The 61,206-nt window shown below is 38.6% G+C and overlaps 1 protein-coding gene across 4 annotated transcripts; it reads left to right on the top strand.

Moving 5' to 3' along the window:
* The first annotated feature begins 22,849 nt into the window (after positions 1-22,849).
* LOC119786906 (histone-lysine N-methyltransferase, H3 lysine-36 specific-like) lies at positions 22,850-60,146 on the top strand. 4 transcript variants are annotated; one of them, XM_038290482.1, is made up of 17 exons: positions 22,850-23,294; positions 30,871-31,733; positions 33,700-33,844; positions 35,124-35,296; positions 35,750-38,693; positions 39,961-40,073; positions 40,206-40,458; positions 42,105-42,205; positions 49,138-49,180; positions 50,118-50,350; positions 50,427-50,561; positions 52,262-52,385; positions 55,358-55,558; positions 55,638-55,817; positions 58,012-58,168; positions 59,401-59,606; positions 59,696-60,144. In XM_038290482.1, the coding sequence occupies exons 2-17, from the start codon at positions 30,888-30,890 to the stop codon at positions 59,941-59,943; spliced, it is 6,102 nt and encodes a 2,033-aa protein (XP_038146410.1). In that variant the 5' UTR covers positions 22,850-23,294; positions 30,871-30,887; the 3' UTR covers positions 59,944-60,144. The 4 variants fall into 4 exon arrangements, with proteins under 4 accessions (XP_038146410.1, XP_038146411.1, XP_038146409.1 ...); XM_038290483.1 differs by having other exon boundaries at positions 22,850-23,182; XM_038290481.1 differs by lacking the exon at positions 22,850-23,294 and adding an exon at positions 25,368-25,874 and having other exon boundaries at positions 33,703-33,844; positions 59,696-60,146.
* Positions 60,147-61,206: the final 1,060 nt, after the last annotated feature.

Consider the following 61,206-nt stretch of genomic DNA (forward strand, 5'->3'; position numbering starts at 1 on the left):
GAATTTGGAAAAATGTTTTAAAAGTGACACATACCGCTGGCTAAAACGGAAGCTTTCCCCCACAACATTACTTTTGGCACAACCAGCAGAACTGATTGCTTTTAACTGAAGAAATGAAAAAATTGGGAAAAAGACAAAAAAAGTAAACAATCTGACAGAAGCCCAATATGATTAAATGCTAAAAACCCCATACCTTTTGCACAACATTGGAAAAAAAAGAGGAAAGATAACATAAACCCGGGGGAAACTTTGACTCACCAATTTACTAAAATAACTTTTACAAGCAAAACAGCTGCCAAAGCAGCTGGAAAATATGAAAAATTGTGGGGGGCCCAAACACATGGGAAAAGATCTGTTAAAAAAAGGGAATTCCTTTCCCAATAAAAAAACAAAAAAGCTGCTTAAAAAAAAATAAAAAGTATTAACATTAACGCCCTTTCACTAAAAAAACGACATCTTACAAGAAAATGCAGCAGCAAGCTCCTAAACAGGAACAAGAACAAAGGGGAAAAGCAAAGAGCCGATTAAATGGGGGGATTTTCCCCCTACCAAAAAAAAAAACCAATCCTTCCAAAAAAAATTATCCCAAAGGGGGGGCTATAATTTACCCTTTGGGAAAAACAAAAGTGTCCCCCCGGAAGGGGGGTAGGATTTGGGGAAACCAAAAAAATAAAACCCACCTATTGTTTTAAAAGCTTATTTTAAAAAAATTTTTTTTAGAGCAAAGCTTAATATGTGCAAAGCACAAAGCCCCGGGGGGAACCCAAAAGGCCCAAAAGAGGACAAAATCCCAAAACCAAACTACCCCTTTTTAAAATTACATATGGATTTTTATAAACTAAAGCCCTAAGTGAAAGGTAAAAAGTTCTTTTTATAATAGTTGACTCGTTTTCTAAAAGGGTAGAATTTTTTCCCCCAAAACATCCAGATGGGACTAAAAAGTCCGCAAAAGCAATTTTAAAAAACCCTAATTCCCCGTTATGGGGATTCCAGAGAAAATTTTTTTTAGTGATAATGGCACACAAAATTTTTAAAAACAATAATAACCAAAATAAAGGGCAACCTTTCACATAAATTGAAAAAACCACTGTGCTTAATCATCCACAAAGCGCAGGCCCTTTTTTGGAAAAACGAACGGGGGTTCCCTTTTAAAAAACCCACTTAGGGAAAAGTAAAGGGAAAAAAACCGGGGGAAATTTAGGACTTTAATGTTTGGGTTTTTTAAACTACACAAAATATTACAAGTAAACCGGGTTGACCCCTTTTGAAACCCAAAAATTTTTTGGGAGCCCCTATAACTTTCCCATTTTTAAAAATAGCGGAAACAAAGTTAAAGTACTCTACAACTACATGAGAAAGATTCTGGAGCAAACCAAAACAAAAAAGCTTTAAAAAAAAAATGACAGGGTTTTCCCACCCTTTGTTCCCCCAGAAAACCAATTAGTTGAAACCCCCGGTTTATTGGGTCCCCCAAAAAGCATAAAAAGGGGGAAAAAAATTGGGTAAATTTACCTAATGGGAAGGACCCTATCAGGGTTTTTTTGACCACGGGTTTTCCCAAATCAAAAAAAAAAAACTGAAAGAACACATGGATCGACTTGGGCACACTGCAAGAAAAATGATAGATTGATCAGATAGTAATGTGTAAAATCACTTTTCTTAATTTTTTCTGTTGGGAAACCCTTTCCGTACGGCTTTTGCATCCCAGGAAAATTTTTCTGGGTACCTTTATAGAATAAGCAAATTGGGGCTCCTTCACCGACCTTTCCCGAGGGAATCCATCGTACAAAGGGGGGTTGCATTTTTTAGGGATAAAAACCATCTCAAACTGGTTTAAGGGTTTACAACAACCCCCTGCCGAGAGGTCATAGGAAGTAGACCACTGTGTAAAAGATTAAAACCCCTAGGAAACTTTTTTGGGAAATTTAAACCTAAAATGATGTTGCAACTTTTCATAAATTTTGGGTTTTTTTTTTTAGGGTCTCACTCAGGGCAAGGATTTCCTTTTTTCCCCCCTGAGGGCCCGCTATTTGTAAAAAGGGACGTCCCATTTTCTCCTTATAACTCTACTTTGATAATCAGTGTAGTGGGCTATTCCCTTTTCAAAAATTTTCGCAAAGATTTAAAAAAGACCCCGGGGGATTGGGGGAGGGTTAAAGATTTCCCAACCTAAATCCCCGTGTAGTTTCAAAGAACTCAAAGAGTTGGGGAAACTTTTCAGAAACCCCTTGGGCAGTGGAAAAAGGATCGTATGGAAAGGACATCTTTTGCTAAGAAATGGGGAAATAGAATTCAGGGTTTACTTTTAAACCCTGCCTCCAAAGTTTTTTTACTAAAGGGCAATAAACTCCCACAGCAGAACCCCTTGAGAAGGAAGGCTGTTCTTTCCCCAATTTTTAGTGCACGTCTAGTGAAAAACCAAACCGTTTTTTACATTGTATCTTTTCTCTGGGAAATGTTACCCAAGAAAAAAAAATGAGAAACAAGGGAAATTTTTATTTTTTGCCCAAAGGGGAACAAATTTAAAAAATTTAAAAAAATTAAGAACCCCTTTAAAAAGGATGAACTGTTTCCAAAATCACCACTGGAATCTCGGGGCAAACAAATTTAAATGGGTTTTTAAAGGGAGAAAAAAGCCCGCTTTAAAAAATTTCCACTGATTTGGTTGTGTGTATGGGGGCCAGACCGCTGTTTTCGTGTGGTTTCCCCCGGGCCCCCAAAACTCCTCAATGTCCCTTTTAAATTTTAATGAATTTATCATTTCCAAAATGAAATTTGCACCTATTTGGGAAAAAAAATCAAACCCCGACCAACCCGATAGAAAAAAAAAACCAATCTTTTTGGGAAAAAAGTGGGGTGTGGCAAATTTCACCTGTTTTAAAAAAGGACCGGGAAATGGGCCCAAAATTGGGAAAAATAAAATAAAAACAATGGGGCAAGGGATTTTATCTGGTACCACCTTTTTAAAAACCCCAAACCCGCCGTGACATCTGGGCAGGGTGTGGAAAATGAAAAATTTTTTTGACAGACTTCCATGCAACAAACCCCTGGGATTTTGTGCGGGAGTCACCTTTATTTTTTCCCGGGTTTCCCATTACTTCCCCTCACAATGGATAATTGTTAACGACTGAAACAGTATTTTTTTAAAAAAAATACATGGCAAAACTAGAAGAAGGGAGGGGATCTGAAAAATGCGTGGAGTCCAGATTTACCCTAACCCTTTTATTGACAGTATTGGGGTACCCAAAGGTGTACCAAAAGATTAAAAAACAAATGAATCAAGTTTTCCCGCAAGGAAATTTTAATTTTTTCTTTGCGGTGGGTACCAAAAAAAAAAATGTAGACAGGGTCCCAAATACACCCTTATAACTCCAGAGGCGGGGAAAAAAACAGAACAAAGGGCCCTTTTTCCGCCGGGCCATGAACAATTGGGCACCCACCTCTCCCGATGGCTTTCCAGAAAACCGGGATTGCTGTTTACATGTTGTTTTGCTGAAAAAAAAGGGGGTTTGTTTGCTCTATTTTTTGGGGATCAGGGGTTGCACCTTTTTTTCCCAAAAACACCGGGTCAATTGGGAGCCTCACAAAGGCCCTTTTAAAAAAGGGCCCTTTGCTCTCTTTAACAGCAAAAAGAAAGACCATTTTTTGGATTTTTACAAAAAAAATTGGGGAAAAGGATCTGGGGCATTTTTTTGGGAAATACCAAACAACGGTTTCTTTCTATTTTGGGGTGTCTGTAGCTATATTTTCCCCCATCCTTTACCTTGGTTGGGTGTTTTGAAATTTCCAAAGTAAAAAGAAACCTTTCAAAAAAGACTAATTTTCCAAAATGCAATTTCAACCCCCTGAAAAAAAAAAGAAAGCCCCTTTTGGGCCCGAGAACACCTATCGGATGATTTAAGACAGCCCAAAAAGATGAATTCTCTTTACACTTTCCTGGAAATTTTATCCTAATCCCCCAAAGAACCCAAAAACCCCCCATTTTTTAAAGTACCTCTGAGTGGGAAACCCCTTTTCACTAAAAAAAAAAAAAAAAAGAATGATTTCTTAGTTGAAAATCTGAAAAGAAGTAACTATTGAATGATAAAAATAAATAGCTTAAAGTGAATAAACAGGAGGGAAATGTTGGGTTAATTAATTGTACATAAGTTATTCTACTTTAATCATATTATACTTACACATTTTGTTATCTCTATCTTACTCATATTACAAAGAGTGTTAAAACATTTAGTTTTGTTTGCTGTGTCATTAATGTTTTTTAAGTCTGTGCAGGAGGGATGTTGACTGCGACTGCTGTTAACAGATGTCGTTAAGGGTGTGGAGGAGAATGGAGAACTGTGCAACTAGATAAGGAGAGGGGTTCTCCTTATCCTCTGATGTTGTATGATGTTGTACGAAAATTCTGGTTTCAACTGGGTTCTGTTCCCTCCCCCTTTAGCGGTTGAAACCACATTGTAATCAGGGCGTTTCTTCAATAAAGGGCTTGGAGAGCAGATACTGCTTCAGAGTGGGTTTGAAGTTGTAACTGAATGCAGTTTCTGATCCCCTCTCCTTGCAAGTAAAATATACTAAATTCTCTGTGTCATTCTTTGTGCAGGTTGCTGAATAAGGTGTTTGGTGTTTAAACCTAACAGAAACGTTTCTTGTTCGAGGCAGTTTACCAAAAAAAATCCTCAGAACACAGCAGCTTTATTACAGCTGTTCCAGACAGCATTTATCCTCTTCACTTCTCAAAAGTAGTGCCAACGGTTTTACCATGTTAACTTTGTGCAACCTGCCGTCTACATGAACTGTTTATATTTGATGCTTGTCCAATGACTGATCCTGAACTTATCTTTCATCTTCACTTCCAGTAGACTTTGGGTTGTCATTATATTTTAATATATATGTCGTCATATATTGATACTAACAAAGAAATATGCACATTCTTTGTGGCCACAATCTTCTTTTATTAAGTTTTTAATCAAAATAGAATATTAAACACAGACCATTTTTTTATGTAAATGTAAATCTCTTTCTTGTCCCACAATGGGAAAATTCACTCTATGCGTTTGACCCTTCCCCTTGGGGAGTAATGGGCTTCCATTGTGTAGCGCCCAGGGAGCAGTGTGGGGTTAAGGGTTTTGCTGAAGAACCCAGAGTGGGGGCTGTTGGGATCGAAACGGGTACTTGCAACCTTCTCAGAGCACAAGCTCATTGCTCAACCACTAGGCCACCACTCCCCCATATTGAAGTGATTTTGTTCTCCTGTCTTCCTTTGATAGACTAACATATCACAGGCACTTTTATCATGCAGTAGCTGTACACCTACTCAGTCACGAGGATTGCTTTTGCCTAATTCAAGTAGGGTGTGATGTCTTTGTAAGTTTGCAGCTCTTTCCCAGTCTTCCCATGTCTACATCTTCTCAAGTACACTTTAAACAAGCTTCTACATAGTTTTATCTTTAGCATTGGAGTTTTTTGGCGTTGGCTTGTAGAGGCCAATACAGTTGAGCAATTTGCTTATTGTCCTCCAATGATAACTGCTCGCTTTTTTTCCAGGTTTTTCTGAAAAAACAAAACTCTTTTAATCACTGTTTTGAGACTTCTGTCATAGGGGAACCGTAGCATAACTGATTTATGATGTTATGATGCTCTGTCCACTTCAAGATTATGTTCCAGGTTTTGAAACTTTGCTTTATGTCACCAGTTAGGATCAAACCAGCTGATAATGATTCAGAAAATGCAGCAGGAATGCACTGGTGTTTGGTGTTTTAATTGGTTAGTTGCCTCCAGTCCACTCCTGACAGTCCTTCATCTTTCTATCATGGTTCTTCACCCATCATGTTGTTTTTTTTAACTAAATTAGTTGGATTACGTGGGTTCTTGCCAATATCTAAGGGTAATTTTCTGTCAACACAAACATTAGAAGAACACTTACTGAGAAAAAATAAGTTGACCTGCACAGCCTGTAAAGGGATCTTAAAAAAAAATATACATGTCTAAGAGATATAAATATTTGTGCCTTCAGAGAAACAATGAATGGATACAATTTCATAAAGTTTTCATTTAAAGTTATATAGATATTGCTGTAACATTTGGACATTTCACATATTTCAGAATTTTTAGGGATAGATCTTAGTGCACTGAATTATTTTAAGTTCATCCTGTGTTTTTCCTTCACACTTTCTCTCCATGTCTTGTTCCTGCATTGCCATGGCTGTACAGCATCTTAATTAGTGAGGACTCTAATGGTGATGGCAGGTGCAGCTTTCAATGACTTGTTGACATTTTTTTTGCTGTGTGTAGAAGGTGGCAGGTTGCGATCCTACAACCCGTGTCTCATATACATAATCCAGCCGGCAGGCAGGCCCCTGCTCTTGTTGAATGGAGGGGTTCTCCCTTCCTCTTGGGACGTTTCAGGGCTGAAAGGGAGGCTTCGCCACCCGGCTACCGGGGGCCCGTGGGCGCAGTGAGAAAATGAAGACCTCTGCGCCCCTCTAAATCCCCAGGAATTTCTCATTAAGCATAGGTCCCGGTCTGCCGAGGGCCCTCTGGGCCCTCACCAACCCCCCGTGAGGGTCTCCCTCTCTGGCAGGGAGAAAGGGTCTCTCCTCTCCACTTTGTGCTGGCTGCCGGCTACCAAGGCCTGGTATTCACCTTTCCCTTTCTCACCAGCACAAGAGCTTTCTCCCAATCATGCTTTCAAAGCCCTCAGGACTTCCTCTTCTTTTCACACAGTTTTTACATAAGTGTGTGCGTGCGAAGGGGGGGTGGCATCCCTAAAAAAGAGAGAAAGGCATAATTGAATTTGACGTTTTTACTGGTCTCCTGAGATATTTTTGTCTAGAGGCACCAAAGCAGGAATGAGGCAGACTCTCATTTCAAAGAGATTTTTTTTTTTATTGTTAACACTTTGCTCACGAGTACAAGCAGGATTAATGAGGATTATGTATATGAGGAGACATAATGAGTTTTGATGACAGTAGAGAGGATATTTAGTGTAAGATTTCAAAACAGCTCGGAGGCAGGATTTGGCAGCATCGGCTCATGACTTTTCATGCTGTTGTTTTAGAGCTGATTGGACTTTACATATTTTTTCTAAGAGGAAACCGAATGAAGAGATCTGCTTGAAAGGGACTGATGAATATTTCAGACAATAAAAAGGAAGGAGAAGCCGAAGAGACCAACTGTTGAAGCTTTTTACCTCCCATGTGGAGCATTAGCACCGCAGCTGTGTTAATCTAACTTTTTCACAATACAAAGTACTACGAATCTAAACTTAACTGCACCAAAAAAACTGTTTAAAACCAAAGATGAAGTTAGTTTTTACAGTTTAAATCAAAATAACTATTTGGCAAAACAATACACTTATTATTGTTTTGGTTCTCTGCAGTTTATTTTCAGATGTTTGTATCTTGTTTCTGGTTTCTTGTCTGTAGTTTATCTGCTGACATAGACCGATTCTAGTTCTAGTTTTAAACAGAAGGAAAATTTTCAGTCAAGTCCTGCACCTTTAATTGGAATTTTATGATATGCTAACTTAAAAATGTGCATAGTCATGAAGAGAAATTATTCTTTCCAACTTCGGCTAAGATTACAACTGCAGGTCATTCAGGATGGTTTTTTTTTCACAACTGCTCTTTGCAAAATACCTCGAGCTGATTCGCACTGGATGGATCGGTAAATATAATGTTTGAAAATTCTCAGCTGGACTTATAACTGGACTTTGACTTGGACATTAAAACAAATGGATGGGCTACAATTGAACCTGCAGCATTATTTTGTGTCTCTAGCTGTATGCAGAGGTAGCATAACCACAAATTTTACATTCAACAAAATACTTAAGTGAAAGTAAAAAACTGCATGGTAAAATTTTTACTGGAGTGCTAAGTCATTGTTGCTGGTAAAATCTGTTTTAATGTTTAAAACTATGTACCCAGACAGAGAGTTATGTGTAAATTATGGGAATGCAAAGTATGATGCAAAAAAAGAAAATAAACATGATTACAGAATAACACATTTGTAAAGAGGAAACACTTTATAATAAAGCATAAACCATAAACCAATCTTTACAGTAAGTCATAGGAATATAAAGAAAATATGAAGAAGCTCCAGCGACAACCTATACTGTTTACTATTTTTTAACTCCAAATAGCTTAAGTTACTGATGGTGTGTATAGCAGCCAGGACATTTACCAAGTATAAGTAGCAATTTTTGTTAAGAATATTGCTGAAGCAAAAATGAAAAGTACAGTAAAGTCACACTACTTCTATAAGTACATGTTTTTCTAATATTTATTGGAGTAAGTGTGTCTGAGTTATTGGAACTAGTTAGTACCCGCCTCTAGCTCTCTGTTTAAGGGTCACTGTTCTGTTGAAAGATGAAGCTCTGCTCAAGTCTCAAAACGTTATTTGACTGGGATTGCCCTGTTTTAAGCTCCTTCTATCTTTCTATCTGAACATCCTCCGTATTCTCGCTTTGCATGTTGGCCATACTTCCACATATTACTCTTATCTGACCGGTGTTCCTTCTTCAGCATCTTCCCTACATTGGTGGTCCCGAATCATCGTCCTCAGGTCATGCTGCTCTGCATATTTCAGATGTATCACTGCTCCTGCATGACTTACTTCATGCCATCAAGTGGTAGAAAAGCCCTTTAATCATAATCTAATCTCAAAGACCTTCATGAGATTAAGGCTTTACAAAATTATCTATCTTTGGCATCAACTATTTTTAAATTTCTAAATGTGGCTTTTCAAACTAATATTGATTTGCAAAAAGTATGTTTTTTTTTTATTTAAAATAACAAAATGTTGTATTTAAAATAAATTAATATAAATATAATATAATAATCTAAAAGAATGTTCAGTTCAAAAATATTTTGTTAATCCCAAAGGGAAATTAATTAGATATTATTATAATGTTATAAAAAAAAAATACAAGTTCAACATTTATTGGCTTTGACCTACACAAAAAAAAAAAGTTTTCAACAATATTTTAAGATCGCATTATGCTCCATCTTATATCAGAGATGTGATTGTTTCTAGAGTTCCTAACAGACAACTTTGCTCTCAGTCTGCAGGTTTACTAGTGTTTCCTAGAATTTCTAAAGATAGAATGTGAGGCAGATCTTTTAGTTATCAGGTTCCTCTCTTATGGAACCAACTACCAGTTTTAGTGCGTGAGGCAGACACCCTGTCTACTTTTAAGGGTAGGCGTAAAATTTTCATTTTTCATAAAGCTTATAGTTAGAGTGGCTCAGGTTATCCAATGCAATCTCTATAGTTATGCTGCTATAGGCTTAGACTGCTGGAGGACATAGGGACCATTTTCGTCATTCTGCTTCATTCTACACCATTCTCTCATTATGCAGAATTTGTTAGTTCAATCTCTAACACTATGCTCTCTCTGTTTTTTTTTTTCTCATAGTAGCTTCATCTGGTCTGTTCCTGTTTGGCTGTTACACCATCCTGAACAGAAATATCAGCTGTACTGCTCCCATCAACATCTTTGTTAATGCATGTTCGAGCTCGGCCTGTTTTTCAGTGCAGTCCTGTTTCTCTGACTGTGACTAACTGTGTGTGCTCTTATTCATCCTCTGACATTGGAGCTGGCTCTGAGCTCGTCTACCTGGCTGTGTGTTTCCTAGACGGGGCCGCCAATGGAGCTGGTTGACTTTGGCTGCCTTTTTTATCTCTGATTCTATCTGTATGCCTGCTTCTGTCCCCTGCAACCCCTGACGGACTCGGCATATGGCCGCTCACACTAAGACTGGTTCTGCTGGAGGTTTCTTTCTGTTAAAAAGGAAGAAACCTGTTTTCCTCTCCAATGTTGCTACAAACATGCTTGGTATGAGGAATTACCTTCAAGTCAATAAGTTGATGCAAACAACTGGTTTTCTTAGATAGAAACTTTGAATCAGTTTGACTGTATGATCTGGTAAACTGTAAAATGCCTTGAGATTACATGTGTTGTGAATGTGCGCTATATAAATAAACTGAATTGAATTGAAATATGTTTTTTTTTGCTGGTTTTGTTAACCCAAAAGAAGTCTAATCGTGTGTAAAGAAACCTTTATATTTATTAATCTGTGTCTATTCTGAAAATGTTAGAGCAATGTGAAATGATAGAGAGCTTTCCCTGAATGAACCCAAAAACAGCTGAGTTGGAAGTTCAGTTAAGTGTTAGACAGCAGGGAGCAGCCCATCCGCTCACTGCAGCTCAACTATCAGCTCTGAGTCTTCTGGGAAGTGTTGGAGCAATCATACGACGGAAGAGACTAAATGTAGTGAAAACGCCTGCAGCTTTGGATCAAGAGGTCCTGACAGTGAAAAGAGATGAATCCTCTTCTGGGTGTGTTGGTCAACTCTGATTTCTATCTGTTTGGCATTGATGAAAATCTGTTTCCTCTGGTGGCCTGTTCTTGTTTTGTCCTCATGTCATTTTTTTGTTTTATTTTTTAAAGTCTTGAAAAAAGAAATCATTGCCCCACAGCATTTAGATTTCCAGTTTCTTTATGGATACTTTAAGGCATGTGGAAGAATTAAGATACCCCACAGCAGCCTTTTCCAAACAGATTGGAAATATATATATATATTTTTTTGTAAAATATAAAGTTTCTGTTAAGGAATGAATGAGAAGATGTATCTTTATTCTGCTTTAGCACCCTAGCATCAGGCTTATCTCATCCAATGCATAACAGTGCATAAATCAGTGTTTCAAATGAGGTTTGCTCTGTTTTAACCCTAAAACAATCAAGGCTGATCCCCTAATGTTTAAATATTAACATATGCATGTGTGACCCAGGCAAATTAGAAGATGAAACAAAAATCAGCGATATACTGGGAGAAATATATGCTAATATAATTCCTTACAACCTTCAATGTGCTGACAATCTCTTTCATGCCCAAGATTGTGGCATTGGTACCATGTCAACATGTATTTGGATGGCTAAAACTAAACATATGACCTATTTAGCAATGCTAGTTTTGTGAGAAAAAAAATGTCTTTCAAATGTATGTTTTCTTGCACCCGGGAACAAAAGCACACCTTTGCAAAAAGTGTCGTTGCCCGTTGGCGTCAAATGGTCCATAGTTTCACAGCCTAGTGCAGGGGTGGGCAATTCCAGTTCCTGGGGGCCGGAATCCTGCAACTTTTAGATCCATCCTTGCTCCAACACACCTGAATTAAATGGCTCTGTTACCTCCTTAGTATGCAGTCAGTTCCTCCAGAGTTCTCTCAATCATCTAATTATTTGATTCAGGTGTGCTGAACCAAAGACACATCTAAAAGTTGCAGGATAGCGGCCCTCAGGAACTGGAATTGCCCACCGCTGGCCTAGTGTGAGGCAACCAGGTGAGGCTAAGTGCCTCCAAATCTGAGTCCATGGTATTGAGCCGGGGAAGGGTAGAGTGTCCGAGAAAGTCCTACCCCAAGCGGAGGAGTTTAATTATCTCAGGGTCTTGTTCACAAATGAGGGAAAGATGGAGTGAGAGATCAATTAGGGAATTGGTACTGCATTTGCAGTGAAGCAGTCACTGCAGAAGGTATATGTCTTCGCTTTGTCCAGGTCTGTCGTTGTAAAGAGAGAGCTGAATCAAAAGGTGATGCTCTGGATCTACCACTCGTTCAATTCTCCTATCTTCATCTCATGGTCATGAGCTTTGAGTCATGACTGAAAGACTGAGATCCCAGTTACAAGCAGCCAAAATTAGTTTTCTCTGAAGGGCTCTGCCTTAAAGATAGGGTGAGGAGCTCAGTCATCTGAAGGGGAGTTGGAGAACAACTGCTGCTTCTCCATATCGAGAGGAGCTATCACTAGTGAAATGATGGATGGATGGATGGATGGATGGATGGATGGATGGATGGATGGATGGATGGATGGATGGATGGATGGATGGATGGATGGATGGATGGATGGATGGATGGATGGATGGTCTGTCTTTTGAAAAAGAATGAATAATAAATGTAACAAAGTGCAGGACTGATGAATATAAAGGTTCCCGTTTCTAAAGAATGTCAATGTTTCTCTTATGCACTGCTAAAGTGGGTTATCATATAATGCTTTATAATGAAATAACTAACTTCTTTGTATTTTGCATCTAGGTTTCACTGTTTATTGTTGCTATAAAAGGTTATGCTTTGTATTTGTAAGTTTGATTAGATTTTTATAGTGAATCCAATTGAATTACTTTTCTTTTTGAAGGAGACAATGAAAAAATAAGACCACATTATGTTCACATATTAATGTTCAATCTGTCGTGGTTTCAGAGACATATAATGAGCCCTCTGACAGAGCAAGCTGCATCCAGCTCACATTTTAGATGACTCACTTGGACAGACTGGGAGAGAGCAAGCCGTCCTACACAGGCCAGGACAGCTGACAGCTGGGTTCACTGAGGGTCAGAGGTCATGGATTGGCAGCGGTGGGGGAGTAAAGTGGAATCTAAAACAACAGGAAGGAACGCACACATTTCCGAGAGAGGAGTCGGGCGTGGGCCTCCGGATCTTTCTCCCGTTCTCATGTGACGGATAGCTGACTAATGCTTCGTATGTGCGCCCTAGCAGCTTTCACAGGGTGTGCTTGTATTAGTTGCGCAGATCAGACATAAATCTGTTTGTGCAGCATCAATGTGAAAAAAAAATAATAAAGATCCCGCGCCTGGTCTTCTTACGGGGGATATTTGTTTAGGATTTAAATTGGCACAATTTTATTTTTACACCCATCAGGGGTGTGAGCTGATCTCCCTGCTCAAAGTGAGGAAGATGCTGGACCGGGTATTAAACTCTAATCAGACCTTAAATGTGTAAAACCCTGTCCCACAGCTCTAATCAAACTTAGTTGAGCATTGTGAGCAGCCATTAATGCAGAGGCCGGTATAAAACACCAACAGACTGGCGTTAAACAAATGAGTTATATATGCTTGCTCACTCCTCAGACAAACCCGATAAGTTTAGAAGCATAAAACATAACGGTGTTGTGGAGACTGAAGGCTGACTCTCAGTCAGCTGTGGTAACAGAGGAAGATCCTTAGTGCTGCAAAACTTTATCCAGGAAGGCAGCCACTTCTTTGGGATGTTTGCAGACCCTTTCTTGTCCGTTGTACGTGATCCGTAGGATGGCCAGATACAGCATGGCGAAGACGATCCCTCTCGTTCAGCTGTTGCTTCAATGGGAAAAATTTCTGTCGCTTACATTGAACGGCTGCAAAGAAATCCCCAAATGTCATGATTTTGGCACCGTTATACATCAGGGTCTGTGCTTTACGTGCTGCCTGCATGATCCGAACTTTGTGTTGGAAGTTGTGGAGCTTTATGATAACAGCCCGGGGCCGCTGGTCGGGGGAGGCCGGCGTCCGAGAGCGCGGTGGCAGCGATCTAGTTTACCAGATCCCCCTTCGAAGCTGGTTTTCAAGATCTCTGGTAGACAGGCCTTAAAGAAAGCAACCGGGTCAGTACTCTGGCTAGCTTCAGGGAGCCCGACGATACATATGTTGCACCTCCAAAACCTGTTTTTTAACTCGTCGATGTTCTCCATAGCCGCCTCCAGCTTACAGCGTCCTCAGTGCTCGCAATGCAGCCTTCAGTCTCTGTAAAGCGGTAATCCAGCACTGTGATTTTAGACGAACATTCCTCAAGTTTATTCAGAACCGGGTCTATCTTCTTGTCAAAGGAAGCCTGCACACCTTTAAGCACTTCAGCAGTTATTCTTCTCACCAAACTGTCCACGTCGACATGACCCAGAAGTGGTCGCGTGTCGTCCTCCATGTTAGCTTGGCTAGATAGCGAGTTTGGTGACTGAACACCTAATACAGGGGTTTCGTGAGCAGGTTAAGTATGTTTTGTCTAGAAGGTGCTCTCTTAGGTCTAGGCATCGAAGACCGCTGAAAACACCATGTTCCGCAGAAAAATAGTCAGAATGATACCTAGCTGCGGGAGCACAAGCATTGAGCTGCCTACTCCACCATTTGCGTCATATAATCCCGCTACTTCTATCTTGTTACTGGTAAGCTATGTGGTAAAAACTTTGGACACCTGTGGTTTAGATGAGCTCACTGGCACAGTGGGTAGCACTGCTGCTTTGAAGGTTCTGGGTTCGATTCCCAGCCCAGGGTCTTTCTGCATGGAGTTTGCATGTTCTCCATGAGCAGGCGTGGGTTCTCTCTGGTTACTTCCAGATTCAGTACATCATTGTGTAGATCCCTGGATAGTGCTTTGAGTGTTGACCTCCCAAAAGCTGAAGGGATAGGAACTAGGAAACAGGAGGTCGGAGCTACAATTTGAGGTACGGTATTCGGAAAGAGTCTTTAACCTAATAATTTTTTTGTACACTTAAATCACATTAATTGCTCAGTCTAACAAACTATATTCTTATATTTTATATTTATTTAGTAGTTTGCATGTCCTCCCTGGGCGTGCATTGGTTCTCTCCAGGTACGCTGGCTTTCTCCCACAGGCCAAAAACATGGCTGGTAGGTTAATTGGCTTCTCTAAAGTCTCCTTAGGTGTGTGTGTGAATGATTGTTTGTCCTGTTTGTCTGTGCTGCCCTGCGATGGACTGGCAACCTGTCCAGGGTGTACCCCTCCTCTCGCCCATAGACAGCTGGAGATAGGCACCAGCACCCCTCGTGACCTCACTTGGGATAAGTGTGTTAGAAAATGGATGGATGGTAATATTTTCGACCGTTCATGTGGAATCCCACGTAGTTCATTCAGCATACTATAGAACATCATCCAGTTTATCATGCTGAAAAGTTTGTATTTCATTTAAGCTTTGTCCAGGCTAATTAAAAGCTGATAAAAATAGACTGTAAAAAATATTTACATTAACAGACCTGTCCCACTACCTTTAAACTATATTCATCCATCATGTCCGAGTCTCTGGTCCATTCATTCATAACTTCTAATCTTGTCCAATCAACTGAACCTGTACCAGAAGTTGACAGTTCAATCTGTAGAAGCAACTCAATGAAGCTCAATGAAACAGTGTGCACATCAGTTAGGTTTGGAACTTTATGAAAAAGGCTTGAAATACTTTTGGAAATGTGATTTCTTCATTTGCTATTCCGCTAAAACATGCAGAGCAGAGATTCTTTGCTGATGCACTTTTCAGCCTAAGGCTTTGATAGCATTGTCTTTAAAAACACAATTCCCTCCTCCTGTGTTACTTATTTAATATCAACATCTTGGACATGCATGTAATCTTTTTTTATGATTTTACACTTTTTAATTCTATCATATAAATTAATAAGCATATCTCTATTACTGGTGTTAAATTATAGTTTGTCGGATAGATCACACCTTTGCTGTTCTTCAGCATTTTCCTGATCATAACTGTTGTGCTGCCGCCCCCTGCTGGACATATAACACCTGTACAAAACAACTTTTGGAAAGTGAGAGAATGAATGAGTCTCTTTAGAATTTAACATATATAGCATAAAAATGATTCAATAACAAGAGCATATTAGAAGTGGGTACAGTAGGCAAAACTGGTCGTTCTGTTATTTTGGATTAGAATTGGTTTTTACCTAGGCTAAACAGAATGTGTTAAGTTTTCATCATTATTTTGCAGATAAAATTCTGTCTTTTTTAAGCTTCTTTCAGAATGACCTCTTAAGGGTTATGTCACACATAAGCAGAGGTGGGTACAGTACCACAAAATTGTACTCAAGTAAAGGTCACTACTTCATCATATTTTTACTTTAAGTAAAACTAAAAAGTATCCTTTAAAGAAAATATTCAATTAAAGGTAAATATATATATATATTTAGTTAAATTGCTACTCAAGTTTGGAAAACTGATCTACTGAACACCCACGACATTAACCATGTAATGTTTTTGAGTAAAAAAGTCAAGGTTAAATTACAATACACTGTTCAATGTATTTTCACTCAGATTCCAGCAGACTCAGCCAATGAAAATATAATTTAACCAATATGTTTTTAGAACAAAAAAGAGAAAGTATCTCTCAGTGGTGCATATTTGTTTAAAACAAGCTTGTTTTTGAAAAGTGAAGTTACCCATAATGGATGGAGTAGCCAGAAACGTTACTCAAGTAAGAATAGTGAAACTTTTTCCTATAGTTACTCAAGTAAACATAATAAAGGACAATGCTGTAAAATTGCTCTTAAAGGTACTTTTTATTTTAAAAAACTGAACCAAGTAAATGTAACTGGGTAAACTAGTTCCTTCCCATCTTTGCATATAAGCAAATACAGTTTAGTTAGTTGCGCCTTCACATTTTACACATGTGAAAATGGCTGCAAGAACATTCACAATGGTACACGTCATTCACCCTGAGTCAAACCCAGACACTAGAGATGTGGAGCCTCATGCACAACCTGAAAGAATTTTTTTTATTTTTTATTTTTTAAGCAGTGAGTTTGTGGTTTTAGCACTTAGAGCGTCTGTAGAGGCAGAAGAGTCCCAAATATAAGCAAAGTGAATTATGGATAATATCTTCTTTAAATACCAGAGATCTTAATTTTTTTTTTTTTTTACTGAGGTAAAGAAAGGCTGGGGAATTATGTGCCTCTTGCTTTCATTATATAGGCCAGGTAACATTAGGGAGAGCCTAATGACATATGGGGGGGTGGCATCTAGTCAAAATGATTTTATTACTTCATATTTCATTTACAATAAATAACGAAACCTTATTAACGCAGTTATTTTATTCTTTTATCAAAATAAAAAAATAGGTAAATATCAGATATATATAGCACAAACAGAAAGTTTAGAGAGCGGAGTCAAATATGACTCGAATAGGGAGGGGCTGCATCCAAACCATGGTCTCTATTCATGTAGAGCTGTCAGCATAAGCCATTAAAAAATAAGAAAATATATTAAAAAAAAAAAAAAAAACACTGCACCAAGATAGATTTAGGAAATAAGGCAGTCCAAGAAGAATTAATATGTTTTAGTTTACAAGTAAAAGAGAGTGATATGTTTGCATTTTAGTACTTCACTGAAATATCTCTCTAACTGCTCTGTCATAAAACAGTTTAGAAGTGATACCTACATTTAATTTGAATCTTGAAAATTTCTAGCATGAATTATTGTACTTATTCTGGTACTTGCAGTTGTTTTTTTTTTTTTTTTTAATACCTAGCCAAGTTAAGGCATCTGTAGCTGGGGTTTCCTTGTGGTACTGCCCAGTTTGCCTAGTAGCTAAATCAACCCGTCAGCTGACCTTGAAAACATTATGGGCTCAACTGACTCTACAGATGACATTTTGATGTCTACTTCCTTGATTAAAACAATTATTTTGTGAAAAATTGATGGGAAATTACAGACTGCCTTCCTTACTTTATACCACTAGGGAAACCCTGTTAAAAAGTTTAATTAAGGTATAAAAAACAAATTTGCTAATTAACACTGCTGGTGTCTCAAAGCACTATCTGCAGGATATCTTATTATACCAAAAGTCTCTAACCCAAACAGAGTGGTTAAATTATGTTAATGTTTAGCTGCAGTGATGGTAGTGAGGATTGGTACTCCTTCAGCAGTTACAGAATGGTTGGGCTGTTGATCAGGAGGTCTCCTGAAAACTTTACTTTTGAAGGTTATTCCAGGACCTGCCCTTTAGGAGGAGAAGCTGTGGCTTTGTGAATAGTGCAAATCAGTAAGGACTCTTAGGCCAAATCGAAAGAGCGTCATTGGTTGCCATGATAAGTGCTCTCTGAATAGTGCTGGCATTAAGGAAGGGGGTAAGAAGAGTAAGTAGGATGTTTCCTACTTATAGTTAATTTAGTATAAGGCTGTTCTGAAGTTCCTATCCACCATATATAAGCTGTTTCCCACAATCCTTTGCAATATAAGACAGATTAAGCACAGCCCACCTCAGCAAAAGAAGAATACATTATTCCATGACAGGTCCATGCACACGTGCAAATGTATATGGAAAGCCAAATGGTTAAATTACTTGTGATTTCTGAAACACTGACAAAACCTGTGTTTTGCATGCTGTTTGCGCGTTGTTAACTAGTTGTCACACGTAGTTGATGCATTAAGAATGCGTTAACATGTCAAATTCATGTCAAATACGCATTGATTTTTTGTAAATATGAGCCATTCAGCCACTTGTCCAATTTCAGCTGGTGCTTGTTGCTTATTTCCCATTGGTTGCTGAGTAGTAGAGTGTGGCAGACTGTTTTGACATTTATTAGCTTGACTGAATATGCAATCCAGGTGCCTCAAATGCATTTCTTTCTATTCAAAATGAACATTTCAGATAACTGAAATTTTTACTATTAAAAATGATGTAATGTTTGTCATTCATATGTATTGGGCTTTTACTTCCATATATCTAAAATAAACGTTCTTCCTCTATAAATTAATTTTGACGAGGATGAACTCTAAATTCAGATCTCCATAATAGAGTTATTGCTAGTCATAATGACAATTTCAGATGAATGAAAAGATTTATATAACATTACAGATTTCTAAAAATCCAATTCTTGACATCAAATATATATTTCTGCTTGTAGAAATGTCATTACAGATAACTACTTATTTTATGACTAGTTAAATTCCTGATATCTCAATTTTAATAATGCCTATCCAAAATGCAGTTTTGAATACTTGCAAAAGAATAATGAAGCTCTGTTTTAACATAAAATAGGCAGGCTATAATTTCTATTATAGATAGCATTAAAGCATTCTACCTAGTCATAAATAACAATATTCCTAGTCAGAATTTTATTATAGATATCACAAATTTCATTTCTACCTGTAGAATTAAATTTTAAGTACTTCAAAATCAAATGTGTACTAGTAAGAAGTACATTTCAGATATCTAAATATTCTTACTCATTTTAAGTGGCTATTTTAACATATATTTGCTTGACCGGATAATTCAGATATCTTTAATAGTTATACTCTTGATATCTGAAGCAAAAAGTATGACCAGTAACAATTGGATTACGGAGATCTGAAATTCCTTTTTAGATATCCAGAATGTTTATTTTAGATAGGAGTAATTTGATATCAGATATATGAAAGTAATGGCCCAATACACATGAATGGGGAAAAGCAATGTCATTTGTACTCGTAAGAATTACATTGAAGATACCTGAAATGTTCTTTTTGACTAGGAAGTCTTGTTTTTAGCATAATGTCCTTAAGACTGAAGGCTTTCCAGATTCAGTACATCATTCTGTAGTTCCCTGGATAGTGCTTTGAGTGTTGACCTCCCAAAAGCTGAAGGGATAGTAACTAGGAAACAAAAGGTCGGAGCTAGAAATCATCTTCCTGTATACTAAATCCAATTGGATTCATTATAGGAAAATGATCACTTCATATAGTTGCATTTTTTATTAACATTCCAAAAACTCAATCCTGCCAGCGAGTCAGAAGCTAATGTCAGATCAATAGTAGATTCTGTTCCAGTCCCTGATATTTAATGTTGTTCCTCCTTCATTCTTAATGCACACTAGCTTTTTAGATTCCATTAACTCCTCAATAATCAGCCCATTTTCATCAGTCTTATAATCCCATATTTGACTATGGGTATTGGAATCTCCACACCATATTACTTATCCATCGAAATGCTTTATTATTTCCTCGAATAAGTTTGAAGAAAGTTTGTCAGCTCTGTGCTGCCATAACACAAAAAATGTCTTACTACAAGAATGCGAAACCCACTCCTATGTAATTATAAATATTTATTTCTAAGGCAAGGCAAACATAAATATTGAGACTTTCAGTTCATAGGTGATAATGAATAACATCCATCCATTTTCCATCACGTTTTATCCCAGCTGGGGTTGCGAGGGCTGCTGGTGCCTATCGCCAGCTGTCTATGGGGTACACCGTGGAAAGGTCACCAGTCCATCGCAGGGCAATAAATAACATACATATAGATGACATATTACATTTATAACAGTAAATTTCTGTAATTATTACACTTCACCTGTAAGGAGTAACTGGTAGATTATTAGCATGATTAATGGCTTGAATGAAGCTTTTTTATAGTTAACATCTATTTTGTGTTAAAATATAAAAAAAATTGGTGATGGACTTTTAAAAATGGCTTAAATGCCTATAAAAATGTATTTTGCCCCAAATGACATTATGTAAGGACTGTCATGTACAGAATGGCTAACACACCACAAGAGAGAGGAAACTGAGCATCTCATATTATGATCATGCTACGGATATATTGTGTTAGCTTAAAACTCTTATTTCGGCTGCTTGTTTCTCTCTGCCCAGGGCTGGGTGTTTTGTTGGGTGCCATCTCCCTCCAGGCAGCTGTTGGGCCAAGCCTGGGCTCCTTGGCCTTGTGGAGTCATTGTTTGGGAATGGTGATCCCCTGCGCCTTGCGTTTCTGGGCTCACAAATTGGTCTGCTTTAGGTTTGATCGTCTGCCGCCAAAGCTCAAGGGCTCATCATGGCAGCTCCTTGGGGCTTCAGCACTATAACCTCTGGGGTCTTGCCCCAGGGCTCTTGTCTGTCCATCTCTTGAGAGTGCCGGTGTCCCTGTGTAGGCCCTCCCTCTATCCCTTTACTCTGGGTTACTTTTGAGTATCTGGGGTCTCCTCTGTATCAGCCCTGGGCTCTTTTGGGGTGGGTCTGAGGCCCCTCACACCTGCTATTGAGCATATCTTCCTGTTGAATAAGCTTTATACACCTTCTACACACATGAAATCTAATGGATATACACCAGATGCGTTTGGATCCAGGTGCTAACAGATTAACAGCTATGCTTAATTCTAAGCTGCAACTGCAAATACATATAGCTTTGAATAACATAGTTTTATCTTCATAGGTTTTGATGTTTGTACACATTACTGTGTATTCAAAGGACACTCCGTCTTTTGTCTTGGTTGGTGTTGTTTTTTCTTCTTCATCCTTCTTGCTTTTTGAAGCTGTGAAAACAGGAGTTATTCTGTATATTTTCTCTTTTTTTCTCTTCCCTCTCTCCCCTTAATTATTACCTGCTCTCCCTTCTAGCCTCCTTTGTGGCTCTGTGTGCATTGCTTACTTCTTTCCAAATATAAAAAACAATCCACTGGACTTTGTTCTTTCCAAATAAACTTTGAATAAAGCTTAAAAAGGACACAGATAACACAAAGACAAGCAAGTAAAGTTATTTCAAAATTATTATCTTATTATTTCTACATAAGAGTAAAGATTTTATTATTTACTATGTGACGAGCCTGGTGTGGCAACTAAAAGCCAAGTATACAGCAAACAGTAGATATTGTCACTAGAGTTGCTTTATCCTGTTTTAATAAACCAATTGTGTTATTGTTTTTTATGTTTCTTCTGCTTTTAATTTGCTGTTTGACTGTGAGATATATATTTTTTTATTATAATTTTGCATTTAATATACTAGAGTTGGCACTGCATTTTATATTTTGGTCTTTCTGATGACACTTTTTAAATATCAAATAACATGTTATCTTTGGTAACTCGCCAAGCCTACTGAATAATGTTTTTTTTTTTCTCCATAGGCTATAGTTTGGTTTGTGAATATGGTTCTTTGAGGATGCAGAATAAGAGGTCCACCCTATAGGCGTAACTTTCTGAAGGACTGGTGTGGACATGTCCCCACCAATAATTTCAATACATAGACTTTGGCAATATGTGGGACAAATGTCTAAATTAGATTTTTCTGCTTTTGAAGGAGGATAACCACTAATGTAGCTGAAAGGAAAAATATCCATCAATCCATTAACATTTTTCTGGATGGATGAATGAAACTGAAATTGTGTACATAGTAGTGAGGCATGATATTTTACTGTTGGCATCGGAATTGGCTGTTATTTATCCTTTTTCTAATATACATTAATGTCTATCTATACATATAAATATCAGTGTATTTTGATTATTTTGTGATCTCAACAATAGGAAAGCATTCAATAAATATATGTTTGAGCTAATTTTTGGAAAATAGAAACCCTATTGAAAGTGTGTAGAATAACATTAGGTCCATCAGCCACCACCCTAAGAGTGTCCCCACCAACTTTCACCGCAAAGTTACAGCCTTGGTCCATCCAGAAAGTAATTCACACTAGAGCCACCCCTGCCTCTAAATATAAACCCCATTGCTTTGAGAGAAGGTTGCCTTGAAGCTGCAGCAAAAATGCAATGAAGAGTAAAAATGAAAGTTTCGGTGACTTAGAGATGTGGGGTGCAACCGCGGGTGGCGCTGTTCTGCGCGGCTCAAACCCGCAGCAGGCCCCTGTCCCGTCCTATCCGCGTGTCCTCTCCTGTCTGTCGAAATAAATCACTTTTTATTTTTTTATATATCCAGCCCAACCCCTGCTGTTCACAACGAGGCGGAAAATCAAAGCACGCATCAAATCTCCTCTATGATTTTAAGCGCCTCTGGGTGCATAAATCATTGAATATATACGCAACGTTTTTCTTTTGTTTTCACCAATGACCCCATCGAGCTTTGCGGAGCATTCAGCACACCCCCTATATATAAATCCACCAAGTGTTTCCAGGAAAAGGTGAAGACTCTGCGGGCAGTTTGCAGTATCCTCTCCTCGCCAACCGAGGAATAAACGCACGCGCGTCTCTGTGCGGGCATATTTCACACTCATTTTCAACACTGCAGTGTCACACTGATATGAACATTTTTAAAGGTATGAGTTTTGATGTGGCTGAAAAGCGAACACCAGGGCAGAAGGAAGCCCACACGCAGCCCAGCTCCGGTCTCACCGGCCGGGAGGCTGCTGCTGTCTGATCGCCTCCAATATGCACCAAAACTGGAAGTAAAGCAGCTGATGCGACGCTTTAAGTCACAATATATGATGTGCGTTTTAAAAAGCACACATCCAATCTCTCTCTCGCACACACATATATATATGAGGGGGATATAACTGTGCCTCAGTCCTCCTCAGTCGTGCAATAACGCTTATAAGACATAAGGAGAAAGAAAATGTCCCTGTCGTGGGAATGCTTCCAGAAAGCGCTCCAAAGCTTTGCAGGGGTGCGCTTTTAGGCTCACTTTTTCCCGTGCCAGGGTGAACTTTATATCGAACATACATTAACACTTTGTGGCCTGCTTCTCTTCTTTTTTTTTTTCTTTCTTTTTTTTCTCCACCTCTCTCGCCTTTTGAGGGACTCCATTTTGAAGAGAGTGGGTGTGCAGACATGGAGCCTACCCAGCTACTCGTCTAATGAAAGGGAACCATCATGTGTTGTGTTTTTTTTCCGCGTAGACTGCTGAAGCTTTTCTCCTTGAGGAAGGTAGTGGGAGACATATTTGAACCGTTCAATTGATGCATTTTGTCGTTTTCTCTCTTCAAGGTGCTGCAGAAGCCAGTTGTTGGTACAGGTTGGGCGTTTGGACACCTCCCTGGTAACGTATCAAGGGCCAATAGTGCTATAATCCAATAACAAATTATTTGTTAAATATCTATTATGTATTAGTTTTATAAAGTTATTAAAATACATTATGTCTAAATATATATTGTATAATATTTAATAGTATGGTCAAACATTAAATACACAAAAATATCTAAAACAAAACATAAATACATTTTAGGTTTACTTAATTTCACGAATTAATGTATGGATTTAATGAAAAAATTAGTTTTAGTTAAAATGTCTTTTTGGGCTGCTCAGTGGTGCATTGGCACTACCACTGCTGCCTTGCAGCAAGAAGGTTCTGGGCTCGATTCCCTGCATGGAGTTTGCATGTTCTCCCTGAGCATGCGTGGGTTCTCTCTGGGTACTCCGGCTTTCTCCAACAGTCAAAAAGGTGACTGTTAGGTTAATTGGCTTCTCTGAATTCTCCTTAGGTGTGAGTGTGTGCGTGAATGGTTGTTTGTCTCTGTGTTGCTCTGCGATGGACTGGCGACCTGTCCAGGGTGCACCCCGCTTCTCACATGTAGACAGCTGGAGAATTGCACCAGAACCCCTTGTGACCCCAGCTGGGATTAAGCGTGTCAGAAAATGGATGGATGGATGGAAAATGCCTTCTTCCTACTAGAGTACAGGACCTGTGTAGCATAAATATCATCATGCATGCCGACTAGGATATACTAGGGCTGTGTGGAGGCAAGGGATTTTAGGTTTTTATGCCTGCAGTTATACTCCCCTTCAACTGGTGGCACCAAACACACTGCAATTTACATGAAGATTGAGTGCTGTTTGCTTCTACGCCTTAGACATTATATGCTAACTCTTCTTGCAGTATATGTGAGTTCACAACAACCCAAAAAGGGTCGGCAATTACATTGCAATATTAGGGTGTAAAATGCGATGAAATCAAGAGCTGCAAGCACAAAGCAGGATATTTGTCAGAATCCAAAATTTTATCTTTGAAAGAACGAAGAGCAAGTTGTTGTGATTTCTGATAGCATCTGCTGCTATTTCATCTGCAACCAGAATTTGCTAAAAACCTAACTAGGGTAGGCGGGCACTAGGTGGGGCTTCAACCAATCAGCTCAAAAGGTTCTATTGAATATCCCTCCTTCCACATTCTTTTTTTTTTTATTATTCAATTTTATTGATCTTACATTGGAGAAATCTACCTCTGCATTGATGGGGAGCAGTGGGCTGCCATTGTGCGGCACCCAGAGAGTAGTGTGGGGTTAAGGGTCTTGCTCAAAGACACAGAGTGTCAGTCAGTGGGAGTTGGGCTCGAACTAACGCTCTATGCTCAACCACTAGGCCGCCACTCCCAAACCTTTAAAGGGAGTGGTATCAGATTATTTACATGTGGAACTAAACCTGAGTGCTACAGGTTATTTATCTGTCTTTTGCAGGTGAATATTATCATTTTGCAGGTTTGATTAATGTGCACTTGACCTAATTTTGGAAATAATGTTACCATGGGTCAGGTGATGTTTCATTTTGACCAACCTTCACCCAAAAAAAGAGACCTTTCCTACCTCTTTTGACAAACAATAAGATCATTTTCCTGTAATCAAAGGAAATTAGTAAATATCAAATTAAATAAATTATATTTTTCAGCAACTAGTTGCACATATGTACTGGATTTTAATGAGGTATTTATGGAAGGCAATTGGTCAGTATAGCGAACAAAACAAAAATGAATTGGAAGAGATCTAACTGGTTAACATGCAAAAAACATCTCTTTCACCTTTATTAAGGGGGATGACAAACTATTGAAACAAATAACTGCATAAGAAATGTATTAGAAAATGGTTTCAACATGTCATTATGCACTCATTAAATAAATATTCCTGTAAACTTTGAAGATATAATAAAAGGATTTGCAAGAAACTTAAGATATTTATGGCTATAATGATTCATATATTTAATTATTTTTACAATAAAATTATAAAATGAATAAGTATTTTGTATTGAATTCTGACACTTTTGGCTCTTGATTGGAGATGGAGTTTGGTATGAATGCTTTAAAATAAGAAAAGGGGCGGGGCTTTCTGTATCCGTGTGTTTTTGGGTGGCTGTCATCTTATTTTAATTTTTTACTGTAAATTATAAAAGATTGTGGTCCCTTCTGTTCTCCATGCTATGGACTGGCTGAGAGGGGAGACAGTGGTGACGCCTGGCAGTGCTCACACAACAGAAACTGACTTTGAAGGGGCAAGGCTGTGTCTTTTGGCAGGAAATAGGCAGCAGAGCATGCATCCATCCCTGGACGGGGGATTAGAAAGTTATTACTTTGCAAAAATAGGGAGTTTCGCTGAAAGGACCACAACCAACTTAATCTGTGGAAATTATTCCGGGGGCCGCTGGAGCAGACCGCATGTAAAGGGAGGAGAAGAGTGTTTGTGGTGGTGGGGGGGAATGGGTGAGTGAGAGAGGGAGAGAGAGCAAAGGATCCAGGCCTAGTGAGTGCTGCCGCTGTTACTTCACTGATCCGCTCTCACAAATCTGGAAATGGGCCCATTTAAACGCCAAAATGAGCCGGCTGGGGGTCATTTTAGCGCTGGGCCACACCGGAATGGTAAGATTCTGGCGTGGGATCCCACGTCATGTGGAATTTTGTACGTGATTTCTGCTGTTTGTGATGCACGCATCTATCCGTGGAGAAAGCGTGCATGTGTGTGCGCGCGTGTTTGCGTTCGCTCGTGAACTTGCGTCTCGTCGCGCTTTCCACCCCTTCATGTTAAGCTTTTTTTAGTCCCCCCCCCACCACCAAACCTCCGCATGCATACACACACAATCACACACACACACTCATGTCGTCGCACACTTACACACATGCACACGCGCTCTTCCTGCCACCGTGGTTTGACAAAAACACGCACGCGCCGGTTGGTGTTAATCCACATTTTTAATGGTTGATCCTGACGCAGCGGTGTGGCGTTACCGGCCTCATAACTGGACGCCAGTCCTGCTTTCATGTGAGACTTTTACAGCCTGACCTTATCGTGTCTAATGTCATTTCCAACATATCGCGATAGCAGCTCAGAGAAGATTTGCAGCTCTTTATTTTATTATTCGGATTGAATGAGACGTTAGGACGCTGTTTGCAGGGGTTTTGTGTTTTTATTTTGGGCATCATGTTGATAGGTTTAATGTCTAATATGCATCACCTGCTGCCATAACTGGAGATTAAAACGCAGCACAGTCATCGTGATTGCTTTATAGATTACAGCTATATGCTACTATGAGATTATTTTTCATTGTTTGGCATATGAATATGATATTACACATTACATTTAAAATCCTTAATCCTTTGAAAATGAAAACTAATTCTCTGTGATTCTTGAGATCGGGGACAGAATTGGTTATTTTTCCCCCAAAAAATAATATGATTATTTCTAAAGCTTATATTTTTGAATATAAGAAAATTATGTTTTGTAAATGTAAAACAAGGTTAAACTATAGGCTCTTGGTTGTAGTGCTTATTGGGTAAATTACATTTTTATTGGACCTGAACTAGAGAACTTTGTCAGCAGTTTTGTGGACAAATGCTTCTGAAGAAACAAAACAAATGCTATTTAAAACAAAAAAACAAAAACAGTTGTTGACATAGTGCGACAAGGTGACAGAAATGACTATGATGATGACATTGGCAGTTTAAGAATATTACAATCTAGATGAAGACAATACACAAAATTTCCTTTATTGCATAGTTATTTCATCCTGTTTCCATGGAATGACACAAATTCTTATTATCCATCAATCCATCCATTTTCTGACAAGCTTAATCACAAGTGGGGTCACAAGGGGTGCTGGTGCCTATCTCCAGCTGTCTACGGGCGAGAGGCGGGGTACACCCTGGACAGGTCGCCAATCCATTGCAGGGCAACACAGAGACAAGCAGGACAAACAACCATTCACACACACCTAAGGAGAATTTAGAGAAGCCAGTTAACCTAACAGTCATGTTTTTGGACTGTGGGAGGAAGCCGGAGTACCCGGAGAGACCCACATATGCTGAGGGAGAACAAGCAAACTCCATGCAGAAAGACTCTAGGCTGGGAATAAAACTGGAACCTTCTAGCTGCAAGGCAGCAGTGCTACCCACTGTGCCTATGAGCAGCCTAAATTCTTATTATTGAAGGACAAAACAAATCATATTCAATTTCAACTCAGCTGAAAATAACCAACAAAAAGATATTTGAGGCATGTCAAGTAAGGACATTTATGTAAAATACAATAAAATGAGGTAATTGCACACTTTAGTAGAATTTATCAACACTGTCACTGACAACACCGTTAGTTATGGAGTTGACAGGTTATAATAGCTACATTTACATGATGTTATTCTGAAGGAGGCCATTTTGAAAATATAATATAAGGTCCTCAGGGGTTTTTAATGCCCCCAATAATGCCTGATTTTCTTATATTATTGTTGAGAAAAACTCAGCACACAATTTCAGTTGAGAAATTGTAAAAATGTTTATTTTTATGTTTTGCTTTAATTACTATTTATAACATTATTTGAATTCTTATATCTACATTGCATTCTAATTTATTTTATTCAAGACATGGGCTTTTACACACACCGTTCACACACTGCATAATTTAAAGTCAAAAATGTTCATCAAACACCATAAAGTCATGCTCACATATTGTCTTAATTTTTCGGTTATTTGAAGAAATTATATTTTGTGTATATCGTACTCATATTCTAAACTTTATTAAGCAGATGTTCTATCCCTCATTTCAATAATCACTGTGAAAGGAACATAATTAATTGTAAATTTTGTTTTTTGTTGTTGTTTTTTTGTTGCCTTTTTGGAAATAATTAATCAGCTTTATTTGGTAACTCTCACTCTTAATCTCTGTGGTTTAAAACATATCTTAGCTAGCTTGGCGTATTTCTGACCCAGCTACTGACATTTTTTTAATTTCCCTTCGTTTCAGAGGGAGTACAGTGCTTTGCTTCTCTTGGGGTTTAATCATTTTTACATCAGGAGAATATTTTTCCCATGCTACTTCCATTGAATGTTATTGTGATCCTTTTCTAAAACAGTTAAAGTACTGGAAGAATTAGAGATTAGGAACCCTGATCAAACCCAGATAATCTATGGATAGTATTTATCTACGGTAGTCACCTTTTGATATTGGATTATAAAGTATTGGCTTAACTGCCAATAGTCCTTATTCTGATTGTGAGTAACTTTGGGAGATGGTCCAATTTTGTACCTAAAAAGGCTTTTAAACTGAAAAGTATGAAATCACTCATTTTGTTGAAATGAAAGGACATTGTAACAGATGTTGGTGAGACCTGTTGCAAAAGCAGCAACAGGTTTTATTGTATTTTATTTGTATTTATCTATAATAGAATAACAGTTGAATTGAAATCTCCATTTGGTTTCCCTGTTCAAGTTATTGTTAGTATTTTAGCACAACTAGCAGCAACAGGAGGATAGCAAAGCGAGGTGTTTCACACCATATATGTTTCCAAATGAGTTTTTTGCTTCCAGGTAGGTTAAATGGTGTTTCCTTGAGTTTATTAAAAGTAGAACAGGGGGGTCGTACTTAAGATAACATCCCTCTATTTTGCTGTTAGAAGTTTGCTGGAAAGTTCACAGAGGGATGATGCCTCGTTGAAACTGTGAGCTGAGGGGTAGTTCACAGACAGAGGGCAAACTTAAAGCTTGTATATGACAAGGAACTGATAAGATGTACATTTAGTTGTTTTCTATCTTTTATCAGTGATCTGCAGCAGTTTGTAAGTACTCCTAAGGAACATGAATACACTAATAATAATAATAATAATGCACCTTTAAAGACACCCAAGGCTGCTGTAGAGTAAAAGCCCACATACAATAAAATCAAATGTTTACTATAGTACAAAATTTACAATACATGACGATTGCCGAGGAGGGATGTCCTTTATTGGAGACGTTTTTCCAGACCAGTTTGGAAAAGTGAGAGAGAAGTGATTTTTGTTGCATTAGGTGATTCATTTTTAAGTTAAGGATCAAAGCGACTGAAGATACCACACCCCTAAAACAGGCAGTTTGGAGCTTCGTAATATATTTTCTTACATTCTATCCTTGAGGAAAATGGAAAATGCTCAGCTTTTCATCACATCAGTTGTGTCCCATCATTCATCTTCTATGGCTTATAAATTAGGGACACAGGATGTAGGTGCCGAGGACAAATCACATAACTATCCATGAAACTAATTAAACAAACCCCAATTTGCAATATTTTTTCAAAGCAACAGCAGAAAAGTGTGCTTCGAGATTTTCAGATACAAAGTATTTTCGAAGATAGCATCAAAACAATTTGTACTCAGGTCTTTATGCCACTAATGTTTTAAGATCTGCAGTTGGCCATCAGGTGGGAGTAAATGCTGAATATAGCAGCGTATGTTAAGGTACTTTGTGTGGAAGCAGTAGCTCAGTATACATGGGCATCAGTAATAGTAATAAACAGCTGATTGGGCTAAAATGCGTTATGTAAATATAATAGTCGGGATATATTTGAGATTCAGCATGATTGGAATGAAAATATAATGTGATTTAACATGGTGATTTATGCAGGTTGACAATATGATCATCGAGCATTTAAACACTTGTCAGGATCAAATTAGTTTAGATGAGCCAAACTGACCCGATCGCTCATGTGAACCCCTCATGAATGGGGCGTACGTCAGCCTTTAGTGGTTAAACGCTAGGTAGCAATATTCCTCATAGCAGGTTTACACAATCTGCCATTTATTCTTAGTATTTACGTCCAGAATATTATCTTTTTTTTCCAATCCAAATATGATTCAGTTTGATCGGGATATTTTGTGCTTTTGTAAACATAGCTTGTGACAGATATGGACAACATGGGCATTTTGACCAGGGCCGCATTGGTGGAGGGCGGGCGATGAAGCATCAGATAAAAAGAAAAAAAATTACAAAACTTTTGGAGGTGGTGAATCGACACTGGACACGTATAAATAACACCTTCACAGAAACCAAAAACAGCTTTTCAATTACTTTTAGACCATTATATTGTGTTATTTTATTCAGTATATTCTGTGTCATATTTCTTTTTACATGTTGATTTTTATGGTTTCTATTTTATGTTTATATTTTTTTGTATGTTTTTATTATTGATGTTGCCAAACATGTTTCTTAAACTTTTGCATTGATAGCTGCCGATGTATTTTTGGCCTCTTTTTAAAATCTCATCAGCTCTAAAATAAGCAAAAATATCTTAACACTGCTATTAACATGTATATATGTTTTTATGTTTTCTTTGTTTGTAGAACAGTGTCTGAATTTACTCATGGCCTTCCTGGAATAGTTGAAGTGTATAGCAGGAAGCTAGTGCCAATCTTAAAACTTTATTTTCATGTTGGTAAATATAATTGAATCACTAGTTTTATCAGGTTATTTTAGTGTCTTATGTTTAATTTAATGCATTGAGTGAACTGATTGCTGTTTTTTATTGCACACATATTTGTTCTTCAGTTATAAATATGTTTCTAAATTAAATAACTTGAATTTTATGAGAAGTTTATTATCTCCTCCTCTGTTTTTTAGGGGGGGATCATGCAGGTATGAGCGGACCTTACAAAGGTCCTGAAAGGAAGAGCCATCAGTCTAGCTGCCCTCTGACCCCAGCCGGCGACCCGTCCGGCCTCTCCAGACCAAGCAACCACATGTCTGCCACCACCTCCTCTCTCAAACATACGTCTCTCTACAGTTACATCCAAACGGACCACTCGTCATCCACCTCCTCTTCCTACAGTCCCCTCAGGAGGCTGCAGCACCTCACCAAGATGGTGAGCCAGCCTGATCTCGTCCTACCGACGAGGGAACCTGAGAGGGGCTGGGAGTGGGGGGCGAATACGAAGGATAAGGGGGGAAAGGAGAGGGACTCCTGGGGTGAATACCGAGATTTTTCTACTTCCGGGATTACAAGAAAAGAAGAATACACCAATGGCTCTTTTTCAAGGCAGAACCAAATGGACGCCCAAAATGAAAATAAAGACTTGCATCCTGTTACTTCTAACGAATCTGGTGTTTCTGAGAAAAATGAAGAAAATTCTCTATCAGGCCCACCTAGCCCTGCCTTTTCTCTCGACAGCAACAGTCCCTTCGCCAACGGCTTACTCCACTTTGAATCCACATTGTTCGAGGCAGACAACAACAACGAAGAGCAAGAAGCAGCAACACCCATTGGAGGTTTGCTGGATAAACATGACAAAGCAGAGACTGCTCCGCAGCCCTTTCCTAGAAATGTACATTTGGACTCAAAGGACACGGACCTGCCAACACCTAAGGTGGTCACTCGCTCCCAGTCCTCGGGTCAGCGTAGGAGATACTGGGATGGCTCAGAAGACGAGTGGGACAGCGACTCAGAACTGTTCCTCTTTGAGGACAGTCCTGCATGGCACATAGTGGTAGGTTTATTTCTATTTATCCTTTACAGCAACAAATATTTGTGATACACTTATAGGAAGCCGTCTAATAAGCTTCAATGTTCAGCACACCAAAAGAAGCATAGTGCTTTATTTTGATGGATCCTGATACTTGACAGAGAACTCCTCATACTTATACAGAGTTGTAACCCTTTTAGCATCAGCCATCGTTATAAATCACCAACAATCAATTGCTGATCTTTATGTATTTACTGGATTTTTATTTGGTAGACAGACAAAAATTGTGCAAAATGGTTAAACTGACAGTAAAATGATAAAACTATTAAATGCATTTGTATTTAGACCCCTTTAATGTAATATTTCTTTATAAAATTCAGTGGAACCAGTTGTCACATAAGAAGTAAATAGGATTCTGCTGAGTTTCATTTAACTTCAATGTTAATGCAGCGTTGTATGGAGGCCTCAAATGTTTGTTTAGATTTAGACTTAGACAGACTCATGCAAATTTTATTGTCCTTTTGTATACAAAGAGAAACCGAAATTTCGATGTATACAGCTTACAACAGTGAAATGAACATCACCTTTTATGAAGTTCAGCATTGAACAAGAACCTAAACAGTGTAGGGTGCAAAAGGCATTAATATGGAAAGGTTCAGTGCAGTGTAAAATAGATAAATATGGTGCAAACTGCAATAGAACATTGAGTTGTGTTCTATTTAAAGTGATTATTTTAAAAAATCAGACATTTTGGTAGTGCAAATATGTTGCAAATGTAATGCAGAGTCTAGATTAGAGTTTCAAAGGTTCAGCAGTCTGAAGGCAGTGGGAAAAAGCTGTTGCAGAACCTGCTGGTTCCTGCAGAGGATGCTGCGAAGACTCTTCCCAGAGGGCAGCTGGGAGAACAAGGAGGAGCGTTAGTGAACAAGATTGCAAAGGCCAACAAACACAGCAGGTCAGGGAGTAAATTGTGAGGAAGTTTAAAACAGAATTAGGTGATAAGACAATATTGGAAGCTTGCAACTTCTCAGCTTGCTCTGATTAATTTAACATTTCTATATAGAAAGAAGATTGGGTGTCCAGCGATTCCATGAGGCTGACAAGGAGAGCATTAGTCAGAGCATTAGCCAAAAGTTTAGTGGTAACTACTAATTAAATAAATTTCTGTGTACTTGTCTTAAATATGTGGTTATTTTATATTATTTTAAATTACCCATATTTATTGTTCACATAACTTTATGTATAATAATCACGTTTCTACATAAGTACTGTCTAAGGTTACATATCCAGACATTTTAAAGCTACACATGCCAGACAGATAACAAAGGTAATTTTACATTAGTATACTGCACAGTGCTCGCTACTGTGACTTCAAAAATAATTATAGTTTAATCCACATAACAAATACAAACATCCCAAAGGGGAAAACGCTGCATCCCTGTCACACACCAAAATAAATTACATATGACCAACCCCCATTTAATAACTGAAACACATAAAAAAGACAAGATGGAAATTAACATGGATCGACTCATCTGTTAATGTTAATATACCGTGCATACCTCCTTGTGTGTTTTTGCTTCACCATGCCATTTTATGTAAAACAACAACAAAAAAGACAAATTAGTCTTTGAAATAACAAGTTTAGAGAGGCTTTTTAAGACAACTCAGACCAAATCTAGCAATTTGTCCTCTCAAAAAACGAAAAGGCAGATATTTTTAATTGTACTAGTATAAAATACACATTTTTTTCTGCTCTTGCTTTTGTGGCCTGACTGTATTTTATTTGATGACAAACAAAACAATAATAGAGAGGTCAAAAGCAATAAACCAAAGCCTTTACCCATTCATTTGAAAATCAGCCCATCACTCCTTTACTTTGTCAGTGCCTTTGGAAATCATTTTACTTAAAAATTAGTGAACAATTTAGATTTGTGGGTATAATTTTTACAGCTCATTTTGCTTATGAGGATTCTTTGTTGCCCCACAGCAGCAGAATAACCAAAAGAAAAAGCCTCTGCCCCCAGTGAGGTTTGTTGAGGGCGAAATTGTTTGGGCAAAGTTTAACCGAAGACCATGGTGGCCCTGTGAAGTAGTGATGGACCCCTCACTCGGGGTCTACCACAGAATGAAAGGTAAGTGTGTAAACAGTGTTTGCTAGCTGTGACAATAAACATTGGACAACACTTTGCAACTTTATACAGCAGGTTTGAAAGAAAGCTTGAACTACAGGGATAAAACCTTTTATTTCGTCTTAGGAGATAATTTTATACTGCTAATAAGAAAACAAATAGATGGAGTTTGCTTTAAAATGCAACTGTACACCAGGTATTCCAGCATATAAGTATTTTCTTATATAAATTCTATGATCCCACTTAATTAGATGAAACTGGCATAAGCTACATTTTAGCCAGATAACTGATCAAGCAAGATGTTTGTGTCATTTAATGGTGGGTGCTCAGCAGCTACGCAGGAAAGCTTGATGCAAAATCACTTTTAGAAGATGAATTTATAGACAAGATCTGGTTTTTAAATTAGAGCTGAAACAATTAATTGCATTAATTATGATTAATCAATTATTGAAACTAATTTAGTAATTGATTAACTGGATTATAGACACTCCAAAATGCACCTTTAGTCAATGTAGCAACCCATCTTGAGCATCAATTTCAACAAATTTATTTACAAAAAATATATGTAAACATTTTGCAATTAAGATTAAAATCTTTTTTGCCTGTCATATGCTCTATCCAGAACTCCTCCAGTGGAAAAGCTTTATATTCACTTGGTTTAATTTCGAAAAAAAATCTTGTTCTGTTAATCTGTTAATTAGAAAAATAATCGAAAAATGAATAGATTTGCAAAAAAATCGTTAGTTGCCGCCCTACTTTAAATACAGTTTAAAATAAATTGTCTGGTAATCAGACATTTTTTCCAGCTTTCAACATTGAAGCAGTTTTCCAAAGTTTGCCATATTTTGATTTTTAAAAAGCCGATCTTTTGGCTTTACTCAGCTTAATTCTCACTTAATAGTACCGTATATAAAAAAGTTAAGCTAGTGTCACAGAAAGTGCATTCAACCAACGTTAATACATTCACACAAATCATAAAATGTACTCCACTTTAAACAGAGAAAATTACTCTTTGTTTTTTGTAGATCATAAGACATGATTTGAAATTGTAACCACTTTTCAGGGATAGGTCTTTATACATGTCTAGCTATAGAAGCTAGAAATGTCTGGGATTTATTCTGTTATTTAGTTAAAAATGTATTCTTTGACATTGGAAATGACATTGGTTGATTGTTTCATCCATATTTCAGTGGCTCAGTTGATCTTCAGGTCTACTTTATTGTGATTGTGTTTGGAATTTCTGCTTCATGATATAACACCTAATTATTTCTTCCCTTTTAAGAGCCCAGTGACAGGCCTTGTCGGCTTTACCATGTCCGGACCTTTGGGGAGCCAAAGGAGCTTGTATGGGTGGAGGAAAAATCAACTCACACTTTCCATGGTGGCTTTGAATTTGACCAACTACTCCTTTTGCATCGGAGGAACAAGCAAAGAGAGAAGAGCAGAAAAAACACTGTAAGTGTTCAATTGCAATGTATTTCAAAAGGCTTGCATGGTTTGATTAATTATTGGTGTTTCTTTGTTTACTATGGGCTAAATATCTGTCATCTAAAGGCTACCAGAGACTCAAGTGTACTGTGCAGATACTGTAAGCCTAGGTGTCCTTGGTTGTCAGAACATATAGAAAAGCTAATTTTATCAGTAACTTTGGAAAAAATGACAGAAGGCCTTTCTGCTGAATAGTTTTTGTGTAACACAGGGTACGTGGTAGTACATATTGAGGTTTGCACGGTGTATTAGATCTGCATTGAGAAAGCACAGATGTTGACAGAGTGAAGTATGTCTGACTATTTAGCACCCTTGAGACATCAAAATAAATATATGATACAGAAAGACAGACAGAAGCATGTTTTTTTGTGTGTAAATAAATCTGTAAAAATATGTAATTTTTTTTTTTACACCTTGCAGATTCCTAAACGCCTTCAGCTTTCTTGGAAATCCAGTGTGGTAGAGGCTGAATCTGCTCTGCCTGGACGACCCAAGATGACTTCCTCCTTGACTTCGTTCCTAGACCAAGCCCTATCCCATAGTTCCCCAACAGAAAAAGAGAAAAAGCCCCATTCACCTGTTTCTTTACCCTCTTTACCGGTTTCCAGCGTTTCTGAACCATCGCACTTAACAAATGGATCCACTACATCTGCAGTTACAACTCAGTCCAAACCAAGCACTTTAAAGAAAGCCTCTAGCAAGAAGAAGCAAAGCAAATCTGTAAAGGACATTGGAAGTAAAAACTCTAAAAAGACATTGCATTGTAGTTTTGACGAATCTCACAAGGATAGCAGAGAGTGCCCATACTCTGATCTTGACTCAGTCCCTAAGATTCTGTGTCCTAAAGCACTTGAACGTCAGCCAAAGCTGCTTTCATCTCAACCATCTGTGGCAGTAGTCAAAGAGCTAAAGAAGCAGCCTGAGATCCAGACAGGTCTTTGGTTTAGTAAATCAGGCAAAGATAGGAGACCTAAAACTACCAGTCCAGTACCAGACCGCTCCCTCTTTATAAAGGGCCCCTCTAAGAAAAAGCACTTATCCACTATTACTAAGAAGGCACAAGTTCCTTCTGCCCCGTTGAACAGTGCGGTTTCCAAAGACCAGGGTGTTTTGATAGACAAAAACAAGTCAGATAACTGTCCAGAACTTGAACAGTCCATACCTGAGAAATGTAGAACCAATAAGGCCAACCATGTTGATAAAAGTGGTAGTTCTGTTGAACTGTCGTCAACTATGGACAATCAAAAGACACAGCTGTCAGTCGACAATACTTGCTCCAAAAATAAGCAGCCACCTGAGACCATTACAAACCCTTCAAGCAGTTCAACAGATAGTCCTGATATTAAAAGAGACTCATATCCCTCAAAGACAGTCAGTTTAAATGTCCACTCAGTATCTTTAAAGGCTGTAAAATGTGTAAGTCAAACTGAACTTTCGGTGATAATAGCTACTGAACAGCTTGATATAACTGAAAAACTGTCTGATCAGGAGAAAGAAGGCAAGAAGACTTTGATGTCCTGTTTAGCAATTGAAAAAAATGATGCAACACTAGAAAAACAAACAGAGCTGGTCTCTAAATGCAGACTCCCCTTTGTGAAACTGATACGAAAGGAGATAGAAGATAAGAATTATCTTAACCCTAATTTGATCATTTCACCCACTGACAAAAGTGAATGCACAAAGAAAGAGAAAGCTAATGTTGATAAGATATCGCTTGATAAATCAGACCCTGTAGTCAGCAAACTAAGTTCCACCACAGATCAAAGTGTACCTTTAAGACCCATCAAGGTCTCGGTCAAGAAGTTAAAAGCTAAAAGTGAGTCGGGGTTACTTCGTCTGTCTTCTGAATCACCACCTGGAAATAATGCTCTAGCTTCGGTTGACTCTTCTGACAAGTTGAGTAGCCCAGAAGTAGAACAGATACCAGTGCCAAAGGTTTGCCTAAAAAGCTTGGCTACCTTATCAACCAATGAATCAGACGGTTTGGAATCTAAAATTACTTCTGTCTGCAATGAAACAAAGGTATCCTCTAACCAGTCGGACAGTAAAGATGAAAGCATTTCATCTGTTAAAGATACAGCTTCTCCAACTAGAACCTCTCAAGTGCTTGAAGATATTTCTCCTCCAAAATCCAAAACAGCTGTTCACAAACTAAAGCGAGCTAAAGAAGTTAAGAAAGTCTTAAAAGACCAGCCAGCCCATCTACCGGCCAGCAATCGGCTAATGAATAGAGCACTTAAGGCCTTGCAGGAGATAGACCAAAATAAGCGCAAAAAAGCCCAGCAAGATCCTGAACGAAGTAAACTGGTGAAGAATCTTGAAAAAGTTGAGGATCTTGCATGGAATCCTGATCCCAAAATTGTTAAATGCACTGATAAAAAACATATAAAATCTAATCACATTGACAATGGTGAGTATGATCAAAGCACCTTTTCTAGATGTAGCTCCCCTTCTTTGTCCGATTCAGATGATTTTGAAAGTGATGTTAAAAGTGAAGATGAAGACTTGTCAGTTTCTTCAACTCCCCCAATGGACTTTATACCCCTTACTTCAAAAGTAAAGGCAAAACATGAGGATAAGTCCCCTAAAACACAATCTTCATCTCCTCCCTCACCATTTTCCTTCATGAAAGCCTTTAAGGGTGTTAAGGAGGTTTCCTTTCAATCCTTAACAAATGGTAGTGATGCGAAACCTGTTTCTTTCAAGTCAGACTCAAAATACCAGTTTAGCACTTTTCTTATGATGTTGAAGGACTTGCATGACACTAGAGAGCGAGAAGGTGCGCCCCTGGAGTTAGAGATTGGGCCACCTGGTGCACATGTGAAGGAGGAGCCCTTGGTTATGCCAGACAAGGCTCCATCAAAAGGACACGGGCAAAAACTTGAATGTAGTCTTAGCAATTCTGACTCAATCCTTGACAAAAATGTGGTTGTACAAAACGGATGTGGTACAGTTGAGAAACCCAAGAGGCCATATACCAAAAGGGGCAGCACCCATTGGCTGAAGAAGAAAACAAATCGGAGAGTGCCTTTTCATTCTTTCAAGTCTGGACCTGGTTATCCAGGACTTGAATCAGCAGCATTGACTTCCTGCCCAAAAGCAAGCCTCTCGTCGATAACCCCGGATGCACAAAGCAGCAGCAGCCAGGAGACCCAGGTTGGTTGTAACGAAGGCCTGGGTGGAAAAGAAGAGGATGAGAAGAGGTGGAAAAGCTTAAAGGACAGTCAACAGATTACTCTACCTTTGGAAATGAGGGAGAGTCCCACAATCACCCTGGAACAGTCAACCAGCCTTCATGGAGATGGCATGGGAAATAAAAAAGGCTTGATTGATGAAGCTGGGGAACAGGATAAGGCTTCAGCAGGTAATGAGAGTCTCATATACAGCCCTTACAATAGTAATGATGAAAGGTTATTTTCTATAGCATGATTTAGTTTGTGCTTTCTAATTAAACAGATACAACCGAGGCCTCCTGTCATTGAAGCTAAGGCAGTGTCAAACACTACCACCATCTTAACTATTAAGATTGTGATGCTGACAGAATCAGGTTTTCACACTTAAAACAGTCCCAGACATCCCTATAATGCTTGAGTTACCCTTTACTATGTGCATTTATTGTTTATTTTAAGAGAACAAAAAAAAAAATTAAAGACCAGGGTTCATGCTAACGCATTATAGCCATTATATTGTGACCTGTCAAAATTATGTTGAAATAAGGCCATGGTCTACTACCCTTTGTACATATGCGAGAGAGACCTGCCTACCTATTCAAATGTGCCATTTTGAAAGTTACAGGCATGTTAAGGTGCGCATATCTAGTAGGGCTGGGTATTTTCGCCAAAGTCCTGAATCGTTTCGATTTTGATTAATAAAGTTCTAAATCGATTTATTTCGATTCGATCTGTTTTTACAATAATGAAAGTGGTTCAACTGTGTTTTAAAATACTCATGTATTTTATTTTTTCCTGTCATGTTAAACACAAAGTGCAAACTTGTAAATCAGACAGTTTAAACTTGAGATGTGAACAAAACTCTCATAAGTGCAAACTTGTTTTTGAAAAGTGAAAAAGTGAAGCCTCACTCAGACATGCATGAGCTGCATTATCTTTACTGCACAAACCATATTTGCAGCGTTGTCTGTAACAACTACAGGGTGTTTGCTGGTCAGTCCCCATTTGTTAATGCCTTCAGTCAACATATTGGCTATATTTGCAGCTGTATGGCTTGAAGTAATCTTGAGTGCATCTTTCCTGCCCATTTGAATGTGAACGTCAAGTACTAATCAATCTCATTCCTTAGACATCGATTTTGCAAAAATGTAAAGGAATCGATTCAAAATCGATTAAATTGATTTTTATATATAATATCTAGGTTAAGCCATTCACCTTCAACTGTTCAAAAGTTGGTAAAATATTTGAAGGCAGTGGTCGGGAGGTTTGGCTGCCTCCCTTTATAAATGCAAGTGGCTCAGTACAACATCTGATATTTTGCTTATTAATGGGGAAAAGAGATGGGTAGAGCAGACAAAAAGGAATATTATACAGTCTTCATGTCTAAAAGCCTAAATGCACCACATTGGTGGGGAATGCATGTTTCTCCATAAACGATTTTCTTCTCCTTGTGGTTTTCAGAACATAAACGAATACGGAAACCCAGTAAGAGACTGCTTGAATGGAATGAGGATTACAACCAGATTTTCTCCTCAAGGAAGAAACATAAAAGGCCTCTCCAGTTGGTTGAAAAGGTAAAATTATACAAAGTGAACTCTGTTCTATTTTTGCAATCATTACATTTTTAAGCCTCTGTTATAGTTTGTCTCCAATCCAGTTTGGGTTTCTGGAATTTAACGTCCTATGCATAATATGTTTTTGTTTAGGCCAACGAATCTGTCGTTTTTGTGCCTGAGCTTTCGAATTTGGATAAGAACATACCCGACAGCTCACCCTCCTCCTTGCATCCCGAAATACTTACACCACCTCCTGAAGAATTTGTTCCAACTGCACCTTCAGAACTTCAGATTCCCAAAGCAGAACACCCACCGATCCAGGAGATCCCAGTGCTTTCAATAGACTCCTTGACTCCTCCTCCTGAAGTTGAACCCTTGCAGTCAGAGGGCCACGTTAAAAACAGTAAGGCAGCCATAAAGTTTATTTTTTGTAGTAACTTTGCACTATATGCAGCACATCTTCAGTTCATTTACGGTAGGTGTAAAATCATCTATTCAAGATCTCCTAAGGTCCAGAATTTGAACTAAGAGGATTTTTTTCTTAAACTGCTTTTCTCAGAACTCATTATGTTGATTTTCTGGTGTTTATTTAATTTGTAAAAAATATATTTGATTTGAAAGGGTCTCTAGGCTCAACTCAAGCCCAAATCATCAGTTAGTTTTAGTTTTATTGAAAGGATCCCCATTAGCTACAGCTATGCTGCAGCTATTCTTCCTGGGGTCCTGAAAAAATATATACATTAAAAACAAAACTACGTAAGAATACAACCAATATTTGAAAGAAAAAGAAAATACACAAACACATATAAAAATACATATACAATATATACACATATTAATGTACATATGTACCCTCATGCGGGTGTGATATATGACAAATATAAAACACATTCTACACTTACACCTGCAAACATACATACACATATACATACATATTCACACACATATATAAATATAAACATTCAGTTATATTATTTTGATAAATGCTGTTTTACATATAATTTGAATTTATTGACATTATTAGCAAGCAGGATATGTTTTGGCAGATTATTCCATTCTTTCATACCTCTAAACACAACAGTATTTTTTATGGCATTTGTTCTCACTATGGGTAAAGTGAAATTACCTTTAGTTGCATGTCTAGTACTGTACTGATGATTTACTACACTGAAAGAAAGATGCTTGAACAAAACAGAAGGAAATTTGGAAAAAGAAATATTTCTTATGAAAATTAACAATGAATACAACAATCTATCTTTGACCAACAACCAATTAAGATCTTTGTGCATTAATGTTATATTTCTCCTGTAGCTGCACCTGAGTGCTACACGAGCAGCTCTGTTCTGTATAAGTTGTAATTTATTTATATATTCTCCAGTGACATTTGACCAAACTGCTGGGCAATAGTCGAGGTATGTCAATATTAGTGCTTTCATTGCATAATTCCTAATGTTTGAAGTTAAGAAATTTGCATGTCTTCTCATAATAAATATACCTCTTCCCATTTTTGCAATAATATTACTAATATGTTTTTTTCCATGATAATCTAGAGTCAACTATTACACCCAGCAGTCTGGTCTCATGCACCTGTTCAATAACTGCGTTGTTAATCTTAATATTAATTACAGGATTCTGATTAATATTGTAATTTGAACCTAAAATCATGCAATTAGTTTTTACAGTATTTAATGCCAGTTTATTTGATTTGACCCAATCTACTACATATTGTAATTCTGTATTTAAAGCAGTTTCTAATTCAATTTGTGTACTTGCTGATGTATATATAGTTGAATCGTCAGCGTACATGACAATATTAGCCTTATGTAAAATATATGGTAAATCATTAGTAAAAATATTAACTAATAGTGGACCCAACATTAAACCAACATTCATTTTGTTTACTAAGATAGAGGGGGAAGAACAATGGGTTGCCACTGTTATTTTTACTTTAGCCTCATGTGGCATCAGCCTGCCATGTTCCTTTTGGTCAGACAGTGCCAGAAGGTCTTTAGGGTTTCCAACGGTTTTTCTTTAATCCTTAATTGACAGGAGTTGCTCCTGTGCTTGAAAAGAAGCGCAAGAGGAAGCCCACGCAGAAGATTCTGGAATACTGTCTGGAGGCCGAGGCATCTACAGTCCCAAAGAAGAAGGTAGAACAACATATATCTGCTACATGTCGTTAGAAATAGCAGTGTTCATTGGGGGGGGGCATGTTTCCATTCATTGGAGCAAATTGAAGATGTTAAGCTTTGCTGTAGTAAACAGAAAGTAGAGTATCAATGATGTTCGTGCCATCTGGCGACATCGAGAGAGATTAGTTTGATTCTAATGCTGCAGGACGCAGGCAGCGACGGAAACAGCTGATCAGCCATATGAGATTTTTTTTTACATCAGAAGTTATTTTTTTTAAATGTATTTTTTTCTCCTCTTTAGCACATTTACGTAAAAAAAAATATCTCAAGTGAGTGTCAAAACCTTTTTGGGGGAAACTTGGGAAGTTTATCTGTATGAACAAACTCAGCTAATGCCATTCTTCAAAGTGCTCAGAAATAAGGTTGATGGAAACACATCTAATGTGTTAAGATTTTTTATTATTGTTGCATCCCTCAAATCTATAATAATGTAAGCAGAGGCCCTGATTCTTTGCTGTCTTGGATAATTGTCATCTTAACTTCCCGCATGTTGTCAGTGATGCCTGTGCATATTCTCAGCGGTCATCTGGGTCATGGCCAACACAAAACAGGCTTAAATCGGAGGCAGCCAGACTTCAAAGGTCCAGCTGCCTCCGATTTAAGCCTGTTCTGTGGTTATCAGATATATTGCCTCGGTAAAGTCTTTAGTTTCCAGTTTCCAACACCAGTAGAATGACTTTCTGAGATCCCTGTGTAACTCCACACCTCAGATTAGAAACAAAAGCATCCTATGGGGTTCCAGTGACATGGGTCAGTCAGATACAACAGATGGATCATCTTCCAGCATACTCCAAAAACAATCCAGAAATAAGTAAAAATGTCTTAGATTAAGTGTATTTACCCTTAAAGCTACAGTGTGTAATTTCAGGGATATACAGGCAGAAATGTAATATATTATACATAACTATGTTATTTATCATCATCTGCGAGCTCAGCCTCTTAACCTTAATATTTGCGTTGCCTTAGAATTCATTATTTATAATGTTACGTCCACCTGGCTTGTTAGGTGGGGTAACATTAATGGAGACCACACAAGGATTTTCAGAGTTGATGAAAAAGGAAATTTATTAAATTATATTAAGTAAAACCTAACAAAGGATTACCTGAAATAAGAAGCCAAAACAGATTAATACAAAACCCATAACCAATTAGAGATAAACAAACGCAAAACAAACCTAACAAAACTCAATCATTAGGTCCAAACCAAACCAACTGGAGTTCTGAAGAGGGAGAGGAGGAAAAAAGCCTCCTGACTGCTGCAGCATGACAGCTTTTAAAGCAGCAGAGCACCAATCAGGGAAAAAACATAACACCTGCAGAAGGCCTGCCTCCAGGACCCTAAAAGAAAAAGCAGAGACCCACTGCAGCCGTAACACCTCCCCCCTTAAAACAGAGGATCCCAACAGGGACCTCTGTAACCATCTCAGCTTTTTGGACAAACCACAGTTTAATTATTCTCTGAGCCTTTTGAAGATACTCAGAGGCTAGTTTGCCAGCCAAGTTCAAATCATAGGCTGCAGGATAACAAGTGCTTCTACACATAACTGTCAGCAAATACACAGATCCTGACTTTGAAGGAATGAGTGGGCCAACAATTTCCCTGTCACTATACGGCAACCATTCACGTACCAACAGATCTTTTTGTAGAAAATATCCACTTGACACTTTTGTGTCCTGTTCCGCTGCCTGGACTTGGTCAAACAGAGCAGCTAAGGTTGTGTCCTCCTGCTGGGCTGCAATCAACTCACTGAGTGACAAAGGAACAGGAAGAGTTGGCAAACAGGCAGTCTTCTCAAGAACAGAACCAGGCTTACCAAACTCAACCTCCTTATCAGCCACAGTTACTGCACAAGCTGGAAAAGCCTCAGGAAAGTCTCGAGCAAATACGTCTGACAAAGAAATGGATGGACAAGCTCGGACCACTGGAGGGGGTGCAACATCTCGCCACACACGTCCACCTGCCAGATTGTTTCCTAGAATGAGAGATACACCTTCCACAGGCAACGAAGGACGAAGAGCTATAGTTACCTCTCCTTGTACAAGTTCTGACTGCAAGTAGATCTTATGAAGAGGCACAGAGAAAGTTTCCAACCCAATACCTCTAATTAAGACACTACAACCAGTATCAGATAGAGAAAATGGCAAAACAGATTCCAATATGAAAGATTCAGATGCTCCGGTATCACGTAGAATCTTCACAGCCACTTTATTTGAACTGCCACTCAAAGAAAAAAACCCATTTGTGATGAAAGGTGCATGTCCTGTCCGACATCCTTCTCACAAATCTGGGGATCTGTAACAGTCAGTTCTGAAAAAAACTTATAGTCAACAGGTACAGCTAAAACAGTTGGTCTTACACTTTCAACTTTAGCTGGATGTGTAGACTCCACTGAATGCAACTGTGAAACGCTGGCTAAAGCAACAGGTTTTTGATCATCTCGTTTACTCCTAGCCGATTTCATTTTGGTATTCAGAGGACACTCATTTTTCCAGTGTCCTTTCTGGCAACAATAGTTACAAACAGAGTCTGCTTTAGATTCCACCCCAGTCTTACCAGAGAACCAATCATGATGAGTGTCTTTCCAGTGTCCTTTCTGGCGACAATAGTTACAAACAGAGTCTGCTTTAGATTCCAATCCAGTCTTACCAGAGAACCAATCCTGATGAGATTCCTGAAAGCTATAGCTGCCTTTCCAATTGTAATCCCTCACAGTTTTATGGGTCAGAACATACTCATCTGCCAAGACAGCAGCTTTAGCAGCAGTTTTTACCTTTTGCTCGTTAACATATGTGGCAACCCGATCTGGAATAATGGTCTTTAACTGTTCCAATACCATCAAATCACAAAGGGATTCAAAGTCCTTCACACCTTCAGCTGATAACCAACGATAAAACCGGGTGTTTAGTTGTCTGACTAGATCTGTATTTGTCTGTTTTTCAGCCTTCCTGCAGTTCCTAAATTGTTGCCTGTAATGTTCAGGAACCAGTTCATAAGCCTTCAAAACAGCTTCTTTAACAGATTTGTATACCTTTCTTTCAGCTGATGTTAATGAAACATAAGCTTCTTGGGCCTTACCCACCAGCACACTTTGCAGCAGAATAGAACAATCACGATCACCCCACTCATTGTCCTCTGCCATGTCCTCAAACAAAGAAAAAAAAACATCAGGATCTTGTTCATTAAACTTGGGTACCAGCTTCAACATGTTAACCAAGTTATGACCAGAAAACCTATCATCACCTTGAGACAGATTGAAAGATCCACCACTTAACCTGCCCTCAGACATCAACTTTAAGCGCTCAGCTTCCAAAGATAATTTCTTAACCTCCAACTCATGTGCATACGCTAGCCTCTTTTCTTCTTGTTCATGCGCTAGCCTCTTTTCTTCTTGTTCATGCGCTAGCCTCTTTTCTTCTTGTTCATGTGCTAGCCTCTTTTCTTCTTGTTCATGCGCTAGCCTCTTTTCTTCTTGTTCATACGCTAGCCTCTTTTCTTGTAAAGCTAGTTTCTCTCCTCAAGCTCATGTGCTAGCCGCAATTTTTCCACCTCAAACCGCATTTCCATCTCAGTTCTGACTTTAATTGAGACTCTTGAGACACCGTTGGACCTGGCGAGTCATCATCCAACTTTGAAGCACCAGTTAAAGAATCTATGCCCCGGGAAGTTACATCTGACACATCAGCATCTGAAAAAGAAATGGCAAAGACATTTAGTTGTACAAGTTTGTCTTTTAAGAAACTCCTTAATTGGGGTTTTTTAAATCCTTTTGCAACTCCAAGGTCAATTTCAAAGTGTTCAGCTACTTGATGCATCTGCTCCTTAGTAAGCTTTTCCAACAGTTCTAAACTTGGGGAAGCCAAAAAAGAACCCACAGTATCCATTTTCAACAAAAAAAAATAATCCAACAAACCAACCTAATCAGAAAACACCAATTTTTTTGTTTTTCTTTTTAACCAACAATCAGGAAGTGCATAACTGGTACAAGCAAATGGCAAAACTCCATTATCCTACCACTAACTAACCGATCAAAGCCCTGACTAATCTTAGCCTAGTCTTCAGGCTTTCCTCCAAGAGCTAAGGCACTTTAAGCACCAAGATACCGCTGGCAGCAAATCCCTCCAGGCCAGAACCTCTCAGGCAGCAAACCACGGCGGTGCCCTCAGCCCAGAATCCAGCCCAAAAATAACAAACTAAAATAATAAACAGGGTCGACTAAAATGGAGTTGTCAAAACAACAAACACCAGATAGCACTTACCTGACACAAAACAAAGAGACTTCTCTCTCCCCCCCTCTAACCAAAGAGCAAAAATCCTCATGGACCTCCAACAACAAACATATGGAACACCAAAAATGTCCAAAATCTAGTAAGGTTCCAAATACCTTAAAGTAGCCCTAAAACCCACAAACATCCTGCAACACAGGAAAACCAAAATCAGGGGCATGTAACTGCAACCTGAAGACAAACAATGAGGCCAATTAAGCATAATTAGTCCACATGAATCGGACAAGCCCCCACAATGTTACGTCCACCTGGCTTGTTAGGTGGGGTAACATTAATGGAGACCACACAAGGATTTTAGAGTTAATGAAAAAGGAAATTTATTAAATTATATTAAGTAAAAACTGAAAAAAGAATTGCCTGAAATAAGAAGCCAAAACAGATTAATACAAAACCACAACCAATTAGAGATAAACAAACGCAAAACAAACCTAACAAAACTCAATCATAAAGTCCAAACCAAACCAACTGGAGTTCTGAAGAGGGAGAGGAGGAAAAAAGCCTCCTGACTGCTGCAGCATGACAGCTTTTAAAGCAGCAGAGCACCAATCAGGGGAAAAACATAACACCTGCAGAAGGCCTGCCTCCAGGACCCTAAAAGAAAAAGCAGAGACCCACTGCAGCCGTAACAATAATTACATAGGAGCGGGTCTTGCAGCCATGGAGGCAGACATCTTTGCGCTACGGCAGCGCAGAGCCAACAAACTACCGATTGCGAGATCGCCCATTACGCTCGAAAGTAACTACGGCAAGTTGAGAGAGATGAACTGAGACTGTACTGAAATCTATACCCTACACAGACTAATGAAATACTATCTGTAAAATTATCTATGTAAACAAACCTCATCACTTGAGAAGGTAGGTGATGCGGACGTCGTGGAAGACATTTTGTCCCGTAACGCTCGCCGTACTGTTGGGGGGGAGAAGCGGTGGGAGGGAGATGTTCATGTTGCTGCGGTCTGCAGTCTGGACGTTAGATGTCGCTGAAAATTACACACTGTAGCTTTAATTTCAGTAGGTAAGTAAGAGGATTTTCCAATGGAATGAGCATGTTTACTACTAAAATAAGAAAATTAAATAAAATGTGCTTGGAATAAGACAATGCAATTGTTTTTTTCTTATTTCAAATGTAAATCTTCTTATTCCATTGGTAAAGGGTCTCACTTACCTCCTCAATTCCCTTATAGTAGGAAAAAATTACTTATTTAGATTTACATTTTTTTTTAGATATAAACTCATGCCTCATAGTGAAGAGATTTTTAGATTACGGTGGCAGAGGAAAATCCCAGGACATAAAACTGAAAGGGTGACTTTAGGTTTCTTCTTACTTGGTCAAATGTGAAACCAATTAATAGAATGTAGGAAGTGTCTCCGGTGTAGGAAAACGCATGTATAGTGTGTAAGATCATCTTGCCGGAGGCATGGCTAAAGCAGGAAACATCTGTTGGTTATAATTCAATCATATTGATAAGCTGTGTAAGATTGGTGAATTGTTTGTCATTGAAGTCAAGAATAAACAATGTTATCCACTGTAGGACATTATAATGTAAAGATCATCTAGTTGGAATGGCTCATAAACTCAAATATCTCGTAATTTTTATCATTTGAACTCGATGCTTTTAAGGTAATGTAGATTCATTTTTTTTTAAACTATGGAATGTATGTACAATATATTCAATTAGAAAAATATTCATATGATGTACACAAAAACTTTTTAGGCACTGAATATAAGAACAGTGTTTGCTATTTACGCCTAGCGTGGAATAACAAAAGCAGCATCCTCTGCATGGCCAGTACGATTATTGGCAGTGAGCAAAGATGCTTGCAGAAAATGCAAACAAAACAAAAGACCCAACAAATACCAGGTGACCTATGACCCCAACTACTCAGGGAAACTGTTAGGCTTTCCATGCAGGACCTTATACAGCAGAATATTTATAAGATATCCCAATAGTGCAAATACAATAATGTTGCTCAACTGTTGATCCTAATGGACTTGAAGTTGTGCCAAACATTTGTTAGTGACTTTGTTTTCCTTTTTTGTTTTGGTGTTCTAGTTTTTAAAGTCATTTTAACCAAAGTTGTTAATATTTGTGGACAATAATTATTTCAAGTAGCGAATCGCGCCGGTACTGGGAAAGCGGACGTTTTTCTGGCACACAAAGCAAAGTCAAGATATCTTCTTGTTACTATTTGATTTCTTGATATTATTTTTTTTTACTGGTCCTTTAGTTTCCTGTTGAAGTTCATGAAGCAAATTCAGATTAATCTATTTAAAAATATATTATTTGAATCTGTTTTAATGTATTTTGAAACAACTGATGGTGATTTCTTTGGTCCAAATGTAGCTTGTTCACTTTTTATTTATCAAAATAAAAACCAGAGAAGGAAAAAAACCCCAGAAGAAAGCGTCGATGTATTGTTTTTTCTTTTATTGAGATTGTACATTTCATTTGCACAGTTCTAAAATGTCTATAAAAATACATATGTTTTCGTTATTATTTAACCTATTATTTAATTTGTCAATGTGTGAAAGTTATATTTCTGGTTTGTGCATTAACTTGGACAATAAAGCTGATTCTGTTTCTCATGTTTTTTTTTTCTTTCAGATTAAAGCTCTGAAGACAAATTCAAATGCTGCCCCTCGAACAGGTCAAGGATATCCTACATTCTTTACCAATAATATGCATTTAAAAATAAAAAATAAATGTTAATTTTTTGTTGTCAAAAAATACAGTGAAAAATGTAAAATAACCCAACCTTCAATTTAAGTTAATTTATTCAGTGTTACAAATAGTCCCATAGTGATGAATAATTATAAATTACTTTTATTTACATTTCCTATCAAATAAGTAGTATCGAAGTAATGTTTAATTTTTATTTTACTTCTTGAACAGGGTCAGAGTATACCGGCACAACATAATTGGTAATCCATGTAAAACTACGATGTGGCAAATATCTCTGAACCAATCTTTAAAATGGGAAAGCTAAAGAACAAACCATTGAAGAAATACAAATTTGTCAGGATATGGCAGTAAGAGTACAGCTGCAGTCAGAACATTAAAATATAAAGTTAAAAACAGCTGGATGTTTGACCAACAAGTCGTGACAAAGTCCTGAGTTTATCTTCCCTCCATCAGCATGATAACAGAGGCAAAAAAAAAACAACTACTACAAAGCTAATTGTTAGAGAACTGAATCGAAATGTTAACTTGTTCAAATGTTTCAATAGAAATGTATTTGAATACTTTTGAATATGCATTTACCACACATACTAGTAACTGTGCTTGGTGCCTACTGTGAAATCTTAATTTAATTAACTGCTGCTTCTACCAAAATAGTGAGATTTTAGGCAGAAAGGTGACATTTTAGAATTTGTTTATAGGAAAATAATGTAAGATATTGTTCCATTTTAAAGTTCTTTTCATGGCAGTTTCCACAATAAATTTGTCAAATTAAAAATAGGAGATCTGTAAATCCCTTATATTAAGTGACAGGAATTACCACAGTTTTTGCTTTAGATAACTGAATGTCACTTTTTAGTCGCCTTGTGTTGTTTAGTGTCAATAATTGACTTCCTTGTGAACAGATTCTTCTCCACCGTCTTCTAAAACCAAGACCAAATCTCCACCAGCCTCCACACCAGTCTCTGAGGTCACCACCTGCCCACTGTTACCCTCCCTTCAGCCCCAAGCGCCTCCTGTACCCCCTGATCCAGGGTCCGACCTGCCTGAGCCTGAACAGGTAGAGACGGCTCCAGCGGATGTTTCTCACTCTGATAACAGCATCCAGGAAGACACAAAGGACTCAGTGGAGTCAGAGGTGAGCTGATGTTCACCCCATAATTCATCCTCTGTTTAAATCTGATAATTACAAAAGAAACATGTTGTTTTGATAGGAAGACAAGTTTGGACAGGAGCAAAGGTTCTCCGTGAAGGACGACCTGTTGCTGTGTGACGACTCAGTTTTACCTGTAAGGAAGATCATAGGTGACCGAGGAGGGCCCGCCTCCATGAAGGAGAATGTGTGTCAGGTAGGAATCTTCAAAATGATATATAGACTTTGTAGAGCTGTGTAAGGACGGTTTGGAGAATACAGAGGAAAGACTAAAGTACTTAGAGCACATTTAAACTGAATGCTGAGCCCACTTAGATATGATGGTCATCTCAGGGTCTTTTAATGTGTTTAAAGAATGATTTAAACTTTGTTTTACACATTTTTATCTGCATCTAGGTTCTTAGATTCTGTACAAAAATGTACAAAAGTGAAAGCACCATCACTATTTATTTTAGGTTAAAGGCCTCATTCTTAGAGATTAACGCTGATCATTCATGAGATTACTGTCTTAGAAACTGGGCTTCATGAAGAAGTTACATCCCTCTTTGAATTCAGGGATTGGTGAAGAAGCATCAGGTATAAACGTTATCAGAACAGTCACTCTAAAGGTCTATACATCTTTAGCTAGAACAGGGGAGGTAGTCTTTTGATCCTTGGCCGGTTCTCAATTCACCACACAAGTATGGACCCGTGTTCTCATCAAGTACGGTCCCAACAAGAGGAAGTATGGACTTAGTGAAAAACGGAAGCGCGCAGAACAAATCAGTGTCAATCGGAACAGAATCGTACTCAGGACACCACCACACGCTCTGCTTTTGTGTTTTACCCGTTTCACCTCCTGTTATTGATAGTCTATAGATAATAATACAGCTCTACTTTTTCATTTGGTGAGATAATTATAATTAATACAGTCAGATAAACACAAATCAAATAAACATTTTGTCTAATAAAACTAAAAATTGCCATCAGAGCCACCTCACACACAGTTGTGCAGAGAGAGCTGTGCAGACGGGCTGCAGTTAGCCTCAGAGGCGCGCTGGTTTCCACTGTCCTCTCAGCATCAGAACTTTTTTTTTTTTTATTAATCACTAAATCAGTTAACGGGCCATTCATTGAAGCTTAAAAACACAATGTTCTCAACAAAAAATTATCTTAAAGCTTACTTTTGTAGAAGAACAGCAACAGAAAAAAATAACTTTTAAATCAAAACTGAGCTCTGTGAGCGCTCCCTTGGAAGTTGCTGTGCTACCCGCGTTGCATGCTGGGACAGCTGTGAGTCTGGAGAACAGACAAGTCTGCTCTGATGCATGCTTGGTAAAGAGGATGGACCAAGAACGACCTCCAGATACTATTTCTGTTCTCAGTCTTGTGTTCAGTGTGTGTCAGTTGGAGCAGTTTAAGGGTTTGAGATGTTTTACAAGCACATGAGAACGCACAAGTACTAATGGCTATTATGGAGATTTGGGGCCCACAAGATGGCACACTTTTCTGCACTTCTCCAACATTGAGCTTTTAAGGATTTTATTCCCACACTATCTGACTCACTGTTCCCAATAGAAAAAAAAGATAACACTAGCTTCCCATCCAGGTATTCCTGTGTAGCAGTTCCAGTTATTTTAAACTTTTCCATTGCTGTTGTGACCACAGAGATTAGCTCCTTCATATATTTGACTATTTTCTTTTCTCCAATTCCCACCTTTTAAGGATTGACATGTTCTCCTCTCTTTCCCATTTTGAAGAGTGACACCCTAAACGACTTGAAATAGCTTTAAAGGGCCTCTTTTAGATTAATTTAACGGGACTCATTATGGGTGCCAATGAGACGATGTAATTCAACCACACAAACACATTTTTACTGTAATTTCTGTGATTGTAGTTTGTATTTGTTTTTGTCAGGTATGTGAGAAGACAGGGGAGCTGCTGCTCTGTGAGGGTCAGTGCTGTGGAGCTTTTCACCTGCCCTGCATCTCTCTAGCTGAGGCACCCAAAGGGAAGTTTGTCTGTCCAGAGTGCAAATCAGGTACGTCTGTGTTTCACTTCTGCCATACTGATTGATGCTAAATCCTGTTAATTGACTTATTTGATCTCACAGTGGAGAGATGTACTCGTTACAACAAATGAAAGGTTTTACACCTTAACATGGGGATTTGGAACAGGCATTGAGTGCTAAACATGGATATCTGGCATGATGGAGAGCTTCACTTCATTGTCTCATAGCAATACAGACTGAATCTATTCTTCACACGGCAAAATGCATAGTTTATAAAGCAAAGGTAAGCCAGATGGGGTGTCAGACATGGTAAGAGTGAAGCACGTGGATGGATCCTGCTCACATTGACCTCAGCAAGACTCCCTGCAGCAGGCTGAATATCTCACTAGCTTGAAAATTGTCCATGGATGACATTTAGAAATAGTAATAGAAAAATATAAACAGAGGAATAATGGCAGTTGGCTTCAAAATAAAACCCTGTTTTTAAAACATCAAAGCATTCTACTTGGATTTGCTTGTAGAATGAACCCATTGCACACTTTAATTCACAAATATTAAATGAAATGTTTTTGTAATTTGTAGTAAACAGGTTGTAAATGCTGATGTTTTTGTTACACCTGTTGGATTTCGGATTTTCTGTTAAGCTGCCAAGGTCAGTCAGGTTTATTTACAGTGTTGGATATGGTTTCATTTTATAATAATATCATGTCTTTTTAAGTTTATGTATGTTTTTTTCTTAGTTTTTATTTTGTTCGTACATCTGTAAAATCCTATAGTTTTTTTTTTTTTTGTTGAATCCAACAGGTCTTTCTTGAGAACTTGGATCTCAGTGAGATCCAAGCCTCTATAAATAAAGGTTATTCTATTCAGAAACACTTTTTGTTATATTGAGTGAAATGGTCCCTCCATCCTGAGGGGGGTCAGTACGTGACGTATTCAGAAAAAGGAATGTAACAAATCAGACTTCTGTGGGAGCTGAAAGCCTCTAAAAACTATGACCAATCTCTGCCATTTGGTTGGAATGGAAAAAAACAATCATATGCATTCATCTCTGTCCCTCCACAACCGCGTGAATTCTCATGGTTCAGCCGTTGCCAGAATTATTAACAACATGCTTTCCCAAAACTCGTGATGTTAGTATTCCTAAAAGTAACATGCTAAAACTTGTATGGTTATTATTGCTAATCCTAGCATGATACCCTGAAGGCCACAATAATAATATATTTTTTATAGCCAAATCAGACATAAGGTAATTAGGCTGAAGTCCAAAATATATTGAAAGAAATCGCTGAGTCGATTTTGCTTTGCCAAGTTCTGCTGTGAGATGCGTGTTTCCACTGCTCTGTACTTCCACATCAATACGTTTTACACCATATTTTTCTCCTGTTTACATTTGATCTCTACTGCACTTTATGAAATAGAAATGTTCATTTCACTGCTAAGCTGCTCCTCATTTACTGTGTGAAAGCTGTGTATACAAAGCTCTGTGTTTACAAGTTGACAGTAAAAGTCGTCTAAGTTTGAGTTTGCAGGGGAGGCGTAGCTTTGACCGGAGGGAGGAGGAGGAGTGCCACTTTCCAATCTTGCTTGCTCTCCCAACATTACCAACCATATTTTTAAAGTCGTAGGGAAGTCATATTTAAATTCTTTTGCAGGCGAGTTAGTTATACGTCAGGTTGTACACCTAAATTCGTCCAATCATATATCAACGGTCATCTGCCAATAAAAAATTTTCGGTCATAGTATCTTGATTCATATGTCACAGATAATATACGCAACGGTTGAAAAAGGAATCATTCACTTTACCATTGAGTTCCGTCCCAGTGTTCACGGGGATGGAAGCTGAGTCTTCGGCAGGCGTAGAGCTAACAGAACTGGCAGTGTTGTGAGGCAAGGGCTCAAACATGTACGGCTGTAAGCCTTCTACACCAAACCAAGCTTCTGCCGCCCTGGTGTCCTCTTCCAAAACAACTTCGTCCCCGCTTTCCTCCTCTAAATAAAAAATGCGTGACGGAGGAGACTGATCCACGGCCCCTGACACAAAACTCTCCTCCTCTTGCATGTTTCCGCTGTCCATAGCGTTCCTTGACAGTGTCGTTTCTAAGTCACCAGTTTAGTGCTACTTGGTCCCAATGGAATTTCCCATTGGGAACCTACTAGCACTAAGTTGCTAACTGGTTAGCAAGATGCTTCCGACAAACCGGCCACAACTAAACACATCCCTTGCTTGCGAACCTTCTGCCACAATAATCCTGCCCTCTTGATAAACAACCAATCACATTCACTTTATTCCCTCATGTAAAGTCGTGCACCACTCGGGAAAATTCGGAAATGCAAAAGTTGGAACAGCCGTTTCCCTACGACTTTAAGGTAGTAAGAAAGTCAAACATCACCTTTCGGTTAGCCAAACTACAAGTGCAGGAGATGTCAAGTCACTTGTTGTCATGGTGAGTTCTGGCTTTTTTGAGCAACAGGGCACCGGACACAGCATTGAGAGTAACTTAGGCTTAAAAATGGTCAATGTGTGAAAACTGTATGTCAGCTCAGAAATGTTCTTGAATCCGACCCTCCAGGGGTCACAGACTCCAATTTGATCCACGGTGCTTTATGAGATGAATGTTGCAGCTTAAATAGACATGATGGTGGGTATTCACACTCCCCTCTGGGCTGATTTCACAGAAACTACAGTCTCCCATTAAACTGCTTGATAAGTAAAACTATACAAAACTGAAGCTTCTTTAGACATTTTAGTAACAATTATTAGGGATGAAAGTAGATTCAATCAACAGTTTTTTGAATATTTTACAGGCACAGGGTGAAAATCTAGTGTGACATTACGATAAAGGAATATAATCATTAGCTGAATAGATAAACAGGGGTTTTATAAAAAAAAAAAAAAAACATTCAAAGGCATCAAAAAACTTTGTTTAAAGATTATCACGGTTGTCGTATTCTTTGTGATCAGTTTTCCTGAGCTGAAAAACTTTATCCATTCTGCTCAGGGATCCACACCTGCTTTGTGTGTAAGAAGCGCAGCGAAGATGTGCGTCGCTGCATGATTCCTGTGTGTGGGAAGTTTTACCACGGAGAGTGTATTGCAAACTATGCCCCGACCGCGCCAGTGAACCGAAGTTTCCGCTGCTCCATCCACGTCTGCCTCACCTGCTTCATCACCAGCCCCAACAGCTCGTCCATCTCCAAAGGTAAGCAAAGAAAAAGGCGTGGCTGACATGCAGGCCGCGGCCCCGCGCTGACCGCCTGTGCTCTGGTGCATCTCTGCAGGTCGCCTGGTGCGATGTGTTCGCTGCCCAGTGGCCTATCACGCCACAGATCTGTGCATGGCGGCGGGAAGCGTTGTGCTTTCCAATAACAGCATCATCTGCCCCAACCATTTCACCCCCCGCCGAGGCGTCAAGAACCACGAACATGTAAACGTCAGTTGGTGCTTCGTCTGCACTGAAGGTACAATCTTTTTACATTGTTTCATTCTTCTTACATTTATTTCTTCATATATTATCTCATAACTATTTATTTAAATTGAAATAGAATCTTATTTTACTCCATAAAACTCCATTATTTTGGCCTGATTTTGCCACTCTATCAATGAATGAGTAAAGTTTAGTTAACTGTTCTGTCATAAGATGTTTGTCATTCTTTTTTTTTTGGTCACTCATATATTATATCATATATAAACTTTTTGGCTTTTGGCTTAGTTTGTAGTAATTTCATAAAAAGCTTTTTTCTTTTCTTTTTATAGCTTTTTAATTTGTTTTGTCCCGTTGTTCTGTAATGACAAATTTCCATTTTTACTTTTTTATCAGAATTTAAGGTTAAAGGAATAGTACACCCAAAACATGATTAGCCTTCATTTTCTACTCACCCCCATGCTGAACAACACTCTGGAGTACTTTTTTGATATCTCAAATGCATCTGGAGATCTGGGAGGCTTCTTGCTGTCTGCTGACATTCAAATAATGGAGGTCCATAGCGCCCGAGACAGAAAGGTCCATAAAAGTCCACAAAAAATGTGTCAATACAATATTCCTCCATACTGCTCGTCCAATGTATTCCAAGTGTCCTGAGTGGGTAGCGTCCATAATTTACTCAAAACGAAGTCATTTATAATGTTTTTAGAGCCTAACCAGTAGTTTATAGGATTTCCTAAAAGCGCGCGCCTGCGAGTTCACGACTCTACGGAAACCGCGTCAGACCAAACCAGATAAAAGTGCAGTTTCAGCGTCTGCTCTGCCGATAATGCAAGCGTAGAAGAAGAAATGTGCTGTTTACCTGTGCAAAGAAAGAAACAAAGAAAGAAAAATGTCTGAGGACTTCAGTGTTGAGGAAGAGCATGAGTTCTTTGCCGAGCTGTCCAAGACATACGGCCGCAAGTCCGATGAAACAATGACAAAGTCGATCATCGAACTGCGGCCTAGGGTGTCCTGGTGCCAAGTGCACATATGGACACCCTTATTCCCTCATTCAATCCAGGGGGCTGGATCGGTTCGCAGCCGAGTGTGAGGCGGCCGGGATGGGAATCAGTGCCTCCAAATCCGAGGCCATGGTCTTGAGCCGGAAAAGGGTAGAGTGCCTTCTCCGGGTCAGGGGGGTGTCCTGCCCCAAGTGGAGGAGTTTAAGTATCTTGGGATCTTGTTCACGAATGAGGGAAGAAGGGAGCGGGAGGTCGACAGGCGGATTGGTGCAGCGTCTGCCGTGAAGCGGGCGCTGTACCGGTCCGTCGTGGTGAAGAGAGAGCTGAGTCAAAAAGCGACCCGACCCCGGATAAGCGGAGGAAGATGGATGGATGGATGGATGGATGGATAATTAATTACGGACCCCGCTATTAAGTCAATAACACATTTTAGTTACATCCCACTACCAGTTATAAATAAAAAAATTTATGAAAAACTTTTTCTTTCTTCTTTTCTTTCTTCTTGGTTTAACTGTTTTTGTAGTGCGCTGCTAGAGAATGATTGGTGGTGTTTCCCTTCTTTTGTTTGTTCTTTTTTTTTTTGTCCTTGTACTGATTTTATATACTAACACGTTTTACCAGCTGCTTTGTTTCTAATGTACAGCGCAGTAAAATGACCCAAATTATTTTATTATTCAAAATGATGCCATCTGAAGGTCTATATCATGCAAAATCAACTTTTTTTAAGCTTTTGTCTATGTTATAATGTTAATTCTTTATTAGACTCATGCACAAGCTGGTACTTAGATTTATTCTGCATGTCTGAGTGATCCTCATGAATTCTGCTGAATTCTGCAGCAGCCCCTCCCTGTCCTGGAAAATAAGCGGCCATCGCTGTCCTAGCTCAGACATTGTTTATCCTCTGGCTCAGTAAAAAACATGCCCACTTTATCAGGTCAAGGAGCGGGGATGTGAGGCAGGGCGAGATCATTTCTGAGCAAAGTTGAGACAAAGTGCCTCCCTATGACCTAATCTCCACGGTGACAGCAACGTGTTTTTAAGCTAATGTCTTAGTAATATTGTCACATGGAAGACTTGTAAAAGTGGAACCTTTAATGTCTCTCCTCAGAAGCTATTTGTTGTTTTTTAAAAGTATGTGCCGTGTGAGTTTATTACGTTACATAAACCATATCAATCTCTAAACAGAAAAGTGTTTAAAAAGGCTGTTTTTTTCTCTGCACCCATCAGGAGGAAGCCTTCTGTGCTGTGAGTCATGTCCAGCCGCATTTCACAGAGAGTGTTTGAACATTGAGATGCCCAAGGGCAGCTGGTACTGCAACGACTGTAAGGCCGGGAAAAGGCCTCGCTACAAGGACATCCTGTGGGTGAAGGTCGGCCGCTACAGGTTAGTGACAGGACTCAAAGCTTCTGAAACCTGATCATGTGGTTTTAATGGTTTTCGATCAAAAATTGCTGCCTGTGGTTATATTTCTTAAAGGTTTTTTTTGTTTTTTTTCAACAAAGTTATTTACTAGAACATGTGTGGATAAACCCACTTTTTTAGTTAGCTTGAATTAAACAGTAAAACAGATGCAAAATAAAAGCAGAATAAAATCAATTAATGATTAAAAAAAAAAAAAGATAAAAGCAGGTAGTAGAGCAAATAAAACAACTGGACCACAAACCTAAACTAATGATTAGTCAGTTGACAGTTTAAGTGAGTACTTCTAACAGGATGAAACACCAAGTTACAAAACTCAAATAACGTCAAACTGGTTTCTGGCACATAAACAATGTTTCACGGTCGTCCAGTAGGCTCTACTTTCCCCAGATCTAACTCCAGATGAGCATCTTTGAGATATAAAGGTACAGGGGGTTCAGATCATAGATCTGACAGCATGATACTATAATTTTAATATGTACTAAAATATCTCATCAATAAGGACACCTTTGCAAATGGTAATCTAACGCAGCAAAATAGTGGCCCAAAAAGAGAGTTAAAACATGACTTAGACCTATGCTTTCTGGACATTTTCATTTCTTAAAATTCAGCAGTGATCAAATGTAAACAGTGTGGGCGACAAAAAAATATGGTGCAAAAGAATGCATTGATATGGAAGTTCAGGGCATTAAAACTAACATGTAATTAGTTAGGTGGCTTTTTAGTGTTTCTTTTATAGCAAACTTTTGCAACATTTATTTTGTTGCCGTGAAGACATAGTCAATCTATTCCAAGCATTTTATACTGCAGATGATAAAAGATCCATACTATTGGCTTACTTGAAATTGGAAATATATTTAACTTGGCTTGGTTATTCAGGCATGCAGGATGTAGTGTTCAGTCACCAGTAGATATTTAACTCTTTTACCAGTTTAGTCTAATTATTCTTACTTACTGCTCTTATAGACCTCAAACTCTAAAGTGATATTAAGCTGAGCTTGTGCTTAAAATTATTTATTTATTTTGTTTTTGGTTTAAGGTTTAGTTTACATTAGCAATATTTTCAGCTTTGTTAAATAAGGTGTTTTCTTGTATTGGCTGTAATGTATTGAATAAAATGAAGAACACAACATAAAGCAAACAAATTTCAGAGTTTTATTTAATGTTCTGCCCCTCATGTGATTTTTTCACCTTAGGTGGTGGCCTGCGGAGGTTAGCCATCCTAAAACCATCCCGGATAACATCCAGCGGATGAGGCACGATGTGGGGGAATTTCCAGTCCATTTCTTTGGCTCCAACGACTACCTGTGGACCTACCAGGCCAGGGTGTTCCCGTACATGGATGTTGACGCAAACAGCAAAGAAAAGATGGGAAAGGGTGTTGATGCAACATACAAGAAAGGTGGGAATGCTTTTTGTGCAGATTCTGAAACACATGACTTATTCAGCGTTTATAATTGTTGAATTTGTAACGTTGATTTTCATTTTCAGCTTTGGAGGAGGCGGCTGTGCGATTCCGTGAACTGCAGACAGAAAAGGAGCTTCGGCAACTTCAAGAGGACAAGAAGAATTACAGAAAACCGCCACCTTACAAACACATTAAGGTCAGAAAAATACTTGTGTTTAAGTCTGCAGAGGGCATCAACAGCACTGTTATAACAAAGTATGAGATCCAAAACGGTGTAAAAATATCAGTTTTATTGCACTGTAGTATTCACTCCCCAATATTTCTTTTATGAAATAAAATGAAAGTTATGATCGGAACAGTGCAGGATACCATTAGCCGGCTCATTATTCAAACTATCTGCTCAGGTTGCCACTCTGCAGTTCGAGCTTGACATTTGTCATTTTAAAACGGTTTCCTTCATAAAAGCAACTGAACTCCTTCAACTTTGACATCATCACTTTTTTTTTTTCTTTTTTGTCTTTTTTTTTTGGTACCCAGAATATTTCCAAAATTCAAATCTGTTTTTCTTGCAATTAAATGGAAATCGGAGTATCCTCCTTTCAGCCAGCTGACAGCAACAAGTGGGGGCAGGCAAGCACTGTTTAACAATGGTCCATAAAACATTTACATGGATTTTTGTTATAAAGCAACAGTACTATTTTTGCTAAAAATGCATACCCCTGTCTTTCATGAAAGAATATAAAAAATTATTTAAGCAGCAAACAGCTGGCTTAAAAAAATGTAACATATGGCTAATTAACTAGTAGCTAATCTGCTAAATAGATGTTTTATACATAACTTACCTATAGCCTCATTAAAACATTGAAAGTTACTCACCATTACAGCCTTTTTTATATGTTAACACTAGGCTAGAGTTGTATTAGCGTGATAATGTATGCTATTTCTTTGTAACTATGCCAATTTTTGGCAACAATGTGTGTAATTCAATTCAAATTAAAGCCACAAGTGGCATTGTGCGGCCCTCGCAGCTCGCACCGCCTGGTATGTTGCGATCGCTGGAACCAAGCGACCTCCACCTCCATGCTCCTTCCCAGCCTGTGCTCCTGCTCTTCAGCCTATACCTGCTGCTGCTTCTCTTTATCCTCCCCCTCCTTCTTATTCTGCTGCTGCCACTGTTTCTCCTCCACCTGCAGCCTCTCCTCCTCTTACTCATCCTCCTGCTAATGCAGCTTCTCCTCATCATCCTCCTGCCGCTGCTTATCTTGCTGCGTCTCCTTCTCCTCCTCCTGCTGTTGCTCTTGCTGTATCTCCTTCTCCTCATCCTGCTGCTGCTCTTGCTGCATCTCCTTCTCCTCATCCTGCTGCTGCTGTTTCTCTTCATCCCCTGCCTGCTGCTGCTTCTCCTGATCCTCTTCATCCTCCTTATCCTGCTTCTTTTCATCCTCCCCCATTCTCCTTCTGCTGTTTCTCTTCCTTACCACCCTCCTCCTCCTTGTGTTGCTCATTCTCCTCATCCTCCTGTTGCTCCTGCCTATCTTCATCCTTCCCCTCCTTCTGCTGCTTTTCTAAATCCTCCCCTTCCTTCTACTTCTCC

This window comes from Cyprinodon tularosa, unplaced genomic scaffold, assembly GCF_016077235.1.
Source record: "Cyprinodon tularosa strain WSP-4 unplaced genomic scaffold, ASM1607723v1 ctg281, whole genome shotgun sequence".
Taxonomy (NCBI): domain Eukaryota; kingdom Metazoa; phylum Chordata; class Actinopteri; order Cyprinodontiformes; family Cyprinodontidae; genus Cyprinodon; species Cyprinodon tularosa.

Coding starts and splice junctions, on each gene's coding strand:
- LOC119786906 (XM_038290480.1), top strand. CDS start 25,808: ATGGGCCCATTTAAACGCCAAAATGAGCCGGCTGGGGGTCATTTTAGC. Junction 50,351..50,426: donor AGGACTCAGTGGAGTCAGAG/GTGAGCTGATGT, acceptor TTGTTTTGATAG/GAAGACAAGTTTGGACAGGA. Junction 50,562..52,261: donor TGAAGGAGAATGTGTGTCAG/GTAGGAATCTTC, acceptor TGTTTTTGTCAG/GTATGTGAGAAGACAGGGGA.